This window comes from Hydra vulgaris, chromosome 13 (assembly GCF_038396675.1).
Source record: "Hydra vulgaris chromosome 13, alternate assembly HydraT2T_AEP".
NCBI lineage: Eukaryota > Metazoa > Cnidaria > Hydrozoa > Anthoathecata > Hydridae > Hydra > Hydra vulgaris.
The window spans coordinates 22,221,466-22,280,000 of record NC_088932.1 but is presented as its reverse complement, the minus strand read 5'-3'; the positions used below and the strand labels follow the sequence as shown (position 1 = coordinate 22,280,000).

At 28.1% G+C, this 58,535-nt stretch overlaps 1 protein-coding gene and 2 long non-coding RNA genes across 3 annotated transcripts; all 3 read right to left on the bottom strand.

Moving 5' to 3' along the window:
- Window positions 1–23,907: 23,907 nt before the first annotated feature.
- On the bottom strand, window positions 23,908–25,147 carry LOC136090338 (uncharacterized). Its single transcript, XR_010643362.1, has 2 exons — window positions 24,696–25,147; window positions 23,908–24,453 (listed from the first exon to the last, which is right to left on the bottom strand). It is a non-coding gene; the product is annotated as an uncharacterized LOC136090338 (long non-coding RNA).
- An 829-nt stretch (window positions 25,148–25,976) lies between these two features.
- Window positions 25,977–26,645, bottom strand: LOC124815473 (cystatin). Its single transcript, XM_065816893.1, has 2 exons — window positions 26,397–26,645; window positions 25,977–26,242 (listed from the first exon to the last, which is right to left on the bottom strand). Exons 1-2 carry the CDS (start codon window positions 26,567–26,569, stop codon window positions 25,993–25,995), a joined length of 423 nt encoding a protein of 140 aa, XP_065672965.1. The 5' UTR covers window positions 26,570–26,645; the 3' UTR covers window positions 25,977–25,992.
- Window positions 26,646–35,426: 8,781 nt separating this feature from the next.
- On the bottom strand, window positions 35,427–36,643 carry LOC136089432 (uncharacterized). The gene is made up of 2 exons (XR_010643049.1): window positions 36,089–36,643; window positions 35,427–36,019 (listed from the first exon to the last, which is right to left on the bottom strand). It is a non-coding gene; the product is annotated as an uncharacterized LOC136089432 (long non-coding RNA).
- Window positions 36,644–58,535: the final 21,892 nt, after the last annotated feature.

The window sequence follows — 58,535 nt, the reverse complement described above, 5'->3', positions numbered from 1 at the left end:
TGGTTTAAAAAATATAATTCCTGAAACGGATCTTAAAATCTTAAAATGTGCAGTTGAGTACTGGAACTCAAAAGAACAAAGAACAATCTTCAAGGATGTTCTTGAAAATAAAATTCCTAGATCCTAGAGATTTTTTTTGAAACTTTTTATTTACCTTACTTGTAATATATAGTGGGTGTTTAACAAATATATAAATTAAATTAAATATTGAGAGACATATAGGCTAATGAGAAAATAAAAAACATAACAAGTAAATAGCATAATAAATTACAAAACTAATTTTCACATAATTTATGATAGCTTTAGTATTTTGGGAGTGGTAATTAGTGAGTAATTCTTTAGCAGAATATTAGAATATACTCTGCATTGTTTTTTTGTGATTTTAAATTTATATTTAGCAGCAATGAACTGAAACTGAGCAACACAAAATGTTTTGCATAAAGGCTCAGTAGCACCTTGAAAAAAAAAAAGCAAAATATTGACCATTAGAAAAGAGTATCAGAAGGAATTTCAAGTCCGCCTCTGTTTAGGCTATACATATAACTTCCATATTTATAATAATAATCGGTAGAATCATCATAAATTTTTATTTCGCTTTTTTGCACATAGCCAGCTATGTAAACTATAGCCACTAATGTAGATTTATTAACTGAGCTTTCAAGATCATGTATATTATCCAGAAGTTCTTTTTCATAAGTAGAAATATCTCTAAAACATATGTCACAAGTATGACCATCGATGCCATCAACAGGAATGTCAAGTTGTAATATCAATTTAGTATGTTGAATATTAATTTTTTCAATTACAGATTTAGCGTTTATAAAGTAAGTACCTCCAGATCCCTGTAGAAGCTTAGAAAAAGCTTTTTCAAGTGGATCTGTTGAAAACCAACCTAATAAGACATACTTTGCTCCATTACTCAACAAAGTTTCTACGAGATCAATAAAGCTATACCATGAATGCGCTATTGCATTGCTAGTATCTAGCGTAAGCTGTTTTTCACGCTTACCTGTAGGTTTCATAAAATTTGACAGTTCAGCAATATCTCGTAGCAGTTGTAACTGTTGATCACCAACTGAGTGGATTTCTCCGCATGATTCGTTTCTAAACCGAATGCCAGCACCAGGTGCTTTGACATTAACAACATTCAAAAAAAAATATTTTTTCAATAAATACAGCAGTACCTTCAAATGCTTTATTTTCAATCTCTGGATGCGTTCTTAATGCAGCTACTGTTTCTTCACAAAAAACAGACAAACGAAACTTTACAGATTGTCTCTCTATTGGTTTTGGATAAACTGATTTAGCTGTAAGTTTAGAGAGTTTAAAAAGACTATTGGACTCAGTTTTATATAAAGTTTCTAAATCACTCCACTTAGCCAAAGCCAGTTCTTTATTGTTCAAAAATTGAAGTTCGCCAGTCTTTTTTGTCAACCAATTGTTTTGTATAGATTTTAAGAGATGCACATAATCATACAATAAATATATACCTGATGTTGTTAAATATGGTTTACTATCAACTGTTTTAAACATTTCAAAAAATTTTTGATTTACACGGTTACCATCAGTAATTATTACCATTTGTGTCTTACTATTTTCAATATTATTTATTGTATCAACAATTTGTTGACATTGAGCAAACTGAAATTCAGAGGAAAGATTTGCAACAGGTTGAGCTCTACATATAAATTCTGGACCTCCAAAAAGACATTTAATCATAAATGATAAAATTGTTTTAGCTAACTTTTCAGGGTTGTTTACTGCTTGACCAAACAAAGCAACTCTTTGGTAAAGTAATGAAGCTTTGACATAGACCTCATCAATTAGTAGTATGGAAGTTTTTTCAATGGATTTAAATTCATAAAAATACTATTTATGAAACTTAGGTCCTCCATTGAGCTTATTTTTGAAGTCAATCGTGTTAAAGTCCTTATACTTGGCAACTTGTAGTCAATACACAAACAATCATATAAACTTCGTCGCATAGCAAAATACTCATATGCTCTACATATAATATCTGAAGTATATAAAACTTCACCAACATTAACTTTTCTTATAGCATCAAGGTGTTCAAATAAAATATTTGACTGAAGTGAACTTTCTTTATTTTTTAGAAATCTAACTGCTTCAAATAAAGCTGATTTTGTTTTTATTAACATTAATTTGTTTACAGCTAAAGATGAAATATTACAAGTTGTGCCATTATGGTTAGCTACAAATGAATAATCATTAAAAATTACTAAAATAAATAATGGAACACCAAGTTTGTACATTTTTGATTGTATGTGTAAACTTTTTTTATTAAGCTGGAAAACAATAACATCGTTATTATCACTTAACAAAAATTGAATATCGTCAAATATAAGTTCATCCTCTTTTAGAAAATCATTTAACTCATCTGGTAAAATGCTACAAAAACTGGTTGAAGTTACAGTTTTTCTAACTTTACTTGCTGGTGTGGCTAAACAACTAGGCGGAATATTTTTAAAAACACATGGTGGGTTTAAAGGCCGTTGCTCCCCATATTTGCTTTCAAAAGGAGCTTTATTTGGCCAATGCAGTTGACATACTGCTGTATGATCTGTAACAATAAAACCAGTTCATGGGATAGCTTCACTACATCTTTTTCTCTCCTCTATATTCTTCGGGAATTTATAAATTGATATTTTTGTTGTAGATGAGTATTGATATTTTTGTTGTAGTTGTAATTGATATTGTTGTTGTATATATATATATATATATATATATATATATATATATATAATATATATATATATATATATATATATATATATATATAGGAAACTTGTATTTATGTATTATTATTATACTATAAATAAATAGTTTTTTAATTCATTTTATAAAATAGAGACTGATAACTGATAATTAATGGAAATAAATACAAATTATAAAAATCATGTAAACTTCATTTATTATTTCTAAATACTATATTAATGTTAGTCTACGAAGTTAAAATCAATTTAGAGCATTGTTATTAGTTCTTTTGCGATTCACACTTCCACTTCTGTCTCTCAAATTTATAAAATAGGTGGTCAAAGCTTGCTCAATAGGTAGGTTCTCAGCATAACAATGCTTTTTTCTTACACTTTCTAAAGAGAAATATGGCAAATTGATTACTTATTTTACCTAAATCATAGGGTCATCTATGCATAATGATGTCAGATGATGACCCGGTTTATTGAACACCTTCACGCTTTATCAAACTCAGTCAATTTTTGCCATCTCCCATTGAAAATGATGTCAGTTTTTGTTATCATATTATGATGGTATATCTGAATTGTTAATATAATATAAATAATGCATATACCATCAATTTTTTTCTGGTTCAATTATACATTTATTCTCAACAGTACTAAAAGTAAAAAAAAAAAAACATAAATTGTTCTTTCAGATAAGTAAGCTGATTTCTGAATTTAAATTGTTTTTCCTATGATCCTCTGTAGTTTTAAGCAACAAAAGCAAGAAGTTTTTAGACCACATTGTTGGTGTAAATACCTCTAAAACCTGCTCATAGCTAGCATAAAGTGTTTTACTTTTTTTTTAAATAAAATATTTTACTTTTTTTTTTAATTCAGTTTTTTAATTGACATTATTTTGGTCTCAACATCCCCTCCCCATTGTCAATTATTGTTAAACTCACACTGCCCCTCTATCTACTGGCATCATTTATGGATGATCCCATAGCCCAAATACTATATATATATATATATATATATATATATATATATATATATATATATATATATATATATATATATATATATATATTCTTTTTACTTTATTTACAACACCATTTGATATACAACAAACCCCTAAATAGCTTACAATAATTCAGTTAAGATTCAATCTGAGTTATTGAAACGTAATAAATTTAACATCAATAGAAAAGTAAAGCTGTCATCATTTAAAATGTAAAGGGTGTTGTCAAAATATGTTGAAAGTAAAATTAAGTTACTAATAAAATCACGTTCGACAATGATAAATATTCTTACTGTAGTAAGAATTACTACTAGTTAACAAATTTAAACAAATAAATATAAAATAGTGAAAAAACAATGAACAAATAAGAACTTGAACTTGAACTAAATCTTGAATTTGAATTAATTGGTACTAATTTGTTCAAGCATAACCTTAAAAAATAAGTTTATATAATAAATTTTATGTATAACTAGTTATACCTATAGTTAACTATCAGGAGTTATATGTATAACTGCATGCATTTTAAGTAATTTTATTTAATTTATATATTACTTTAGATCATATTACTTTGAATACTGGACCCAGAGACTTTATTCCAATTACACTGTGGTACTCCAGATTAAAAACTGAAAAGTTCCTGTAAATATCCTGTTTTTGTTCCTCAATGCACTTTGTAAGTCCCTTAAGTTTTATGAACCTTATTATATATAAAGTTAAAAGTTTTGGAGCATAAAAAAAGTTACAGAAACCCATCTCCATCCTATTTTTTTCTTTTTTTAATAAAGAAAATTGGGAATTCTTTGACTTTCAAACCTGCATTTCTTTGTGGGACACTGCAGTGTCCCATGCATGCAAGATTGGTTTTTGACAACATTCCAACTTGCATCAGTTAATTGTTTGCAAATAATTTACTCAAGATCTATATTCAAATAACTATTATATCATCCTCATAATACGTCTATTTGCACAAATCTTAATCTTATTTCAATAAAGAAAGATAAACATTATTCGTGGTACTTACATACTTGCATGCCATTCTCTATATTAATATAAAATATTTTCACACAATATAAACGTAACGCAGTGCAATGTCGATTTAAAAAATTTTTTTAGTTTTTTTTAAAAAGTTTTTTTTTTAGTTTCCACCTTTCAAAAAATCACACAAAATCACACAGGAAACCCACGTGGGATTTCCCATGTGTGTAAATACCATATGGTTCCCACATGTAATCCATGTGGGATTACCCACATGTGTTTAAGGTGACAAATTTCCATACGATTACCACATGGGAAAATCCGTCCCAGGTAAATCCCATCAATCCCACACGGAACCCACGCGGAACCCGTGTGGGACGCGGTTTTATTTTTCACTGGGGTTATACTTTTAGTATTTAGTTTAAACTAATACAGTATACTATAAATATTCGTTTTATATTAAATTTATTTTATTCTAGTTGTACGGTTAAGTGACGGTATTCGTTTAGTTTTTAGTATATATTTATTTTAGTTTTATACGGTTTATAGAAATAATTCGTTTTAGCTTTTGTTTACATTTAAATTACGTTTATACGGTGTGGTGCAGCTGCTCGTTTTATATTTAGCTTATATATAAATAAATTTAATTAACGTGGTTTAATGCAAATATTTGTTTTACATTTAATTTATTTTAAATAGATTAATGAAAATATTCATTATTTATGTTTAATTTATATTTAGTTTTAATTAATTTATACAGTACAGTCCAATTCTTTTAGTCTAAAATTAGTTTGTATAACTTGAACGTTTAATGCCCGTAGTAAATTTGGTACATGGGAAGAAAAGGTATAACACTTTCAACTCAAAACTTCCCACTTACAAGAAAGAAACAATAGAACTTGTTTCTTGTGTTTATGTAAAAATTTGCATTAGTAAATGGATAAATAAGGAAGAAATAAATTAATTAGAAATCTGGTTATGGCAGGAATCACTACAAGTAGTACTTACCAACATAGCAATAGTAGAAACCCAAATAGATTCCCATTTACTCTGAACATTGCAAAGACCATCACCTATCAATAATCTTTTATTATTTTATTTTCGAAACATTAACATTCACTGCCTTTTCCATACATAAATGTTTGCATGCATTTTTGGCATTCTTTTTTTTTAGTATTTAATAATGGATAAAATTGTACAATTCATTACTTGTAATGTTATTCGATTTTAAATAAAAATTATTAAATAAATAAATTAAAAACATACACATATATATATATATATATATATATATATATATATATATATATATATATATATATATATACAGATATATATATATATATATATATCAAGATATATATATATATATATATATATATATATATATATATCATGATATATATCAAGAAAACACATCAGCAACAATTTGCAGAAAAGAAGCTTGTTGGTCACAAATTTAGCTTAACCCTTGATGAGTATATTTCATCCAGAAACAGAAGATATATGAACATAAATGTTCATATGGAAGGTGATTATTGGAACCTCGTAATGATCAGGGTACATGGTTCTATGCGAGCTGAGAAATGTTGTGTATTTGTTGACAAGAAACTGAAAGAATTTGGGCTACGTTTAGCCTGTGATATTGTTGCAGTAACCACAAACGGAGCTGCAGTAATGAAAAAATTTGGTAGCTCAATTTTATCAGACCATCAGCTCTGCCTCGCACATGGAATCCACTTGGCTGTCTGTGATGTTCTATAAAGGCAATCTAGGAAAGAAGATAATGACACACATGAGCAATTCACTATTCTAGAAGAGGACCAAGAAGATGATGACCATGATGAGGAAGGAGGATTAGAAGTTTCAGCAGAAGCAGGTTCATCAGCTCTTACAATAATCAGGGAGGATGTCACAGAACTTATAAAAAAGGTCAGAAAATGTGTCAGATTGTTTTTAAAGTCTCAAGTTAAAAATGACATAATTAATTTTAAAATTAAGAAGCTGCAGCTAATTTTAGACTCTAAGACACATTGAAACAGCTTACAAGATATGATTTTAAGATTTGTGACCCTTGAGGAATGTATTTGAATGTCACTAATTGAGTTATCAAGCGATATTATGATTTCTGAGTCTGAATTTTACAAAATATTTTAAATTTTTTAGAACCAATCAAGGTTGGTGCTGAAGCACTTTACAGAAGAGATTCGAACTTGAACTCATCTAATGGCATTCTGAAGTTCATTTTCAAGCAGCTAAATAGTCAGGAAAACACCTTTAGTCAAGAGCTAATTGACTCATTTACTAAAAGAGTCACTGAAAGAAGGAAATGGCATATTAGTAAACTTAGTTAAATATCTGATTAATCCTGATGTCATTAATAGAGCAACTTATGACATTTTCGAAAATTCCATGCCAAAGAGAAATGCAGTTGTTACTACTGCATCAAGTTTGTTTAATCGTTTGTTTGAGCAAAAGAGAAGTGAGTCTATAAATGAGGAAAATTTGTCAGATCATGAAACTAGTCAGGAACAAGTACAACAATTTACTTCCTTGTCAGAAGAGCTCGAGTTCTCCATCAGAGAGAAAGTCAAAGGGGTTTCACCAAAGAAACAAAAAATAGAACCAATTTCAAAACAAATGCTCAAAGAAATGGCAGTATTTGAACTAACAAAAAAACGAACAAGCAACTTAGCTTTGAAGTCAATCCACGTAACAAGTGTGGAAGCTGAAAGGTCATTTTCTGCAAATGGTCTATTTGTCACTAAACTAAGGTCAAGGTTAAATGATAAAACACTTAATGCTTTATGTTTTTAACGTGCTTATTGTCTTAAGAAACGTAAAATTAACCATTCAAAAGACTTATTTGTTTGCTGCTCAATTAAATTCAATGCACGTATATGACATTGTTGCTCTATATATTTATGTTTTTGCTGCTGTTGTTCCCCTGAAACATGTATAGTAAAAAGATACACTAGAAAACCGGAAAATTGGTTTTTAAAACATTGAAAAACCGGTTTTAGAAAAAACTTTAATATTTCCTTTTCCTAATCCCCTACTCCTTACTATATATATATATATATATATATATATATATATATATATATATATATATATATATATATATATATATATATATTCTAGAAAATATATTTATATATTCTATAATATATATATATATATATATATATATATATTTTCTAGAATATATATATATATATTTTCTAGAATATATATATATATATATATATATATATATATATATATATATATATATATATATATATATATATATATATTAGACTGCTTCATTTTGGGGTCATGAAAAAATTTAAAGTACCGTGGAATCTTATCTGCTGCGCAGACTCCTATTTTATTAATAGAATTTTTTTTTAATTGAATTTTGACCATTTTCATGGGTTGCTCAAGTGCCCCAATTGCCTGAATTTAGACTTTTTTAAGCCTATTTTTGGCATATTTGAGCAAGTTCTAAAACTCAAAATAATTAAAAAATTTTTCTTTCCAGAGTTTCTTCTAAGTTAGAAGAAAAAAATAAAAATGCATGGTATTTCTATTTATCTGAAATATTTCATGCAAATCTATCTATAAAATCGAAAATTTAAAGTCATTTGGAAGAAACACCAGATATGTTGCATAAAACGTCTAGCGATTTGATTTTAAAAATTTTTTAATAATAGTGTTATTTTTTACAAATATTATGTTATATTTTTATATTGCTTTTTTGTTTTTCTTGGAGGTTTTGCTTTTTCCTACATACTTCCTTTTGTAATTGTGCAAGAATATAAGTGAATCTTGTCCTTTTTTCTTCCTTTCTGGCAATATCAATGTTGTACTTTATGAGTTTAACAGTTCTTTCAGAGCAATTATTAACAACTGCAAGATTAAAAACAGCATCTTTAAATTTTAGGTAGAAATCGTTACAAGTCCAATACTCTGGCGGGGTTTTCATCCATTGACAGTCACTTTTACTCTGCCCTATCATAAGGAATAAAAGCCACGAATTTTTTGTGACCAATTCAACTAAGCTTGGCGGCTTCGGTCCACTGAAGTCTAAAGAATTGAGGACCTCTATGTTAGCTTTTATTCGGACTAACAAATATTTATCTAAGCTACGAAATTCAAAGTTTTTGAGCAACTTTTTGAAATTCAATAGTTTTTGAGCAATTTCACCTCTTTCTTCACAGTTTTCATCAGCTAAGGCTAGAACAATAAGGTAAGGGTCCAGAAACCATGTGCGCCACTTGATTGATTCAATGATTGATTCTGCTCCAATCAGATTGTACTCCTTAAACCTATTCATTTGCCAAAGAGCTCTCATATCCTGGATAAACAAAAAATTGTTAAGTAACTAGCTTTCCTTAAAAAAAAATATATTTTAGAAACTTTTAATCAAAACTTTTTATTCATATTAGAATATATATATATATATATATATATATATATATATATATATATATATATATATATATATATATATATATATATATATATATATATATATATATATATATATATATATATATCAATATTTATATATATATCATACTTGTGAACTTGGTACCTACCTGACGAGTAGCCACAGCAGATAGTTCAGCTTTGAGAAACCAGGTATATATAGCAGTATCAGCAGTTCTCTTGAGAATACCTTTTGGAAGTAGAACAGTATCTGCTTTTTTGACTTTTTTCTTTAACTCTGGATTTGGATATGGGAAATCATCATTATCTTCATTTTTATCGGATCCATTTGAGCTGAATTTACTCTCTGACATGGTTTCATTCAAACTTGATCTCATTTCAAACTTGGATAATCTCCTGTTAACAGAGGAAATGTACTTTGTGTCTAATCCACCTATTCTTGTTTTTCTATCTCCTAATTGGTCTAATAAAAAAGCAATATTTTCAGTCTTGTCTCGACAATTTCTTTTCCTATCAGTTTTAATGATTGCAACCAGAGTATCGAGCTCAGGTGCAATCCAAAAGATCCTTTTCGTTTGATTTAAAAATTTCCTCCTTTTTTCAATTTCTGATAAAGTTTGTCTTGATTTGTTTTTTTTAACAGTTTCTAGGTTTAGATCAGCTTCTCTATCTTTTTACTAAAAAATGTGATTTGTAGATTCTGAACATTTTACAACACATCTATTTCTGTTAATTAATTTTACAACACATCTATTTCTGTTAATTAATTTTACAACACATCTATTTCTGTTAATTAATTTATTTAACTGCAGACATTTGTTATATTAATTGTTTTCTCCAATAAATAATAATATACAAATAAAAGAAAAACATATACAGTCTGGTATCTATCTAATTGTTTGTAATTGCAAAATCTGAAATCCACCCTTCAACCAAGGTGCAATTAACTTTGAAAGAGTGCAGCATAAAGAGTTTTCATTATGGCATCTGATTTCAAAGTGTTTTGTCAACGGACAGTAGATAGTTCTACTTTCTTTTTGTTTTGGATGCTTTTCTTTTAAATGCAAATGACCTGGATTCCCCAACCAAAAATTTACTTTTTTCTTACTTTTTCCTGACATGAATAAAACTGTAGTAAATAGCATAATAATAATAATAATAATAATAATAATAACAATAATAATAATAATAATAATAGTAAATAAGCATATGAAGTAAGTATATTATGAAAGTTATCAATAATTATTCCCCGTTTTTAAATGAAAATTAAATATCGTTTTTGCTAAAAAGTAATTTGCATAACGTGTTTAAGAAAGTACGCAAAAGTATTAAAGTAAACGCGAAGCGTAAAAATTGGTACAAATCCGCATAATTATGCAATTTTTTAGTTAGGTTTAGAAAAAATATTTTAAACAAACTAAATTACCATGCATTTTTATTTTTTTCTACTAACTTAGAAGAAACTTTGAAAAAAAAAAAAATAGAATTGTTTTGAGTTTTAGAACTCGCTCAAATGTGTTGAAATAAGCTTAAAAAAGGGTAAAAAAGTCTAAAATTAGACGATTAGGGCACTTGAGCAACCCCTAAAAGTGGTTAAAACTCAAAAAAAAATCTACTTATAGAATAGGGATATATATATATATATATATATATATATATATATATATATATATATATATATATATATATATATATATATATATATATATATATATATATATATGCATATATATTATATTTATATTACTTAATTATATATTCACAAAGAAAGAAGTAAAAAAAAAATTGTATGAAAATATTTAAAACATATAACTTATAAAAATGAAATTAATTACAAAAACCATAAAAATTTATTTGAAAAAAGTAAAAAACGATCAAAAGAAAATTACTATGGTAAATTGCTTGAAATTAACAAAGGAATCACTCAAAAAAATGGAATATTATTAGAGAATTAAATTCGAAAAAATAAATTGTAAAAAATAACTTAACTCAAAAACTTTTTATTAATGGAAATCACCAGATTTGTAAATAGGTATTATATCACTATCTTATTTGCAAATGACACTAATTTATTTTATCCTCACAAATATATTGTTGTCCTTTTTAAGTAAGATCAATAAGTAGTTTATAAGTAACCGATTTTCGATTAATGTAGATAAAATAAATTTATCCTATTTCATAAAAACCGATAATATTCTTCTTAAATTGCCCAAACTTTTAATCAATAACATAATAATAAAAAAGGAATTGACTATAAACTTTCTAGGAGTGCTTTTAGATGAAAAATTGTGATGGAAATTCCATATTAGATATATTGAAAGTAAGATCTCAAAATTGTATTTCTATGTTATATCGAGCAAAACCATTTGTTAATAATGAATCTGAAAAAACATATTTTGTTCGTTCATACACAGCTATCTTTCTTACTGTAACGTTTCCTGGGGTAGCACTAATCACAATAAACTCAAAAATATTTATAGCAAACAAAAACACTGATGGAGTTGTAAATATTTTATCACCCAAGATGTAAAACTTTCGAAGATTATTCAACCAAGGTATAAAAAGAATATTTTTTTGATTCATTTTTTAATTCTGAGGAGTAATTAAAAATTAACACACCCGCGTTTGTATTTTGTTTAAAGTTATAGAGTGTTTTACTGAAAAAAATTATCAAAAAATTTTTCTATATCTAGAAAAATGGAAAGGTTAAGATAAAATTATTTAAAAGATTACTATACTTTTTTACTAAATAATTTAAAAAATATATCAGCTTGGAGCTTTAAGTATTTATAAGATTAATATTCATCAAGCAATATTGTTTATGTTTAAAGCAACATGTGGGTTATCTCTATTAACATTTCAATCTTATTTTAATGAAATATCTCATAAACATTATACCAAATATTTAGTGAATAACGTTTTCATTCCCATAAATTAACGTAAATTAAGCTCGTACCAAATTTAATATCGTGGACAATTTTTTTGCAAAAAATTTCTTCATATTTTTAATGAAAAACAAGACTTTGTTTTAAAATGCACTTTGGAAAGTTTTTAAACTGATTTAAAACAGCATTTAGTAAATATGGACTTTGATATACTAGGTTTCAAACACACTCATATTAGCTCTCCACTTATTGATTTGGCAAAAGTTATTCTTTTGCGCATTCCTGCTCATCCTACGCATCTTCTTCAACTCTTAAATACACTTGTTTTTCGACTTGTAAAAAGTAAATGGCAAAGTTTACTCCTAAAATATGCAAGAACACATAACGTACCATTCTGAAAGAAAAAATATTCAGGACTACTACCCATTTTAGAGTTGGGATGTGGAACAAGTTAAAAGTGGTTATATAGGAGCTTGCTTTTTTCCTCTAAACAAGGATGCTATTAACACACGCAAGTTTAATGGATGTTTTAATTTACCAGTAAAGAAACTATAATTTACCAGTAAAGAAACTATAATTCATTTTTATCTTTCTTTTTTTCGGTAACCCGAGCAGATCTTAAGATCTGCTCGGGTTACCGAAAAAAAGAAAGATAAAAATGATAGTGATTATGATAAACACAATGCCCAAAAAATAAGACACCAAAATTAGGACACTGTATGTTCGAATTTTGATGTCCATGAAGATTCAGTTGATCAGTGGATGTGCTTTAATGCTTGTGACATTTGGTATAATGCAAAATCTACAGTGATAATTAAATTAGACGTTTAGCAAAAGTATTTACTGTGATAACTAAATGAAAACATGGAGCGGAAGTGTGTAATGTGTGTAGTGTGGCAATTGCTCTAAGCCTCTGTAAAAATTCAAGCTTAAAAATAATTATTATCTTCATTTTTGTTTGTTTGTTGTAACTTCTACCAGTCTTCATAAACGTCGGCACGATTTTCTGATGTCACAAATTTGACACTTTCAAGCCACGCGCTAACTCCAAACTTAAGTATGATCATACTTACATAAAATCAGAATACTTTACAAAATACTGCGCAGACTAGATCCTAGTCAGAATCAAAATACCCATAATATGCTTGCCCCCACGCTCAATCTAAGCGCAACGAGGAAAAAAAAAATTTATACTACACTATAACATATCAATATTCATTTAGAGGTTCTTAATTTCGTTTAATAATCTTTTAGCGTTTGAAAGTTATAATAAAGAAAAATATTTAACCATGGGGAAATCTAGATTATCTAGTAAAAATGAGGGGAAAATTTTTAAGGTTCTTTTGGTTTGATGGATCCAGATATTAAAATTTTGTATCATTTTTAATTTTAAATCAATTTCTTCTTTTTCAAACAAGAAGAAGTTAAACTTATAGAAAAAGGGGGCAGTTGCCCCAATCGCCCCTTCCCCTAGGATCCGTCCTTGTATATATTCCTCAATTTGGGGATGGTGAAAACTTCACTTGATCATAAGTTTTTATTAGATCTAATTTAAAATCCGCTGATTTAAATGTGTTACAAGATAAAAAAAATGTTTTTATTGGCTCATTCCCACAAGTTATGGGTTCACTTATGGGGTAAGGGTGTTGGAACATTGGGGTATTTTATTTCCCAGGCTCAAGTAACCACAACTTTTTGCAAAAACATTTTCATTTGGCATTAGAATAAATATACCAAAGTTTGAATCTTGCATAATGCCTAAATATGTACTAAAATATCAAAAATATCCTGCTGACCCCAATGCCAGAGTTGCCGAAATATGGCTGTTTTTTCTGCATAAAAAGTTTTTCACCTTCATATAAAAAGTTTGTTTTTATATTAAAAAATAAGTTTTGTGACGACTCGTATGGGTATTGTTTCTAAGGAGTTATGATGATGTAATGAGAGGGAGAGAAGAGTCAAAAACGGTCAAAAGTTGTGACATGATATATGGACGTCCATTAAACAAAATTTATTAAAGTGCGGTTTTGGTTGCGCAAGAAGGTGCAAACCATGAATTTTAACCGAAAAGATAAAATAAAAGCTTCTATTCTCGCCGAAATTCAGCAGATTACGAAGGAGGCACAATTATAGGCGGAAAGACAAAAAATATCAAAGACTGTCACGAAGAAAACCACACAAAAAAAACCAGCTTACAAAGTCAGCTTTAATCTAGTAGCAAGTACTGCAATACTAGATTGAGTCAGAAGAAGAAGCACAAGATGGGTGGTTAAAATCATATCATGGTTTACACCACCTAAAGGAAAACAAGTAGAGATTGAACACAAGCTGGTTCACAAGAAGTAAAAGTACGTGGTTAAGTTGTATGGGCAAGGGAATATGGAAGAATAAGAGTACTACTGGATAGACAAGTAACATTTTTAGGAGTTTAGAATGCAATTATGACCACTAAAAAAATACTAGGGTAATTGTACTAATAACCTCTGTAGATTAATTTAAGATGTAAGCTCTTGTCAACTCGCATATACTTAATATCTTCTGATATATTTTGTATTTAATTATTTTTTAAGTATTTGCTGCGTTGGTCATTCTGGTAAATAGGTTTTGTTGAAGATTTTGTTTTCCATATACTGTTAGTAAAAGGTGGTGCTATAACACTTAAATGTGTAGTTGGTGTTGTTGTTGGCATCAGAGCGGGCACATCAAACTCGGCATCTTGATAATTATATAAAACGATGGTAACACAGCTTGACAATAGGTAGAAATCTACCGGTTTTTTCTCCAGTAATACTTAATCTCAGCTAATGAACATAAATGTAGATTTATAAAAAATAATGAACATAGATGTAGATTTATAAAAAGTAATAAACATAGATGTAGATTTTACTATAACTATTTTTACTATCATCTTTATGATTAATTATAATTTTTAGTAAAGTTAAGATGTTATAGTTACAATTTGCAATGTTTTTTTATTCATATTATTATTATTATTGTTATTGTTATTACTATTATTACTATAACTTTTATTACATTATTATTGCAATTACTAATATTACCTTTTTGTTTTTTATTTTCTTTCTTTTTTTTTTGTTTTGTTTTTTTTCTCTCTCTTTATTTTATTTTATATTCTTTCCAGGTTTTATTTAAAAAATTTGTTTTTGTATTTTTTTCTTTTTATTTTTTGATCACTCATATAATTAAAAAAAATTCACTCCATTGAATTGTTTCTAATCACATGAGTGACATCTAACCTTATTTATGTAAGTTTATAATATATTGTAGTAAATTTTTATGGTTAAATAAATGGATTAAAGATTTATAAAAAATAATCAATATAGATCAATATTATTAAAAAGTAATGAACATATATTTAGATTTAAAAAAATATATTAAACATAGATGTAGATTTATAAAAAATAATGAACATAGATGTAGATTTATAAAAATTATGAAAAATAGATTTATAATAGGATAATGATTATATATAGGATAATGATTATGAAAAAAGATTTATTTCTTACTAGAATTTCATGTAGTTATAATATTGGCTCATCAAAATTTAAGATATGTTGCTCAAAACTTGCTTTGCTTTATGTGAACTTTACCAACAATATCCTCTGTCTCAAACACTCTATAAATATTTATTTTGTGCTTATGAAGTCATTGAGTTATTTACCCTTTCACTAGGTATATTTCGTAAAATGACTAAAAGGGCCACCGATAAATATTAGATAGCCTACCTTAAAACCTTTACTAAATGCAATCAAAAAAAGCATTGCGGTAGTAATCCATCTAATATAACCAAAACTTTTTTTGACAGCGTTTGCTTTAGAATTGTGCATTTCATTAATTGTTGGGTGACACGACATCTTTGTCACCTGACAATCACATGTGTCGATACAATACAACAAACTCAGTAAACATGTTTTTTATAAACTATGAAAATAAAATCAGCAAATTTAGATACATTGCTTTATGGAATTATAAAAAATAATGTGGTTGTTTTAATGCTTTATAAATTTTTATTCTTGCTTCCCTATGAAAACTTAATTGTAAACTTTTATAAACAATTTTAGGAATCGTAAAAACGCAAAATTACATCTTCGTTAAATGACTTTATAAAAGATTCTTAATATATTTACTTAGACTAAGTATAATGTAAAATAATGTTTAAAAAAAAATTTAAAAAAAAAAAAAAAATTCTGGCGTGTTTGCTTTTTATTCATTTTGATATAACTCCTCTGGTAATGTCACCCAGTGCGGACCGCATCCTACCATCCCCCCTAGCGACCCCACTGATATTAATACTTATCAGGCTATTTTTCATCTTGTTCATAATATCTTTAAATCATTTGATAAAAATAAATATACATTAGGTGTGTTTATCGATTTTTCTGTCGATCTCTACATTTAATTAACAAAATTCGAAAAATGTGGTATAAAACATTTAAATATTGTGTGGTTTAAAGTTGTTTGGTTTAGCTGTTTGTCAAATGGTTTTAGGCGTTTGTCAAATAAAAAACAATACATTTTATATAATGAAGGTAAAACGGCCAATATGAACATAACATGTGGGGTTCCTTAGAGATCTATATTGGAACCACTCCTATTTCTCATTTATATTAATGATTTAAGCAAAGCTTGTACTGAACAATTTTATTTGCAACTGACACAAATCTATCCAAACTTTTTTCATAGTTTTCATGATCAAGATAAAGTTTCTTTAAAACTTCCAAAAATTAATTGTAATGTCAATCAGGAAATAAAAAAAGAAATCCTATTAAAATTTCTCGGCGTACTTCTTTATGAAAATGTGACGTGGAAAGATCACATACATTATCTCGAAAGTAAAAGCTCAAGGAACATTGGCCTACTTTGTTGAGCAAAGTCTTTTTTAAATCTAATTTGCTTAAAGTTTTTATATTCCTCGTTCATTCATTGCCATCTTAATTACGCAAACATTCCTTGGTACAGTACAAAAAAAAATAGAAAGGTTATTTAATAAACAAAAACATGCAATCAGCATCATTTCCAATGTGGGTAATGCTTTACATTTCTGGGCAATTCCACCGTTACTTACGGGACATTTTGATTTTTGTAATGTCACATTTTTAGATACATATTTTTTATTTTAACAGATTAGATGTTTATATATTCATGAATCATCCCAAAATTATTTATTTGTTTTCCTCTATAATGAAATTTCGTTGAATAAATAAAAAATAAGTTTCGGAATTATAGTTAATTATATGCTGTGTTAAACCTGTTGTTTTAGTTGAAACCTGTGTTAAACCTGTTGTTTTGAGTTTCAAGCCAAATATTTAACCTATATAAACTGGCTTCATAAATTAAATAAGTAGTTATTATTCTGCATAAAATTATTCAAAGATTGTTTTAGCTGTTTATTTATATATCTTAAATCAAATTAGTTTTCGTTACTTACTGGGACAATTCTAAGCTTTTATCAAAATGTATTTTAGCTTCCATTCATTTAGAAAGTATGACGTATGATTTTAATTTGAAGTTTAAAACAAAAAAAATAACACAAATAACATTATTAAATCAAAATTTAAAATTTTTAAACAAATGGCAACCCAATTATTACTTGGTTTTTGTTTGAATGTATTTATTCATTTTATCGATATTACTCACTTGAGCGTGGATTGCCCTTCGAAGGGCAATCAATAATGCTTAGATCTAAGCATTATTTGTAATCTCAATGATTAAGAGAGCTCATAGAATGGGAAAAAAAGAAACAAGAGTTTAAATTAAAAAAAAAAAAGAATTATAGTAAAATTTTTAAACTACAAGGATAAAAAAGAAAATCTGGGTAATTATTTTAAATTAAAACTCTGGATAGATAACATGTTAAAAAAAACTTCAGTGAAAAAACGACGGAGATAAGGAAAATGCTGTTTTTGGAAGCAAAGGAGTTGCGAAACAAAGGGTAATTTGCAATGGTTGTATATATAATAAATTAATTACGTGTCATCTTTTATAGAAATTCTTATACTTGTTTGTTCATTACTAACTGTAACTAAAATGGCTTTCAGTGAACATAGGGTAGATTAGGGTAATATGAGCACCTTGGTAAAATGAGCATACTTAAAGATTTCTTGTATGTAAGCAGTTAAGTTAAATTTGCTTTGTATTTTTTGAATCGACTTAATCTGGTGATAACAGGAATCAGTACAATTAGCGTAAAATTACATGCTATCATCTAATTAAAACGCTGTTAACTTTTTGAGTTGTCAAAATAATATCATCACAATAATATCATAAAATAATATCATAAAGAAAAATATGTTAGCTAAAAATCCAATCCATTTTTGTTTGGAAAACAATGCATAGAAACATTTAGTTTTGACTTTAAAGATGCTATTTTTGTGTAATATGAGCATGCTCAAATTACCCAGTGTTTTTCACTGAAACTACCTAGTTTAAAGTCCTAAAATAGCAGTGGTTTTAATTGCTTTTTGAATAAAAAAAAAACATAGAAAAAATTTTAATATTTTTACAGTATTTCTCTGTAAATTAAATTTTAAAAAATCTTAATTTTTATTGTTCAAAGGTTTGAGTTATTAAAATTGAAAAAATAACAAACGAATTTTTTTTTTTTTAGTAAACATTATTATTGTTTCAACAAAAAGTGGTTCAAAATTTGATCTTTTAATGATAAGTTTTATTAATAACGAATCATTATATTCCAAAATTAGTTCTAATTGTGAGATTTGTGTTTTTTTTACTTAATTAATGTTATTTGAGCTAATTTAAAGTGCTCATATTACCAAGTGGTCTGGGTAATATGAGCATTTTTGCTACTTTTTTAAAACCGCTTTGTTTTTAAGAAAAAAATTTTGGGTGCCCAAATATCTAAGTAGATCAAAAGTATGAGTCCTTAAAAACTGTTTATTCGCAAAAATTTTGAATCCAGCATAACTATTTTTTTAAATATTTCAATTTTCGCTGGTGCTCATATTACTCTAATCTACCTTAATATTTTTGAAATGACTTCGAGAAACTTTTTCTAAAAAATAGTTTTGTGGTTAATGAATATTCTGAACCAGATCTAAATTATTTTAGTGAGGCTTATTCTTTGCAAAGAAACTGCATTTATTATTTTTTTTAACAATGAAATAAAAGGATTTCTTGAGCGTGACTATTTAAATGTGTTGCATACTTTTAAAAGAAGTATGAACAAAAATTTTGAAGCTTTTTAAATGATATGGAGGATATTTTCGATATTATTTAATGTAATATGCATTACAGTAATTTGGTGTAATTCTAATAAAGCTAATTCTAACTCAAACTTTTTTTATCAAGTTTAACTATTATTTTGAAAAAGTGTAAAACGAATAAATGCGGCGCGATACTTTTATTTATATAAAAGAAAACCTGCAGTATATTAATAGGCTTGACTTTACCATTTCTGACGACGATAAAGAGATTTTAACAATCGAAATATTAACATTTTAACAATCGAAATATAAATATTATACATTTAAGTTGTTGTTATCGCCCACCAACTTTTTTTTTAAATACTTTTTTGACTTGTAAAAAACAATTAAAAAATTTACTTGGTTTTAAGAGAAATCACAGGTAAAGCAAATAATAAATCAGGCGCTTTGCCTAACGGTATTAAAGTTAATTATACAATTTTATATGTTCCAAGCGAGATAGCAATTAAATTAAATAAGCATTTTTTTTTAGCGGCGTTTAACTTATCAAAAAATATTCCATATACTAGTAATTCTTTTGAATTTTTACCTAAAAACACAACAAATCTTAATTGCATTAAAATGTCTTTTCAGAAGTTTTTAAAACAATTAAACCAAATAAAGCAATAGGATTCGAAGATTTCAACTTTCTTGCAATTTTATTAAAAGCACTCTATTTATTTAATAATTTATTCTATTTTCTCCAGAGAATTTTAAACTAACGCCGATATTTAAAGGTGGGGATGCAACTAATGTAAATAACTATCGCTCTATATCTGTTCTTCTTGTATTTTCAAAAATTTTAGTGAGAATCTTATATAACAAAATCAACACATATTTTAGTAAATAATATATTATTTAATAATAAATATAGTTTCAAAAAAAAATTCAACAAAGCATTTTTTTTTTTAATTTTGTTATTTTAGGTGCCCCAAGACGACCTAAAGAAGGTCTTGTCACAGAGTACCGCGGAAGTGCATTTAATTTTAACATTCAATTTTTCAGTTTACTCTAGATATTGTAATACCGATTAATCGGTTTCCTAGTGAACCGGTAAATCAAATAAAAATCCATAATTTTGTTACCGGTATTTATATCTCTAATAACCGGTAAATTCGGCACAAAAAAAAATTATTATAAATCTGAGAAACTACGATCTGCTATTAAGAAACCACACTCATAAAGAAATGCAAATACTTCACAAATGTTTTTTTATTAGGGGTCAACCATAAAGTATGTACGTTCAAAGGAGAGGGGGGGTTGTCTTCAAATAGCTATTGAAAAAATTTTTTTGAATAGTTAAAAACTTTAAAAAGAATAAATAAAACCATACCGCATCATCGTTATCCATAATTAGCCAGCTAACCAATTTGCGAGGATTGAATTATTTTGTTTTATATCTACTTTTTGAACAAAATGAGTTATTTATTGGATTATGTCCCTTAAAGTAATGTTTTTTCTACGATATTGAAACCTAAGTTATAATCAAAAAAGTTGCTGAGAAAACATAAGTACTAAAAATTATTTTATATGACGTCTTCTAAAGTTTTTGTTTTTTAAATTGTTTTATCTTAAAACTCTAAAATGTGGAGATAGAACAAGAAAACTCTAACCTCGCAAATAGAAAAATTAATTTTCTGACAAAAGATCCAAGTTTGTCAACATGCGAAATAAAGGATGAGTGGTATAGGAGAGTCGAGGGTATATTGTCTCTCTATGCACACACATGCCAACACTTATACTCTAGCCCTGAGTAAGACGGAGAAATAGTTTCTGTACCATTAAAACAAACGTCAATTTCACAAGCATTATTTTCCGCATCGAGGCCACAATCAATAATCCCAATGCAGTTAGGAGTAACCGCTACCGTTGATAATACACTTTCTTCGAAAACTGGGTTTTGTACCAAGTTATGACAAGGTTTGTTTATTTAGTAATAATTTTAGTTGTATATATCTTTTGAAAAATCTATACTTCACACATAGCAATATAGAATACAAAGAAAAACAAAACTTATTTTGGTAATTCGTTACAAGCAGAACATAGAGAAACACGACAAAATTAATGATATACTTTGCCTTGAAGGTACAACATCTATTCAATTTGTTAGGGATAACACAGATCATGATTTAGCGACAATCGATGGTAAAACACACATCACGAAGTAGGTTCTATATCAATTGCAAATGGAAATTTTATTGGGCACACAAATAAGAAAAGATTACCTAAGGATAGAAAAGATAATTGGTTCAACATAAATTTTGACAATCAGATTAAAATCGCTCAGTTTTACAGCTCTGACGTTCCGGTTTTATTTCGAATAAAAAAAATAATATTCAAGAATTTACAAAGGTATTTACATAACTAGGCTTAGTAGTGTTTCAAAAAATAAAGTGTTGAATTTTCATATTTAAAATATAATAAAAACTTCTATAGATAAAATTTATTTTGATGATATGAGCCAACCATGGTTAACTTTTCATTTTTCTTTCATTTAAGGTCACTTTAAAGCCAAATTTGTTCGATATACTTAGGAACATGTCATATATCTTTGAATTACATTGCCCTAGTTGGGCTGCCTATATGAGTTGTCAAGTTAATAATGTCCTACCTATATCTAAAGTAAACATGCTTCCTGTAATCAACTTACTAATAACTGGTTTCAATGCGCTATAATCCTTGTTAAGTTTTATTGTAAAAAAGTTAGAAAAGCTACAACTTGGAATACCCTGTGTGACATTTGATCAACAGCTTTATGTCAAAGTCTATGAAATTGCAGCTTCAAAGAAAATGAACGTTTTTATTAGAATTGATAGATTCCATCAGCTAATGAGTTTTCTTGGAGCTATCGGAACATTGATGGAAGGAAGTGGATTGAAAACTGCTCTTGAAACTGTTTACGCTTCCGTAACAGTCAACCATATGTTTTCTGGAAAGGCAATTGCTCGTTGTCTTCGAGGACATATGTTTGCTGTATTGGCTATCTTATCTATGTTGCTGGAGGAAATTTGGAATAAAAGAAGCGATTAAGAAAAGGCTAAAATTATATTAATGTACAATTCAAATATGCATAATAAAAATGATAATACTGAGCTTCAAAAGAAGTTAATTCTATTATTTGAAGAAAAGCAAGAAGAATACATAGCGAAATCACGAATAGCAAAATTATGGCTATACTATATTCACTATATATTTTATTGAACAAGAGTTTATTCAAGCGGAAATAATTAGTAACTAGAACTTACATATTGCTACAACAAAATGTATGCAAAGCACTTGCTTCGAATGGGCACAATAATTATACAAAATGATTACATTTATATTTACAATCAGTGGATGAATTAGCATGCATTCACCGAGAAGAATATAAAGAACTTTGTGCGGGAAGGATCAAGCGTGACTCTAAATATTTTCAGAAAATTAAATCATGGTTTGATTCTCATAGCCCTTTTGATGTATTCTTTTTGCGCACGCGTTTACTGGCCGTGATACAATATCAGCAATTCGCAACTTTGGAAAGACTTCAATTTTTTGAAAGTTTGAAGCCAAAGATTTGAGCGGTGCAGCAAATATTTTTTACCACAATGTAAATTGCCTGATGAGATTGGATATGCATCAGTTTGTTTCTTTCAGCTGTTACATTGCTCAACATCAAATTTACAACAAATACAAAAGCAAAAGTACGAGGAAATGGTAAACTCTGATCGGGCTTACATGCTTACTACCTCGGATTGAGAGTACACCATTAAATGTGTATTTGAAGATGTCTAAGTGACAGTAAAAGTGACCCACTTAATTGGGGATGGCAATAAAATGGCTTTATGTACTCACCAATAGCACCAGACGAAAACGCAGGTCCAGAGGATATCCTAAAGATTGTTCGATGTGTGTGTAAAAACTCATGTTCAAGTCGATGCTCCTGCAGAAAGATGGGACTTCAATGCACTCCATCCTGTTTTACCTGTCTTGGAATTAGCTGCACAAATGTGGAAAAAATAGACAAAGAAAATGAACCAGCCGATGACCGTCACTTCTTAGATGTTTCTACATAAATTCAATTTTGATTCACTTTGTTGCATTTTTAGGAGTTTCCAAGATAAACTTCTTTGTAAATATGTTTAACATTATCTCGGTAACTTTACCGAATAATCACGTTTAACAGTATTAATATATAATAGATGAATATTTGTTTTATGTACACATCTTTACGTCAAATTTTCGAAAAATTTTTAAAAAATGGTCCCCCTCCACCCTTATATCATACTTTTAGTTTTTATTTAGCTTTCAGTTCATCAAACCAGCTACTAATATTTTGGAGTAATAAATATAAAAGATATATTACATTTACTTGATTAATAGAATGATATTTTTTTGCCAAAAAACGTCAATTTTCGTGCCTTTCTGCTAATCTTTGTGACGTCGCAACTTTTTTTCCCCAAAATAAAAAAAATATATCAATTACTTATTTAAAAGAAGAAAGAATAAGCTTTCCAACGATATATAACATGTCTTTATAATAATTTTCTCTAGGTTGAGACTATGTGTTTCTATATTATATCCAAACATAGAATTACGCCGTAAACATAAATACAATGTATAAGTCTAACTAATTAATAATAAGTTATTATATAGGCATATATGCAACTACTAAACTAAAAATTTTTGAGTGCTTTTAACAGGGCTCTCTACTTTTTTAGAGTTTTCTTATAATTTAGTACATTAATTATACAACTTATGGATCCAAAACTCTACAAAGAAGTTTAAAATCAAGAAATGCACATTTAAAAAATATAAACATAAAGTATTTAAAACATAATAGACCAACTTGCGTCATGATAAAAATAAATATAAATTTTTATTATGTTATGAAAAGTAATAAAATATATTATATAAAACTGTGAATCTATTTTTTTGTTTCCGTTTCTCCAAAAAATTTCCAATTCGCATGCACAAAAGCTAGATTTTCTCATTGTTCTGCAGTTAGTCGGGACCGTGTCGATTCATAAATATTTCCCCCAGTACTAAACAATCTTTCACTGAACACAGAAGAAGGCGGAGCTCCTAAATATTTTTTGGCAAGGTATGAGAGGTCTAAAATATTATTGCTACTTGAGTGTTTCTTTATACATGTATTTTTGTAATTTCCCCACCATTTATATGGACATTCTTTTTGATGCAGATTAGGCAGTGATAAGTAAAAGTTTATTTCATCAGTTCTAAAGAAAAGTAAGTAAACAAAAAATATTAAAACTAAACTAAAATGTAAAGTACGAATTTTTATTATTAAAAGTTGTTAAATATTAATGAATATTAGTAAAATTATTATATTTCATTTTATTTTTCAATTTTTATTTGTTTATGATAATTTAGAATTTAGTTTTATCTATAATGATTTATTATAATTTAGAAAAGAACAAAAAGTTATCAAAGTTCTTATTTAAAAATCATTTTAACTAACATTTTTTCCTTTTTCTCTAAATAAATTTGTTCCTCTGTTGAAAGTTTTTTTCAGTTCTTTACTTTTTTTGATTTTGTTAATTCAGTGTCAAGAGGTGCTTTTGAAACTTGATAGAAATTGTATATGTTTTCTGCCATTTTTAATTTTTTGAGTGGAGAGCTAGGTTCTTGGGTTGATTCAGATGAAGTGTTTGTTTCATTATCTGATTGAGTTAAGTTGTCTGTAGTTAAAAGGCAATCTGCAATATCAGTTTTATTTAGGTTCATGTATTTCTCTTGAATATTTGATTTTATTGTGTCTTTCTCATCATCTGATATGGCATAACTAAGTTTGAATCTTTGATCTAAAACTGTAGATATGTTCAAGTTTTTGTTATATTTATAGCTGGAAAACCTTGAGATAAAATCTTTTTTCAACTCTTCTATTATATTTTTTATTTCTTTTTTTTTTTTTTTGCGTCGTTTCTTCCTTTTTTAGATGAGAGAAATAAAAGTTTAATTGAAACAATACTTTGAATAAATGGGAACTGGAAGAGAAAATTGCTTTAATAGCATTTAATAGATAAACATTTTCAATTGAAGTAATTGCTCTAATTGTCAAGAGAACAATAAAGAAATAAATGGAAAATAAACTTCAACAATTACAATTTCAAAATGTTGCTTTCATCGTCACATGAATGGAATGTGGCATTTCCATTCAGGTGTATATTTCCATCATATATCCAGTTTCAGGGCCGATGCCGATGCATCGGCCGATGCATCGGCAACGGCCTGTACCTATCGGCATTGGCATTGGCATCGGCATCGGCCAAAAGTAGGCATCGGTGCACCCCTATTAATTACCCGTTGTATGACTCCGGTATTTACTTTACTTATGCAGGTCGGAAATTGTCACCCGTGAAAATTTCAAAGTGTTACCGAATATTCGGCCGCCGAATATTTGGCTATTCGGCGGAGAATCAAGCCAAATATTCGGTATTTGGTATTCGGCAAAATCACTATTCGTGGCATCTCAAGTATAAAGTATCTAAGGAAGATTAGGAGGAGGAGGGATCTGAAAAAAACGTTCGATAAAGTAATGGATGGGGTCGGGTATGATCAACTTTAAAAGACCCACGCTCTAATTTAAAGAATATTTCTTAATTTACACAATTTTTTCTAAATTAAAACTTTTTTAGTTGTGAAGACAAAAAGTTCGGAAGAAGTTCCAAAAGTGTACGTACTTTTTCGTTTAAAACAAAAAACTTCAAAAATTATAAATCTCTAAAAATTTATGAGTTGCTTAAAAGAAAGCATTTTTATTCTGATTTACATGAGGTGTTAACAATTAAAGAGTCCATTGTTTGGATAAGCCAAGGACGGTACCAAATAGAAACTTTACAGACTTTTTCTTCAGATTGCTCTTTAGCAGGACATTCTTTTGTTGTCATAAAATTTGAGTTAATTGGTAAGTTTTCGCAAACCGATTCGACAACTTTCACGTTAACTTCATACCGAATACCTGCAACAACTTGTGAAGTTGCACCAATAATCTTGTCTCTTACTTGTCTAAATAAAGAAATTTTTATAAATATGTGAATAAATATACATGCAATATATATACGTATAGAAAATATATAAATACATATAGTATATATACATACAATCATATATCAAGAAATATGTAAAACATTAAACATTCGTTAACAATTTTTCATCATACCGATATTTAGCATTGCCATCGTTAAGTTTTCCAATTGCCACGTTTAAACCTACAGAAAATGCTCCGTTTTCAGATTCAAGATCTTCAATTTGTTTTTCTGTGAGTTGCACTTTTCCTCCGGGTAGTCCGAGAGACAACCCAATCAGCGCAATAAAAACAATAACTGAATTCATTGTGCCTATTTCACGAAACTCCGTTAATACTTTGTCAACTTTGTATCAGTATTTATATAAGTTTAAAAACAATTCGTTACCATTTTATATATATTGTTTTAAGAAACAATATTGCTAAACAAAAGATTGGAAACTAGGTGCTAAAAGCTGGGTAAAGCTATTTCCTAGATAATTAAAATGTTTATTTATTTACGTTACAGTTGTTAAAATGTGTTTAAACAGATTTTATTGCGTGCTTTTGTTAATTCTTTTGTTGTTTATAGTATCTTAACAAATTGCCTTACAACGTGCAGAGATACATTTTTTTAACCTCCTCTTTTTACATAAACTCTCTCTGAATATTTGTTTAAAGTTTTACTATAAATTAGATTAGTAATGTTTCTACATAAAGCTGTTTAAATGTAACATTTTTGTTATTGTTGTTGTTGTTTGTTTGATTTTTTTTTTGTTTTTTTGTTATTTTTTATTTCTTTGTTTTTCATGACATTATTAGACGTTTTAAAAATAATGAGGCTTAAATAAAACAAGTTAAAATCAAGATCAGTTTTAGGTTATCTGGATTTTTCGGTTAGACATTTAAAAATGATGCTTTTTTTTCCTAATATTAAAAGTCTTGTTCATAAACTAAAATATTATATTTTTAAGGCTATTAAAATGCTCCAAGAAGAACTAACTTTCCTATCGTGCGTTTCAAATTTTAACCAAAAGTCGTAGTTATCAACCCAGCCGGCATTTGGTCCTAAAAAGACGTTTTATGAACGTTAAAAGACGTTCTGAATGTCTTTTTAGGACCAAATGCCGGTTGGGAAAATGGCGATTTTGAAAATCCAATTCTTTTTTCTTTTTTCTTATAAATTATCAAGATAAATAGTGTTTAGTACAGTTTTGTTAAAAAAAGATTTAATATAACAGTAAATATTTTGGTTCTGACACCTTTATTATAGCATCTTAAATAAACTCTTTACTTAACACTTGAAACAGTTGATTGACGAATTTCACTCATTGACGCATCAAATAGCATAAACAAATACGAGTTTTATTTTTAGTATTTGACTTAATCACTTATATTTTATCAATTTTAAAACCAATTTTAAAGACATTAATTGCATCAGTATTTTGTTGCCTCTGCATCTAATTGATTTGATTAACTATACTGTAACTACTAAGCCCTTTAGGTGCTTTTGTATCTATTATTTGTCCATGATAATAATAATATATTAATAATGTATGTATTTTTGGCCGTATGAAAATGTTAAATTGCATCGTCCTTAACAAGTATAGCTTACGATAACAAAATGTGATATGCTCGCGGTGAGATGTGAAATGTGATAATGATCTTTCCGTTCGTTTCAATGATTTCGTTTAGCCAAAAAAAAATAGTTCAATTTTTCTATATTTTTGAAGTTTATACTTGTAAAGTAAAAAAAAAAACTAAAATTAATACGGCTAAAAAATGTTATGCAAAATAGTCTGTTTAGACTTTAAAAAGGGAGCTCCAATTAAAATTAAAAAAAATAGTTTATCATTTTATTGAGCATCAAAAAAAAAAGAAAGTACACGAGACTACTTTGAAAAAGTAAATTCTGCAAGAGAAAACTGTTAACTACTGTTTTACTGTCGATAGATCAATGTTTCGACTTTAAATCTTGAAATTCAGAATAAAAACAAAGCCAAAGAAAAAGCAAAAAAGTCAAAAAATGAAAAAAAAATTATTCGTGCCGAGCGAAAAAAAAAATTCTTGCCTAGTAAAATTTAAAAATCGAAAAAGAGAAACACTATTATAAAAAAGATATGCACACTTTGATAAAACAACAAAACATCGTAATTGCACTTCAGAACAATTAAATTCGTAACTAATACCTCATTTATATTAAAAATAAAACAAGTTTTAAGAGATTATTCAAAAAGCGTTATTTTATTTTTTCATTCACATTAAATTTGGAAATAGTTTCCACGAAGGAAGCGCAAAAGCTAATTAAATAAAACAACCAATTTTGTTTTAGTCGCCCGTAATAACGTCGGGGTCGTCCGTAAATATATTTAGGTATATTACCGTATATATATTTAGGTATATTACTGGCGATTTTGTTTTAGTAAGGGGTCGTCCGTAAATAACGTCATGCTCTAGGATAGGGGAAGAGAGGTTCGTTGATTTGTGACGACTCGTACGGGACTTGTTACTAAAGTGTTACTATGTTGTAAAGAGGGAGGGGGGAGAGGTCCAAATGTTGAAAATGTATTTATATAAATTCTATAAGTTATTGTATTAAATTATTATATCTTATAAGTTATTATACCTTGTAAGTACTTGATGCAAAAGCGTACCAAATGACAAAAATTGACTTTTTAATTTAACTTGTTTTTTCCTAATGCATTTATAGACGTAGAAAGCGCTTGCGTTCGGGTGATCGAGCCCCATCCGGAAAATTGTCGCTTGGGCCTAGCCCCACTAGGAAAAATTCACAAGCGTTTAAAATTATTTAAAAACATAAAAACCATAATATATTTAAACAATAATAAAAATAATAATTAAAAAACAATAGAAATATTTCCGCAAATAGGTAACTACTTATGCTCATTTTCAAAACTTATGGTCATTTAAGTTCAAGCTTGTTTCAAAGTTATTATGTCGAATTTTAGAAATCCCACGCTCACGATGACTCTCAAAGCAGTTTGAGATCGGTAAAAACGTTGCAAAAAGCAAACAAACGCAACTAAAAAAACTAAAGAACTGATAGTTTTGTGAGTTAAACGTTTGTTTAGTTGTTTTTTTTTTCTTGCGTACAGAATTGATAACTTTGGCAGTATTATTTGTATTCATTATTTATAAATCTTTTTTGTTTCAATTAAAAAACTTGTACGTTGTACAATGAAGAAGATTAGTGAATACTTTTCAAGAAAAGAAAATCAAGTTGAAACACTTGCACCTTTTTTAAATCTGAAAATGCTAACAACTTCCAAGATAATACTCATAACAGTTTAGTAAAGTCACAGAGCAGCCTTGACCTTCTTGTTAAAGGCAGTCATCATGTCCATCAAAAAAAGGAAGGAAATTTCAACAAAGCTGTATTGAAAAACATAAATGGGTTTCACATGACTGCGAAAAAAAAATTTTTTTTTTTTTTCGCAGTCATGTAAAAGTCATGTTCCACTTGCATCAAAGCTACCCAAATGAAAATGCCTTTTCCAAGTAATTCAAGAAAAAAAGATTTGTACGAAGCTTTTATTTTAGACAGATTTTCTAAGTGAAAGAAACCGTTAATAATTTTTTGCTTCTCACAAGCGACCTGAACTCCATAGGGCGTCCGTTAGTATGATAGCCTCAGCAACACTGGAATCGACCGTTATCCAGCAGCTTAATCAACACCTGAAGAAAGAAGTGATGGATAAAGATTTTATCCAAAATATTTACAACTCTTTTTTATTCGGTAGTTTCTCAGTTTTGTTTAAGAAAAATTTAGATTAACTATTAATCATTAAATTTGTTTACTGGATAACTATATGTTTCTTCTTAATATATTAGGGAACGCGAGGTCTTGCCATTTGTGGAAACGTTGAAATTATTTCTAACTTTTACATAAAAAAAATTACGAGAAATCTCAAATTACGAGAAGAAGATTCTCTAGAGGTGAAAAAATGGTTGAATTGTCCTGAAAAGCAAATGTGGCTCTCACCTGAAATTGAAAACAAAATCCTACAAGACTTTGCCAATGTAACGCTTCATAAGCTATATGAAGTATAAAGGAGTCACAATTCTATAGTTTGATGGCCGATGAAACAACGGATATGTCCGCGAATGAACAAGTTTCGATCTGCATTCACCGTGTTAATGAAAAATTTAATTTTGAGGAGCGTTATATGGGGTTTACATCAAGAGCACAACTTTGTTAATTTGTTTGATGGACAACAATCATTCATCGCATTTGCTCGTGGATCTCCGAAACGCCTAGCATGTTTCAATAAATTTAGAAATGTAAAGGATGTATTTGTGGATGTAGAGGATGCATTTGGGGATATATTTATGGATCATGCCAAATTTAAGAATGAGTTTGAGTTCAACTTTATATATTTTAGAAATCAATTATATATGCTTGTATTACATTTATATATTTTGATGAGAATATGCAACACCAGGCACTTCCATGCTGAAAGAAAAGACACTCGTGTGACCGATCATTCATCTATATTAAATTTTAATTTGTAAACACTGTTGACTGATTCAGCACTTATGGCGTCTAAAGGTAGCGTATTCCATACATTGGCGATGCGATTAGTGAAGAAATTGAATCTTTCTTAACAGTTTTTTACCAAGATAAAGCATTAAAACTATAAATTATGATGAGTGCTTTGAACTTAAATAAATCCAACTTTTACATAAAGAAGCAAAAATGAATGTTAACTGGAGAAATAAAGTAAGAGAAAACTGAGGGAAGAAAATAAATGAAAAAACATATTTTTGAAGGGAAACTAGTTTTACAGATAAAAAGAAAATAAAAAAACTAGAATCACTATCTGTTTCTTAACCAATCGACCAATCAAATCAATCAATAAAAAGTCCTTGATGTTTGTTTGATTAGCAGTTTGTTACTCTAACTGTTAGAAAGAGGGTTCCATTAAAAATTTTCTTAAATTCGCCTCCTGTCACCTGTTTTTCTTAAAATTAAGGCAGAGGTAATTTTCTTAAAATTACCTCTGCCTACTCTGGCATAAGGCAGCAAAAAAAAGTTGTGTGCAATCATAGTGCAGCAAAAAAAACTTACGTCTTACGTCTTGCTCTGATGTGCCATAATCGCAAAAAGTGTGTATACATAGCCTGATAAAAGTTTGAGAAACCTGTAATTATCAATAAAACCTAAAGAAATGCAATCGAACGCCATTCTTGACCCCGCTTAAAATTTTTTTTTTTTTCAACTTGACTACGGCAGTTAGTTTGGATAATCTAAGGCCTTTCAAAAATGCGCTGAAATAAAAAGAAAATTTATAATATAACTTATAAATAAAAAAGTTTAAAAAAAAAAAAATCTATGCTCAAAAAACTAAAATTTAAAAAAGAAAATTTATTTATATTACGTTGCGAAATGCTTTGTAAATTTTGTTTTAAAATATACGACTTTCAAATCGAAGATAATGTCCACGCAAACTGCAGTTGGAAATCAATGGTGCGTAGGCTTGAGAGTACTCAAAAATGATCAATACCTTTTGAAAGTTTAAACAGTTGAATCAAATCACCGTGAACTCTCCTTTTTTTAATTAGGGTTAAGCCAAGATGATGGAGTCTTTATTCATATGCCAAGTGCTTTATTTCAGTGATTGTTTTAGCGGGGTTTTTTTCTTGTGTGGTGACTAAGCTTGGATAGCAAATTCTAACTCGAGTCTTACATAGGTTTCGTTAAGTAATTTTCACAAAAAGAGTCCACGACTTCTAAATTTTTTTTTTAGTTTACCAAGTTTACTGCTGGCTCTTGCTGACATAGATAACTTAGTTGCAAATTGACATAGATAACTTAGTAGATATATCGCATAAATTCCATTTATGCAACCAATCTACTAAGTTATCTATGTCAATTTGCAAGGTTCTTTAGTCCTCCACAGATTTTAGAACTGCGAGTATTTTACAATTGTTAGCATAAATGTGATGAGTAATATATTCCGGCAGATTGTTTGTATGAATTTGAATTTGATTTTATTTAGAATCAATAAATTTACAATCAATAATAATTTTTTTTTAATGTTTTTACAAATTCAATAATACTGTAAATTAGTCAATCATTAATTATAAAGTATATTGACGAAGAGATGCAACACCAGGCATCTCTATACTAACTAATGTGTAGGGCTAATTGTCAACGAGACAAGATGCCCATCATGATAGGAAACTTTTAAATAAGCTGACCGAGTGAGTGTCAATTGCTTCCTGTGGTAGCATATTCCAGGACGGTGTGACACGATTAGTTAAAAAGTGATGTCGCTCCTCGCAATCGCTAACAATTTGTCTGTGTAGCTGATTATTGTGACTCCTCTTGCAATATACGTTGTTAGAGATCCTTTGAGGAACAAAAAAGTTAACATCATCAATTCTATTTTTAATTTTAAACTGTTCAATAAGATCTCCTCTAGCTCTTCTCTCTTCCAGTGTTGTCATTCTAAATATATTTAAGCGTTGCTCATATGGGAGATGTTTGATTGAGGAAACTTTTGTCGCTCTGCGCTGAACTCTTTCAAGCATATTGATATCCTTTTTTAGGTGAGGAGACCATGCTTGAATAGCGAATTCCAGGTGTGGGCGCACATATGTGATGTAAAGCGTTCGCCAGAGATAAATGCTTCTGCTTCGGAATACTTCTTTTAGTAGGCCCAATTTGTAATTGGCTACTGAGACTGTAGACTCTACCTGGGCACGGACTTTGAGGTCATTTGATATATACAAGATAAAAAGAAGCGGACTAAGCACAGAGCCCAGGGGTACCCTGCTTGTTACATATATTTATTTAGAATATTCAACTGAATGATTTTGAATCAGTTTTTAGCGAGTTTGTAGACCATAATGGTGTCTTTTCTCAATTAAATCCATTGATTGCCGAGTTTTTAAAGCAGGCAAAGATTTTATTATGTATACCTGAGCGATTGAATCATCTCAAATTATAAATTGCCATTGTGATATTGCCTACACTCTTGATCTTAATCATTTGATTGATGAGTTTATAATACATGCTTCCGTACGTATGAACATACTCGTATAGAAGCATATCAACTTATATCATCTGTAAAAACCGGCTCAGGAAAACATGAAGTTATAAAAGATTGAAATTGACGCAAGGAAAAAAAACAAGATGAATAAAGGTTTTTAGAGCGGGAACAGATACAGTAAAGAGATGCAACTTTACTGAATGACAAGTCACCTGAGAATAAATTTTATTGATGTAACTTGAGATGATGGAAAAGATATACAACTTTACGACAGTGGCTCAAATGAATAAGTGTGTAAGTCTTTAAGGACAACTTTAATTCCGCGGTCAAAAACTTTATCAGAATCACCTTATGAAGCAAGCTTATAAAAAACAAATCCTAGACTTGATCAAAATTCTTCGATATGTCAAAAGTAATAGCCCTGTCCCACCACCACCGTTAAATGCACAAAAGAACATTTTTTTTATAACAGTTAACAAGTCAGCTTTAGATTAAGTGAATTGAAATCCGCATTGATTATCAGAGAATAAGCTATTATACTCAAGATAAGATATTAGATATTTGATTATGTACGTCATAGTGTTTTTAAAAGAGTTTTTAAACATTGGAACCACGTGATTTTCCAGCAGGTAGGAAAACAAGATTTAGTCAAGCACTTATTAAACTGTTAAGAGAGTATTGAAGTGAGTTCTGGAGAACACTTTTTAAGACTATGACAGGAATATTGTCTAGACGACAACCCAGCAAACTCTCCGTGTATGGTCCATGAATGGTTATCATTGAATTATAATCGGCACTAACGTGCCGGTTATGCTGTTTGTGTATCAACTATTTATCACTATCGATTTACGATCGGCAACACTGTGCCAATTTTGCCGATTGTGTCGATCTTGTACCAATCTTAAACCACGATTGTTACAAAAAAAAAATACACAGTTGCGCAAGGGTAGTTTTTTTTAAAGACAAACTTTCCACAAAACGTCAGTTTCGTTATAATTTATAAAGTTTTGACTTGAGATTATCAAGTATATTTTCAGTTAAGAGTCCCATTTATAGTATACAGAATAAGGAGAAAGGTTATAATAAAAATAGACGCAGTTATGAGTGATATATCACCTAAGGCCTTTATTAATTGTACTAAATATAATCATCTTAAGTACCTACATTACTAAAAATTTAATAACAGATTTAATACTTTTACAATCATCATAAAATTTTTTATTATTAATTTATTTTATTTCATAATATTTTCATAGTATATTATATTTATAAAGTTCATTATAAATAACATTACATAAACAAACCAAATCCACTTAATTTGTAAACATTTAGTTTATTTTTAAAGGTAAAAAGACGAATAACTGCTCCACTAGAAGGCATATAAAGAATATACATGTCCAGCACTCAAAACAATTTTCAATCATGACTAAAGATTTTTGCTATCAATTTAATCATGGTTAAAAATTTTTGATAACCATTGTAAAAGATTTAACAATTTTCAAGCATGTTTAAAGTCCTGCTGTTTAAACCGCAAAAAGAGGTGATTTTATTTAAATATGTTCAAATCTTCGAAAAATGTCAAGCATGATAAAAAAACAAAATGGTAAAATAAACTGTTGATTATTAAAATTATTGTTGATTATTAAACCATTCACGATTTTTTCACATCCAATGCATTTATCTGATCCTAATATTTTTAGAGTTATTAGTCTCGCTTTTAACTAATACAATATCAGAAATATTATATAAGTTTGTGTGGTCGCAACATAAAAAAGTCTCTTATTGCGTTTAACCAATTTTACATACCTTAACAATAGTTATTAAAGTTAGGTAATCCTTCTGTTGCAAAAAAACCTTATCAATCAAACTTATTGGCTTTGCATTTATTTTTTTATTAGATGTGAAAAAGGAGTTTGAATTCGCTCAAACACCAACCCACTACACATCCCCTCAAGACATCACCTTAGACACCGCCCCAGGATATCACCCAGTTCATTACATCGCACAGTGGGCCAGGTATATGGGAAGTGGTGGACAAAACCTAATTATTACCCAATTGGTCCACAAACCTATTTAGATATATAAATAATCATTATATATGAAATAATATTTATTTTTAACAAGAATATTTTAATTTTTAATAAAATAAAAGACATTTAATTGGCTTAGGTAGTAAAAAAATATTTTTTTCAATATCAACCTTTTTTAAAAATCAAACAACAAATTGTGTTTAGCTACAAAGAAAAAGAAGAAGGTGGAGCTGATTCCCTCAGCAAAGCCAAAACTTCACTTGGGTATTTTTTTAAACTCTTACCATTTTTTTTATGACACTTTCTTAATGATGTTATGACAGGATCACTAGATACAAGTAGCCTGTTAACTAGGTCACGATTTGTGTCAATTCTGGAAGTCTTTCTACTGAAATCTTCCCTAAACTTTTTAAAATCCTTGTTACAGGCCTCTTGGGCCTCCTCTGACATCAGTCCAATTGGCAAGTACTGTCTAGCAATGATGGCATGGCCATGAACTAAAATTTGTGTACTGATTGTGCCATGTAATACCAGGAATACTTAGATATGTAAAGTTTAAGAGCAGTAATACAGAACTCTTTAAATTTGACAGTGTCAATTTCAAATCCAGATGATAAAGTGACTAGTATGATGTAAAAATAAAATAAAAGAGTTTCATCTACTTTCAAAATTTTGGCAGTTGATTGATAGTTTGCAAAGGCTCGTCGGGCAGTGTTACCATCATTACTGGTACCTACAAATTGTATATATGTGATAGTTAACCTGATGATTTATATAAAAGTATTTATGTAATTTCACTTACCAGATCCTCCACTTTTTGGGAAATCCACAACTAGTCCCATTTGGTTCATAAATTCTGTCTGTATACGTTTCTTCACTTGCATAACATTTTCTTTATCTTCTATAGCTCTAGACTGCCACTTTTGAGTTTCTAGTTTATATCCAATATGTAATACCATCTCAAAAAACCTAATCCAGGCATGCAGGCTAGAAAGACCATATTTCAATTCTAAATTATTAGAATTGTCCAATTTCAGCACCATTTCTAAGTTATTCATGTTTTTGGAGACACACCACACACAGAGCAACATTGAGTTGAGTTAGTCACATGAGACAGAATAGTTTGAATTTTGCCATCAATCATGGTCAGTTCAATAATACTTTTGACAACCAGTTCCTTTCCATTAAAAGTAAAATTAAAAACACCACATTTTTTGATTTCAGATTCTAAATATTTTGCTTCTTCTATAACAACTGCTTTGCTTTCATTTTGAAAAGAAAATCTTATTGGACGACAATAGGCAGTAGATGATGGCTTTTCATTTCGCCATAATAGTACTTTTTTGTTATTACAGAACCCACTGGGTTCTAGTGGTGCAACGCAGGTAATGAACAGAGATTCTTCTTTTTTTAAGTTACGATCTCCAGCTTCCTCACTACTAATTTGCTTGTACATGCTTTGCCCAGTAGCCCCATCAAACCCAGCCTTGCAACGCAAAGTCAACCGGGTCAAACCATCTAGCATTGTGCTGATCACAGGAGCTTGCACCTCACAAAGTCTTTTTACTGTATGTTTTAATAATTCTTGTAGTGGTACATATGCTGAATAATCATCAACAAAGATGTTCTCTGGATAGCACTTAGCTTTGGACAATCTTATGTTGTTGTATGAAGGATATATATGGCAGTCACGTTCTTCAGCTCCATTTCTCATAAGTTGGTAGGTTGATTTTGACATGCCACCATCTATAATTAATGCCAGACCTTCATCAGGTGTATACTTTTTAAATTGACTAGAAGGTTCTGATATCTCACCAACTTGCTTGGCAGCCTCATAATTATACTCATTTCTTAATTTAAGCCTTGCTGAGTGGAGCAACTCATCACTAGAAAAATTATTTATAATATCATTAAGTCTTCTCCTTTTGGTTTTGTCAGAAGCAACTTTAAAGGAACAACTTGGTCTTCCACCAATCTTATGTAATTGACTAGAATTATCAGGCTTAGATATATTATTACTGTATGTAGATTTAAAGTCCTGAGTCAACCAATTTTTATTTTTACTCTCAAACTTTATGTTTCCTCGGTTTGCATCCTTCCATTTCTTTTGATAAACTTTTAAAAATGCAGCACACCCAGTAGAACCCAAATTCATAGAGACTAAAATAGCTTCTACAGACAAAGAAAATGATTTATCACTCGGATTTAGTTGGTCATGCCGTATACGGTTATGGACATCACTTATCTTCATATCAACTACAAAAAAATTAATTTAAAATTATTAGAATGAATATGGCCATTATTTTTATTTCAGATATATTTAATTAGGCCAGTACAATAAGCACAACACCTAATAATGACAACAAACCAAAAAATAGGTTTGTCGCGAATAGCATTTTACAACAATATATATTTTTTAAATGTTTACCAAACCTAAAGGGGCAGCTATGAGCAGAATAAAACAGCACCAACAGGCTGTACATATGTTCCAGCAGGTTCTAAATTATATGAGCCACTTTTAACATAATATTTTTATACTATAAACAAGAATCTTACCTTTATATTTCAAAATAAAACTGTGACTTTAATACAAGACCTTGGAATTTGTTATGGTATTTTTTGAAAAGCTATCAAATTAAATTTTAATAATATGTCAATTAATTTCGCATATGTTAAATAATTTAAAAGTTATTTGTTGTTATAGTTATGTTGTTATGGTATATTAAAAAAAAAAAAAAAATTAATTCACCATTATATTCAATTGTAAATAATAATTGTACATTTATGATGTACAATTAAACTACAAATAATGTTTTAAACCATACATTATGCTCTTATAAATATAATGTACTAAGTAGTTGGAAGTATTTCGAAATTTTTTTTTTGAGGTTTTGTCTACCACCTGGCCCACTGTGCATCGGAAGGAGGAAGAAAAAAAAATTTTTATATAATGCAAGCAAGTCATGGAATATTTTTGGTAGGCGTAGAGAAGTGAGAAAATTTTTATTTAGGGAATTTAGTTTTTGATATTTTCTTAATTGAGTTTGCTACTGGGCTGAGTCCAGTTTGCTGCGCTGGACTGCTTTTTTTTAATTGAAATTGTTTTGTAACATTATTATACTACTCATGACTTTAATGCTGTGGTTATTATACTAACAATATAACAATTTTCCATTAAAGAAAAACACCCTTGAGATATGTAAAGAAAAAATGGTTTTTAAAACAGAAAAGTTAATCTCAGATCTTAAAGATCTGCTTCGCAAAAAAGTTGTTTCAATGCAAGCTATTAAACAGCTGAGAGAACAACCAGTTGAGTATTAAAATCACCAACTGTTGACAAAAGAAAAAATTAAAAAATGTTTTTAGTCCTGTAAAAGGTCAAACTAATTTCAAAAATTTCTTTAAGCCGTCGTTTCCACAGCCACCTAAACCTCCTCCAAGACCACAAAAAAAAATACCTCCTCCTAAATTGTTGAGCCTTTGATACGAAACCTAAGTAACGAAGGTATTCACAACTTTTAGTAAAGTTGGATCTAATAATCGGATGAAGAAGACGCTAAAGATGAGGACGCCGAAAATTATTTACCAAACTTTGAGCTTCTTAAAGAAAGGTCAGCTTAAAAAATATAAAGCTGAATTACCCCAAAGTTACAGACTTAAGTCTGACGCACTTATGTTTTTTAATGAAATGATTTTAAAAATTAAGGAATCAATAAAAAGTAAAATTTTAAAAAATAAACAAAAGGTTACATTGATTCTTGTAGCTGACATAGAAAAAAATACTTTTAGCATTGGAAATGTTTATGATGAAGACAGAACAACTGAATCTTTTTACCTCCGCTCTAATATTGTAGCTATCCTTAACAAAAATAACGTTAATGAGATAAAGCAGCTCCAGCATAAATTATTAAACTCATGAAAAAGTTTGTTGACAAGTGATCCGGTAGCGACTCAATCGTTGTGAATTAAATATTGGATTTGCTAAGTACGAAATACAAAATTTACCAAAATTAGGTTTGAAAACTGGTTGAGGAATAAAACTTTTGTTTAAAATAAAGATTTAAAACACAGTACATTAAAAATACTAGGTTGATATACATTAAAAATATTTATTTCAATTAAAAGAAGCTTAACATGATAAAAACGGTGTTTAAAATTCATAAGTCGTGCAACGTGTTTTTGTTGGCGATAAAGTGGTTCTAATTTACATTTGTTAACACTACCCTGAGCCGCATTAAATAGTTTAGATGGCAATTCATAAAAGAGTGGTATAACTGAATTAAAGTATGTTTATTTAGCATGCTTTTTGTTTTAAATAATATTCCTAAACTTTTGGAAATTTTAGAGGACAAGTTTCAATTTGCCTTTCAAACATTAGCATTGCGTATTACAATATTAAAAACAAAACACAATGAAATTTCTAGCGGTTTTTCCTTGACTAAAATTTCACATGCAAAAATCAAACATGCAAAATCGAAAAAAAAAGTTTTTAAAAATATCGGCAAATACTTTATATGGGAAAATTTTACCTAAATCAAATATGCTTGAAATATATTAGTTTTTCATTTATTCAATATTCTATTAATTATGCTAACATCGCATTGTGCATTAAAACAAAAATATATTAAAACAAAAATAAAAAGGGCTTTTAACAAACAAATAAAATTAGAATAATATCCAACACGCACCGTTTCTCGTATTCACAGCCATTGTTTGATTATCTAAATATTCTGAATGTTTACCAAATAAATATCTATCACCTTTAAATTTTTATGTACAAAGTTAATAAAGAAGCGTCCTAATTATTTTTAAAACTTTATTTTTAAGATTACAGCACAAATATCCTACTAAATATTCAAATAACAATTATACTCAAGCTAGAACTCACTTTAAAGCCACTAAGTCTTCGATTTCCACCAGAGACTTAAGAGACCAAGTAAATCAAGTAAATCGGTGAATGTTAAAAGGGCAAAAGTCACAAATTTTACAAAATTGACTTTTTTGCAACCTTGTATATTCAAAAGATATTATGTGTTAAAAAGGTGTCTGTCAAAATTTTTCAATAGTCTGTACAGCGTCTAAAAGTTTTGGTGTTTGGTTGAAAAGGCTGAAGTCCGGACTTCAGTCCTTTAAACAAAAAACAAGAAACTTTGCGCTGAAGACAGCGGACCAAACGTAACCTTACTTTCTTGGTTTGATTGTACAACAGCGTGGTGAATAAAGCTGATTTATAACGTGTGATCATTTTAATAGTGATTTAAGTTGATTAACTGCTTTTTAAATGGGTGATAGTGGTAGTGAGTCTGATTATACAAGTTATATAAAAAAATAATAATAAAAAACCCAGATGATTGACATGATATACTAGCTAAGGTATACGCTCACAAACAGAAATATGTATTATATAAAAATTATCAAGAGAGGCGAGAGTCATAGCAAATCTTCTTTTTTTATTTTATTTTAGGTGCCTCAAAAAATCCTTACGGTCTTATTACAGAGCACCGCTGATAAGCATTTGAAAGGAAGTTCACGCCTCTTTCCTTACCGATGTTATAAAACTTGCCCAGATGTGGCGTTGAACAACGGATCTCTTGCTTCTAAAAAAAACTGATCCACTATGGCAGAAAGGTAAGATATTTTTTGAGTGAAGATTTGAACGTGAAATTAATGTATGAACTATTCATGAAAAATAAGAAAGGGTAAAGTTCAATTACAAGTCTTATTATAACAACCACAATGAGCACTTTCATTTACGTTTGGACAACATCAAGTAGACACATGCTGCATATGCAAAGAGTTAAAGCTAAAGATAAAATCACCTCACCTTAATGAGGTTGCTAAGTAAACAGCAGTAACTGAGTTGGCAGTACATTACAGACGCGCAAAAAAATTTTACCAAGCCATAAAACAAGATGTACAGGACGCTAGGGAAGAAAAAAATGTAAATGTTTTGTCCCTAGTAATAGATTATATGCAAAACATTTCACTGCCTAAAATACCTGTGCAAGAGCTATTTTACTTAAGGCAGTTAATGGTTAGCGTTTTTTCTATTCATGACGTGAAGAAAAACATTGCAACAATCTACCTTTATTACAAGGGGCAGACCAACTTTTAAGCCGAAAATTGTGAGGGGCAGGGGGGGAAGGTGAGGGAAGGGGGCGAAAAATAATAACCATTCCTTTTCAAAAATTTTTATAGCGCCTACTGATAATAAGTGGATTAAAAAGGTCAAAAGTTCAATCAATTTTTCCCAATCAGAGGGCACAGCTTTTTGCCTGTGACCGTGACTTTTCGATTATAAAAAGAAGGCTTGACAGAGTGTACAGCGTTCAAGAAATAAATAAAAATATATTAAAAAGTAGTAATCAAAGAAAGTTTTTAGTGGTTGATGTAGAGAGTTCATCTTTAGTTTACGATGTTAAAAGTTGGTCCACTATAAAAGAAACGTATCTCAATCGAAACAATGGGTAAACGCAGAAACCAACAACTCAGTTTGCAATAAACAAATTTCACCATTTTCAAGACAACTGTGACAACATAGGTCATTCTAAAGTGAAATTATCAATGGTAGTGTCAAACATACTTTTATGATTTAAAAAAAAAATTGATTTTATAATTTTAGAAAATTGATTTTATACAATGATTTTACAAAATTTTATAAAATTTTATAAAATTTTATAAGATTTTATAAGATTTTATAAGATTTTATGAAATTTTATAAAATTTTATAAGATTTTATAAAATTTTATAAATTTATAAAAATGATTTTATAAATTGATTTTATAAATTGATTTTATAAATTGATTTTATAAAATTTAAAAAAAAATTATGATTTCATAAAAATCGATGAAAAAAATGATTTTATGATTTTTAAAAAAATACTCAAAACAAAGTTAACCTGCCAGAACAGCTTCTTTACCTAAACGGAAAGGTTTCAATAAAATCTGCTAAATTGAATGACTTAAGAAAGTGTATTAAGTATATCCCACATGATCATATAATTTTTATAATGAACTACTGTAATGGCCTACAGCAGAAAGCAACGATGGAAAAGCAGAAGATGTTAAGGAAAATGATTAAGCATAGCTGATAAAATTTCTGTAATAGACCTTTTTTTCCTTATATTTTTTGTTAAAATGTATAAACAGTTCATAAATATACACTTTGTGAAGATTTATTGCAGTTTATGACATTATTTTATGTAGCCCAAAGTTAAAATCATAATAAAATAAGCAGTAATTACTTGTTAAATGTTAAAAAGGGCTGAAGTCCACAGTGTTAATTGTTTTATAGGTTCTTTAAAAATAAATATTAAAAAATATATGTTTGCTTTTAAGATGAAAAAACATTATCCCCTTCAAAAAAAATTGTTAAACCATTAACAAAAATTTACTGAGGAAGTAGTGCTGTTTATTTTAGTTTCCCAAAAGTTTACATTGTTGGACTTCCGCCCTTTTAACATTCACCGATTCAAGTATGAAATTAATTAATTTTATAAATAAAATCAATACTAATCAAAATTGATATTAAAGCGCTTTTAACCAATTCAAATCAAAATAAAGAAGATTTCTTCTAGAGCTATTTTTATTAGGCGGTCGTCAAAATATCTAATGGTATATTTATATAAAAAGATTTAAGTATAAGAATTAATTTTTCTTTTATTGTAATAAACTTTTGTATAAATTTTGAAATTTATTATCTATATGGGCAACTCCACGGCGGAAAATGAAAAAGTAGTCAAATTTCATTCTCTTTTTCGTCAAATTTCAGCAAATGAATATTGATGTAGACACATGAAAGTTTATTTAAAATATATCTTTAGTACTAAAATAAATTTATTCAAGTCATTTTTATGCTTCCGAAAGTTACAGTTTTTCTCATTGTCGTGATAAAAAAAGTAGCATTGTAAAATGTTTAACCATAAATTTATTTTCATAATCGGAGTTAATTTAGCGTAAAAATGGAGCTATCATGTTCAAATTGTTGTTGGTTAGATTTTATATTTTATAAAATAAATATATTTCAAGAAAATAACGAAAGAACTTTTGCAATTTTCATGTAACGTAAGTTAACAAAAAAAATGATAAAGATTTGTTTTTTCCAAAATTTAGTTTAAAAAATTAAGTTTTTTAATAATATATGCGAAAGAATTACATTTCAAGTTTTGAATAATAACGATGCTTAGTTAAAGCACATTTTTATTTTAAATTTGTGTAACGTAAGTTAAAACTACATACGTAAAGTTCTGGAGCTTTTTCGTTAACAAAATGAACTACGTCGTTAACTAATTCTTATTTCTGAAGATAAAACAATCGAGTTACAGTTTTCAAAATCGTATAATTTTTGTTCGACTTTGAAAGCCGTCAGTTAGGTAAAGTTTCTTAAATTAAACGAAGTTGAAGTTCGTTAAACTTCGAAAAAAAGTTATTTAAACGGTTATAAAAGCCGTAAAAAGTTGTAGTTTTTAACTTTTAATCGATTTTGAAAAGCTTTAAAAGTTGTTAAAACTTAATTAAAACGATGTTGAAAGCCGTAAAAAGTCGTAACTTTAACTTTAATCGACTTTGAAAACCTTTAAAAGTTGTTAAAACTTAATTAAAACGATGTTGAAAGCCACAAAAAGTTGTAAATCAAAATTTTATGGTTATGAAATTCGTATAAATTTTTTTGCATAATATTTAACGAATTTGAAAAACTTATAACTTTGTGTATGTTATTTAACACGATTTAAACATTGTAAAACATCAAGCAAATATGCCAAAGACTCATCGCTCGCTGGTTTGGCAGTGCTTCCTGAAGGAATACAGGGGAGATAAGGTCTATAGTGTGTGCAATATATGCAAGAAGGACCAAAAATGAATTCTGGGTCAACATCGACCCTGAGTGGTTACCTGCGATCCAACCAAAAGGATGAGTACATCGAAATGTGTCAGAATCAAAAGATACGAGATGAGGCAGAGGCTGCCAAGGAGGACAAAGTTGAAGAGGCAGAAGATGAATTGGAAACAGTTGGCACTGGTAACTCCTTAACTGGTTAAATAATGGATGTTACGATGCAATGTGGCGAAGTTATACGACTTCATGTCAAATTTATATGATATTTTATTGAGGTAAACAACGTTATCCGAAGTTAATTCAATGTTAACAAACGTATACGATTTTTTTTAAATAACAGGAAAAGAAGTTCTAAAAGCCAGAGAGAATCTGTGCTATCCAACACAGAGCACCACTCAATTTCGTGGAGCTCATGATTTACCTTGCAACTGACTCACTCTTTCTCCATGTGTGACTCCATCCTGTTCCAAAGACTGCTTGCCCACTTTGACTCGAGGTTTAAGGTTAAAATTGGTGCCTGCATAGCTCGCTTCATGTTACCTCTCCTCTATAGGAATCTTTGTAGAAGTCGAGAAACGATTCTCAAGAAGAAGATGTGACATCATGTTTTATGCTGTAAGCTGCCTGCTACACCACTTCTTGAAAGGCCAAAAACTGCATGGTTATGGTGTAAGGGGTGAGATTTTTGACAAGTTGAAAACCAGTCATCCTACAACAGCAGACTGGATGTCCAGTCAATTCAGGCAAACAAATGCTACAACTGAGGGCCCTCCGATTACCGTTGAATGGGTAAAATTCAGAGAAACAACTGTGATAGATTCGAAGGTTGATGTCCTTGACTGGTGGCGGACACATTTCAGAGAGATACCCATCTTGGCAAGACTAGCACGGGAGTATTACTGCCTGCCAGCCTCAAGTGCCTCAAGTGAGTGGGCCTTTAGTGAAGCTGGACAGGTGGTCCACGAAAAGAGATGTAGGTTGTCTCCATGAACCACTGAGAAGTTGGTTTTCATCAACGAGAACTTCGGTTTGTTAAATTCCTTTATACCAGTTTGGGAATACCGCTCCATGGAAGAGCAAATGGCAGCTAGACCTGCTCCAGACAGAGATCAAAATGATGATGATGACTCAGACTAGGATGATGATGATGATGATACCGCTACATTAAAAATGAAATCTCCAGTATTGTTGAAGTATCAGTTAGAACCTTTTTTTTTTTGTTTTAGTTAAAAAAATCACTTGTAAATGCAATTAAGTGGGGTCAGCCATAAAGCACGTCACCCTATATTTGTCAATTCTTACCCCTTCCCTCCTGTCACAAACATATACTTGAACCTCTCTCCCTCTAAAACTGTGATAGAAGTTTTAACGTCAAAAATATTTTAAAAATTTAAATATAAATGCTTTGCAGCATTTTAAAATTCAACCTACTGATATTAAGGCCATACGCATAAACGTAAGAAGTGTAAGTAAAAACTTCGACAAACCAAAGATTTTCTTATTTAAATGACTCAAATAAGTATTAATAAAGTCGTTATACTGAAGTAATTTTTTAAAGTTGCTCTTGGTCTTGCGGAAAAACTGTTTTCGATTTGATAACTTTAATAAATGTTATGAAAAATCACTCAAGAAAAAGTGACACCAGTTTTTAAAATTTTCTTTGTTAATTATTTTTAATGAATGAGTGCAATTCTTTTGTTACGTAACTGTAACTCCTAATAATAGATACTAGCAATAAGCAACCCGTAATACAGGTTATTAGTAATTAAATCATTGCTTATAGTTAACGACAAAAAAAGACTACATTAACATCAGTTAAGTTCTTTTTAAAATCTGTTACACACAGCAGGTACCATAAAAGGAAAGTCAAGTAAAGCCTGTCAACACCTAAAAAAGAAATGAAAAATAATTACAATTTTTAATTACGAAAGTATCATTTGCATTTTATTGCTAGTAGAATTAGGATAATATAACAGAAAATATAAAGAATTAAAAAATAGCTTTAACAGCCCAGCTCTATCAATACAAAACACAGCAACAATAGCGCATAGCATAAGATATTTGTAAGCATACACATCAGACATCACTATGTCTTAGACATCACTGTCTCTCCAAAATAATGAAAAAGAAAAGATTATAAAAAGGCTAGACAACTTAAAGTAAAAACACAGCCAAATAACATCACAAATTAATAAGATATTTTATCAAATAAAATACTTGAACTAAAAAGATTTTATTTATTACAATATTGAACAATTATGGTTAAACAACTTGAACAATTATATCATAAAATAGCAAGCAACTCGTAAAATCTAAGAGAAAGGGAGAGAAAGAAAGTGTTTCAAAGCAGCATATTAAAAATAATAAAAAAGACACGCAATGAATAATATTAACTGGTTTTATTAAGTTACCAGTAAACAAAATTATTTCTACCTTTATTATTTAAAGTTCCAGCTTCTCTCTAACTGTTGACTAATGATTAATAGAGTAAATTTCATATCATTAAATTTACAAAATTAAAACCATGTTTCAACGGTAAGCAAACTAATCAAGTTATGACAAAGACGACTAAAAAAAAAGAACATAATTATGTTTGAATTTATAAAAAAATTTAAAATCATTTTAATTTAAAACTGTTATCCACTGTTACTATAAATAGTAAAATTCATTTTTAATATTGTTCTAAAGTGTTTAAAATCAAATAAACAAACATTAACATTGCTTGACACTGAATTCTGACAAGTAAGTTTTCCGCTCGCCAAGCAGCATTTTTTTACATTTCAACAATGACTAATTTCATCTTGCCTAACTCTATCTCTTTCATTTGGACAACAATTATTTTCGCCTATTATTAGCCATATATATATATATATATATATATATATATATATATATATATATATATATATATATATATATATATATATATATATATATATATATATTTATATATATATATATATATATATATATATATATATATATATATATATATATATTATATATATATATATATATATATATACATACATATACATATATATACATATATATGCATATATATATATGCATATATACATATATATATACATATATGTATATATATATATATATATATATATATATATATATATATATATATATATATATATATATATATATATATATATATATATATATATATATATATATGGCTAATAATAGGCGAAAATAATTTAAGAGGAAAAAGAGAAGAAGAATAAGATTGGGAAATATTACTAAATAATGTATGTCAGGAATTGAGAAGATCAAACGTTTTTCCCTTTAAACGAGGACATGTTTTTAAGTCTTTTATACTTGTGTTTTTTATTTGATTCTATAATAATGGACATTGAGTCATTATTAAAAAATTTGACTTTTAAGAATGTTTTGAATCTAAATAATAGTCTTGGTATTTGACCGAAGATTACACTTTTGAGAAAATTTAAACGAAAAAAATTGGAAAAAAACGTTTGGTAGTAAGTTATTTGGGTACTTATACATAACTATTAGGATCTGTAAAAAGTTTAATTTAGTGTTGTTATCAGCTTCAACTAAGTCGACTAAAAGTTGACTAGTCGAAAGTCGAAATTAGTTGACTTTAATAATCTAATAGTCGATTTAATTGACTATGGACTTCTTACTAATCGACTAAAAGTCGATTTAATCGAGTAAAAATCTTAAAATCCCTATATATTTTCGATTTAGCTTTTCAATCGATTTAACTTTCAAACTTTAATTTTTGTTTGTTCATTTCATAACAATAACACATACTATTATAACTATTACCTAGTTTTTTGTTAACTCCCTTAAAGTTTTATATAATTCATCGCATTATATTCATTAGCTTTATTTATACCTAATTAAACGTTCGGTAATGTATTTCATTTTTTTTTTTTTTTTTAAATTTTACTTTGCCGTTTAATAAAATTTACAATAAGAAAGATCGTACATATATAATAAATGGCCGGAGCAAGAAGAAGACGCATATTGTCTTTTCGCCGAGCCCCGTTTCCATTGTCGCCTTCAGTTTATGAAACAAATTACAAATTAAAAGTTAAAAATTTACAGGTTAAAAATTAAATAGTAAAACACAATATATTACAAATAGTAAATCGTATTATAAGATATATATTTTTTCTTTTAGTTCTTTATTTTTCATTTTTTATAAGAAGAAAATAAGAAACAAATCAAAATAAAATTAAGTGAGTAATGATGACTTTTTTCAGTTAAATTATTTTAGGTACTAATTAAAAAAAAAAATTTTTAAGATCAAAGTTATTTTCTAATAGAAATCGTTTAGATTCTCTTTTGAATTGTTCTGGGGAGTAGTTTAGAAGAGTGTTATTTTTTTTAAATGTTTTTTAAAAAACTTTTCCATATAAATGGTCCACGGTATTGAATATGAAATGAACTGAGTTCTAAATAAGATGTTGGAACAACAAAATTATAAGTTGAAAACTTTGTGGGGTATTTATGAGTTATTTCTGTGAATTAGTGAAGAGTGAAGTATATTATGAGATAAACCATGTTTTGACTTAGAAGCATAACTTGGTATATGTTAAGTTTATAAACATTGAGTGCATTAAGTTCCATTAAAAGAGATTCACCATTTACAGTTCTGTTGACACCAAAAATAATTCTACTTGTATGTTTTTGTTTGCTATAGATTCTTTTAAACTTCACATAATTGGTACTTCCCCATGCAATATTGCAATAGGAAAGATAATTATAAATAAATGAAAATATATAACTTTTAAAGACTCAATATTAAGAAATGGTTTAACTTTATATAACATTGAGATATTTTTGGAGATTTTGTTTTCAATAGATTTTATATGATACTCATTTTGTTTACTCGATGCTTGTGATTTTCATATCATACAAGACCGTTCCAAGCTGGCTCGGGGCCCTGAAGCAAAGTTAAGTTGTGGAGCTCCAAAATCTATATGTCTTTTATACAATCACATTGTAAATATGATTGTATAGACTTTATGATATTTAGCAAATATTTAAGACGGTCTCTAAATCATTGGAGTTTGGAAATATATTGTCCCGTTGTCGGAGCGGCCCTTCTCTCATATTGTTTTGTTCCATTATTATTAAACTATACGATGTTAAAAAATAAAAAGCGAATATAAATTACTTTATTATTTTTAATACAATTTGTTTCAAAAAAATAAACTATTCCTATATTTCGACTAAATCGACTTTTAGTCGACTATAGAAAATATATTAGTCGATTTAGTCGAATTATTTAAAAGTCGTAACAACACTAGTTTAATTTAACTATATCTAGGATCTTCATTATTTTCATACATGGGTATTATCTAATTTATTTAAATAATTTATTGCTTTGCATGCATGGTTTTGTAGGCTTTGTAATTTTTTTAATTTTGTTTTGTGAGTGCTTGCCCATATAATACTAGTGCATGAAAGATGACTATAAACAAGAGTACACAATTATTGGTGATTAACTATCGAAAAAAGATCTTGATTTATTATATATTTATAATATATTAATTATATATATGTGTATATATATATATATATATAATATATATATATATATATATATATATATATATATATATATATATATATATATATATCTATATGCATGTATACGTTTCTGCTTTTGCAGGGAGCTTTATATATAAAAAGTCAATTCTCATTAGAAGGTAACTTGAAGATAGTATATAACTTGAAAAAATGTTCACTTTTATGGCATTTGTAAACATACTGATCAAATTTATTTAAACCAGTATCTGTTCTGCATGTATGATTATATAAGTTCTAAATTTTAGGTTTTTTAGTTTTTTTTGATACATGTTGTTTTTTTATCAGCTTCTAACTACCAGCTTTGAGATAATAAACCATGTTTTTATCAGCCTAGCTTCTAACTACCAGCTTTGAGATAATAAACCATGTTTTTATCAGCCTAGCTTCTAACTACCAGCTTTGAGATAATAAACCATGTTTTTATCAGCCTAGCTTCTAACTACCAGCTTTGAGATAATAAACCATGTTTTTAGACTATCATGACATTGAAGTTTTAATGAAAAATAATTTAATAAAACTGAAGGTTTATAACTTGCAATGTTTTAATATGCATTTTAAAATCTTGCATTCGTTTTTTATAAAAGCTGATTCCCTATTAAAACTTGATAATAGTTTTCTGAATATTTTTTGAGCTGTGATATAACAATAGGGGTGTTTTCGAAAGCTTATTTCCATTAAATTTTTAAAACGAGATTTCATTATCTCTGTAAACTATTTATAAAAATTTTAAGAACTTTTCAAGATTTGTACTCACAAAAGGTATCATTTTGTTTCTTTCTTATTTTTAGGGTGCTGTTCCGAGTTTTTATTTGATTACTTTATAAGATTTTGTATTGCATTAGATATGTGAATTTTTGATTACACATAAAAAACTTCTAATTTTCCGTTCATAGTTTATTAAACATAGTTAATGTGCGTCTATTATCAAACTTTTAAATTTCAATTATTCATGTTTTTGCATATTTTTCAAATATTACTGTTGTATATTTTCAGAAACTAGAATTTAATTTTGTAACCGTTTGCATAAATTAAAAAAAAGTAATTGTTTGAGCTTGATCGTAGTGGTTTCACTCCAGTAATAATGTTTAAGCTTTAACGGATGTTTTTTTTTTAATTTATACAAACAAATTAATTAATGCAAAATTAATTTAACAAAACAATATTTAAAATATTTTTAAATCATAAGTTTTAACTAATTTAAAAAAAAAATTAAAACTTTTATAAAACCGGTACTCTGCGCATAACCTATTTTATGACTTAATATATTACGTGTTTAATGTTTTTATGTAGGCAATAACCATCATTATGTTTGTATGGTTTATTTTAAATGTTTTCTTCAGGTTGTTATTCTCTATATGTAAGTCATTGTATAAAATATATTTTTGTCAATTTTTAATAAACCATACGACAGAGAGAAATAATACGCCACACTAATAATTAAAGCTAAAAAAAATTAAAAAATGTTATTAAACAAACTGGAACTGTTTTATGACTTGTTTTGATCAATAGTTAAAGTGTTTGATTAGTTAGTCTGTTTGGCGTGTAAATACTAACCCGTCCCATTATATATCCCTAATGTTGCTTTTTTTAGGTTACTCTTTACCGTAATAAAAACAAAGAGTGAAGAGTAGCACAGGGGAGCACAAAACCTATTTTCTAACTTACCCCAGATGTCACAACATTCATACCAAAGTAAAAAATAAGTTTTGAACATTTTTTAAAGGTATAACAAATACAAAGTCATTATTAAAACTAAATTTTAAAAAGTTTAAGCCGTCTACATTCTAAAATAAGCTTTGTTTAGAATAAATTCTTATTTTCATAATTAATATTAAACATATGATCAAATTTAAAAATTATAATTTGTTAAAACAACCATATATAAAAAGAGAGTTAATAAATACACACCACCATAAGCTCAGGGTAAAATAAATGTTAAAATATATAAAATACGAATATATACGTATGTATGTGAAATTATTTGCTACTTGTATATTTCAATAAAGAAGATAGTGTAAAATTCTAATAAAGATGTGTTAAAACGTGGTACAATTGTTTTTGAGGTTACCTCAAAGTTGTGGTACAAATTGGTTTTAAACGCTCTCTATTAACCTTCGGCGAAACGCAATGGATTTATTTATTTTTTTAAATTAACTTTTTTAAATGTTTTATTTTTCATATTTTCTTCTCAAAGTTTTACAGGGTTTTTAAACATTTAAACTAGTTATTAAAAAAAACAATTTATTCTAATTTATTTAATTTATTCTAATTTATATATTAAAAAAACTCAAGAACCATTCGCAAGTTTTTGAGCAACATCGTTTTATTTTTCGCAAACGTAGATTTACTGAGGTACTAGCAACTTTAACAAGTTTCCATCTCCAAATAAACCCTCTAAAAATGTTCACTACTTCTAAGTTTCTAAAAACACATATCAAAATTAATCTTCTTTTTTTTCGTTGACATGTTTATAATGATTTACTTCCGTGTTTGTAAAACAACTATTTTTTTGTATCTGTTGAATTTTTTCGTTGTCGCTCTGTGAAGGAACTAAAGGTGACGTGCACTGATCTTCCGTAAAAATCATTGTTTTACGCGTAACTTTGTTTTTACCTTTAAGAGCCGGATAAGCCCAAGCTGCCCAAGCGGATATCAGACCTACCATTGTAATTACAGCTGCTGTCTCTAATACGCCAATCATTATAAAATTTTTTTCTAAAGTTTAAAGTTTGGCTTAAAATATCGTAAATTAAATTTTTTTCAAATTCGACAAAACAATCGGATGAACAAAATATACAGTGCAAATAAACGAAAAAAATGTATATATCAAATAAGAAGATAATAAAACAACTTTTTGCTTAAATCAAGTTGGATACAAGTTTATATCTTTTTTTTGTGATCAAATTTTATGACTAGAAGAGGTCTGGGAATACAAGTTTTCCAATCATTAAATTTTAAAATGTATCATATTTTTAACTTGAAACAATTCTGAAATGAATAATTCCCATATGAATAGGTAGACCTCATCCAATAGATTATCTTTGTTATTATTTATAGGCTTAAGTAAAAACATTAGGATCGAGTACTTTTGCTTGATACATTCATATAAAGCTATGATGTTAAAATATTGATGCTAACCTTAAAATTTAATATAACATTTTCATTGAACATTTTCAATATAATTCATATTTGGCATTCTTTTTTTTTTTAATTATTAATGAATTTCCTAAAAGAAAATAGTATTTATTTCGATCTAAAAAATCAGAAATAATTATAGCATTAGTGGAAAACCAAAATTTGAATAAAAAGTGAAAAAAAAAATTCTTGAAATGCTTGATAGGTAATTTAGTGAAATTAAAAAATTTAAAGAAATTTAAGATATGACAAAATTTACTAAAATGAAGTCAACATTTAATCATAATATATATATATATATATATATATATATATATATATATATATATATATATATATATATATATATATATATATATATATATATATATATATATATATACATATACACATACATAGATACATAATATATATACATAGATATAAACACTGATGTATGCGCAGAACGGAAATGAAAAAGATTATATAAACCAATATTATCACAAAAAATGTTACAGAATTACACGGTTAGTAACATTCTATGTTACACGTTTCTTAATTGATAACATCAATAACTTAAAAATTAAAATTGGGATATTTATTTAAAGGCCTAAACGCTTTATATCACATCAATTTGTAGTTTTGTTTCTTTACATATTTCTCGAAGCTGGTCAATATTAAGCAAAAAAACGCATTTTTATTAATATTTCTTGAAATAAATTCAAAATAAGTCGGACGCATGCTCGACTTGTTCTGAAATCTTTGAAAAAAAAAAAGAAAGGCTTATTTTGAAATATTTGAAAAAAAAAGACGAGACTTATTTCTGGACACTGTATAAATACCTAATTACGAACATTCTATCTGTATTCATTTCTTAAAACAATAAATAAATTAACACATTTACGTACACCAGATAGCGCGTGAATAATTAATAATTACCTGTATCCGAAAATAACAAAATTTAAAACAATTTCATTTAAATAATAACGACAGTATCGTTAATTAAATCAATTTATTTATGGGTGTGGTTTTTCTATTTTGCATGCATCCGAATTACATTTACAGTACCCTTTATTCCAGATAAAACAAGTTTTTTAAAAATTAATTTTTGTGAAACCTAATATTAAAATAATAAATTTTTTTTTATCATTCGATTAGTCTTTTCGTTGCTCATATTTTAGTATTTTCATTTATTCGAAGTTTGTAATAGTGTGCGAGTAGTTTAATTTTTACTTCGAAGCGTCTATAATTAGGTGTTCATACGGTGCAAGTTTTTTATCTTTATTTTATAAGAAATCAACCAATTAGGCTAATATTAGAAAGTTTCTTATCTTAAGGCTTCTACTTTTTCAATCTAGCACATCAAAACTCTTAAGAAAAGTTGCTGAAGTTTGTTAATATGATATACGTATTTCATTCGTAAGCGAAAGGGATTTCATCACATCCACGCGCAATCAAGTAGAAAACCATTTTTTTGCGCGTGCAAAATACCATTTAAAATGTTGTTCGAAGCAACGAAGTTAAAAAGCATCATCAACAACGCGTTGTTGATAATTCTTTTTAATTTCGTGTTATGTTGGTACGATATGTGGGCGAAAAATTAGGAAACAAAGTTTTTGTTGAAAAGTAACTTAGTACTAATAATTTAAGATTTTGGGGTTTCTAGTACTCTTCTTCTTATAAACAAAGTTTTTATATACAAAAATAAGTAAAACATTTGTAAAAAAACACTTGTGTTAAAGTATATCATTTATCACGATAAAACATTGATTTTATATCATTGAATACAAAACAAAACAAAAATTTAAACCAACATTTTAAAAACTTTTGTCAAGATATCAGTGTTGGGAATCAAAATACTAAAACACGTATTAAAACGTGTTAAAACGTATTTTAAACTTCTGAAACACGTCTTGAGCTCATTAGGTTAAAAACCGGTGTGCAACTATTTGAAAATCGGTTTATACCCACTCAAAAAAGTTAAATCTCAATGTTTAATTGAAATAAAAATTAATGGTTAATATGATAAAAATGGTATAGATGGTTGAGCAGTTATTGCGCAGTTGTAGCTCACTTGCCTTAGTAATGCAAGATCCGTGGTTCAAACCCCACCTCTGGGCAAGTTTTGCGACATTGGTTGGGAAGGAGGCGTGAACTTCCCATTAAATGCTCTTCCGCGGTGCTCTGCGATAAGACCGTAAGCACTTCTTGGGGCACCTAAAAAAAAAATTTTTATTTGACGTCATTATTTATAAAGGTAATTTGCCACTTTCAATAATAATGTTTCAAAAATAATACCCCATACGTTCCGTCTCAAACGTTTTGTTTTTTTGTTGTTGTTTTTTTTTAAATACGAGCATAAGCGTTTTAGTGTTTTTTTGTTTTTTTTTTACTTTCAAGCGACTTTCTACAAGTTCAGACTTACGTTCATAATTAATTCAAACTAGCTAAATCCCACCTCTGCAAAAATTCTTGCAGTTAAATATGATTTTAATATTAACGTTTTACTTCTTGCAAAATGCAACAAAAAACGATGAACCGTGCTCAACGTCACCAATAACCGATTCTTATTTGGAAAGTGATTATGTTTCGCGTTATTATTTCATTATTCACAACTGTATTCACTCATCTTTCTCTTATTTAAATAACAAACTTTAATGTAGTTATTACATTTTATCAGCCTTAATAAAAAATTCATTCTTTAAGCAAGGTCAATAAGACGTCGCCAATGCAAGATATATGAAGTAATCGTAAAGTTTTGAATTTTTTAATTATTTTTATATTGAAAGTCATTCAAAGTAAAATGTTGTTACTAGTAGCTGTCATATTAATTTTATTGTGTTAGCATTTTCATTGTTTGTTGCCAACTGTGTTTTTATTACTGGTTGCCTGCAGTATCAACTAAATTTGTTAAATTCTGCTGACTACTACGTTTATCAAGCTTATGCTTTCTTGAAGATACGAAGAACTTGTTTACACTTAATTTACACTAAACTTGTGTTGTTCACCATCATAATTAAGTATTACACCATCATAATTAAGTATTAAGTATTAACAATTACGGAAGTAGCTATTACCTTAAAGTCAACTGTTGAAGTTATAACAAAATGTAACAATCTTGACTCTTTTAAAAATCTTCTTGAAGATACGAAGAACTTGTTTACACTTAATTTACACTAAACTTGTGTTGTTCACCATCATAATTAAGTATAAATTATTTATTCATAAAATATTTATATAATTTGTATGTTTAAAGTTTACAAAAGTTATATAAGTTATTACCTCAATAAATTATTTATACATATACTTATATAACTAAGTTATAAAAGTTATATAAATTATTAGAATAATAAATTATTTATATATACTTACATAATAAGTTTTTTTTTTAATAAAGATATAGCTAAAATAGGCTATATCAATGATCTGTGTAGCACAGTAAACACTTTTTTTTGGCGAGCAAACGTGCTTTAGTTAAATCAGACCAAAACAAGTGTTTTTTATTTATTTTTATTTATTGTGTTTTATATTTACGGGCCGACACTCTATTCACCATAGAGTGGTGGCTCGTAAATATGGTATTAAACATTACTTAATAAGTTCTTTTATATCAAAATCGACCGTCCTTCCCGATGGTTAAAAAAAAACGCGATATACCAAACCTACTTATGACAATCCACATCAACGGCCGTTGCTGAAAATTATTCAAGTAATCCACATCAATGGCCGTTGAAAATTATTCAAGCGATGATGTTAGGTCATTTTTGGAGCAGTTGTTCTCAATTTCGCATAATAATGCGCACATGAGCTGTTAAGAGAAAAAGCTCTGATCATTCATTTCAACCATCAAGCCATTTTTGTTACACAAAAAGTTAGGATAATGTTTTACACAATTTTGTTTTCGTCAAACCTAATTTGTTTCTAATGTATAAAAACAAAAAGAAAAAAACCAATGCAAACAGCGCATAAAAAAAATACATATTAAACTCTTTCTGAAATTTTAACTATGGTTTTTATCGGTTTTTATTCTAACTTTTTTTATCATTTCAAAATATTGGATTTATTTTAAACAGATAGCTGTGTCACAGCAGAAATTAGTGAAACATGAAATGGATTACCACTATTAATTTAGCTATATGAAGAACCATTTGTACAAGCCTTTTTACATTAATATTACTAAATTTTTATTAATTTCTGCGGCAACGTCAGTGGCAATCTCTTTGTACTTTGTGAAGTCTAGGTAATAATACTGAACTATTGCAAATCAATACTTGAAAAAATTAACAGCGTCATATCATCTGGATCAAGGATACAAACATGTATAATTTAAATTTTCAACTCGGTCTCAATCTTCATAGCAAACATAGATGGTTTTATCCACATAGTTGTTTTGCTAGAACTTGTTTCACATGTTTCACCATTTCTTCATTAAACCGCAAGTTATCAAATTTTCACAACTTTTGTTCATTATGTTTCCTATATGCATATATTTATATGCGCGTTTGAAACGTGAGTATGTATTTTATGCATGTACGCATTGTATGTGTATATGTGTGTATGTATAAATGATGTTCATCTACGCTTTGAAGATTTGATAGCTTGCGATTTATGATTTCCTCTTTTAATAACCAGTTAATTATATGTATTCATATGTACAAATCCATACAATTTACTAATTAACTGGCGGCTTTTTTTTCTGACTTACAAGTGGTGCGGAAACAGCAACATATTTATGTTTGTCAGTCTACTCTAGTTTAATTAATAGATTAATTAACAGATTTTAAATTTATCTAATAATAGTTTATTTTTTTACATAATAAGTTTGATTTATTGTACTAATTGTGAAAAATAAGAGCAGAACTAGTTTTCTTTGTATTCACTATCTAACTGAACTATACCAGCTCATTATACTCATAGATTTTTGGCATAGTTAAACTTTTTTTGTGCGATTGATCTGCCTCCATAAAATATATATAATAGTATTAAATCTTAAATAAACTGGCTAAATATAATTGGACTTTCTTTAAACTTTTCTAACTTTACGTACTTGCGAGTAAATGCAAAGTTTTAAATTTGTAAAATATGAATTTATTTATTTTTACTAATACTTCTACACTTTTAGTTTAGCTGTAGCCATATGGTTGACTTATTGATGATTTATACAATTTTTTTGTTTTCTTAAACTTACATAGCAAAAATTTTATAAAATTTTTATTCAAATTTGTCTAAACAAGTTAACAGCTTAACACTTTTAAAAGCGAATCTAGTTAATCGATTTAACTTAAATATAACCATGACCGAAATTAGTCATGAAAATTCCATGCCTATTTGTGAATTGGAGCCGTTAAGTCCAGTTATTCAATGTCAGTGCCAGATATGATTTGATACCCAGTTGGTTAAACTGAATCATTCATAAGAAATGTAAATACTTAAGTAAAGCTATAGTCAGACAGGTGCCAGCATACTGAATTTTTACAATGTACTAATGATATTAGAATATAAACAGAAATCATGTAAAGTATTATATATATATATATATATATATATATATATATATATATATATATATATATATATATATATATATATATATATATATATATATATATATATATGTATATAAATATATATATATATAAATTCAAAAAACAAAGTTTGAAATAACAATAAAAACTTGAAAAAACTATGTTGACTTAAGAACCAGCAAAAACATAGACCTT

Bases quoted from the DNA above. Each gene is read 5' to 3' on its own strand.
- LOC124815473 (XM_065816893.1), bottom strand. From the start codon at position 26,569: ATGAATTCAGTTATTGTTTTTATTGCGCTGATTGGGTTGTCTCTCGGA. The intron at 26,243-26,396 runs GTATGATGAAAA...TTCTTTATTTAG, and splicing joins GATGGCAATGCTAAATATCG to ACAAGTAAGAGACAAGATTA.